Source organism: Pseudorca crassidens, chromosome 1, assembly GCF_039906515.1.
Source record: "Pseudorca crassidens isolate mPseCra1 chromosome 1, mPseCra1.hap1, whole genome shotgun sequence".
Classification (NCBI taxonomy): Eukaryota; Metazoa; Chordata; class Mammalia; order Artiodactyla; family Delphinidae; genus Pseudorca; species Pseudorca crassidens.
The window spans coordinates 196,825,670-196,886,617 of NC_090296.1; the positions used below are offsets into that span (position 1 = coordinate 196,825,670).

Sequence of the window (60,948 nt, forward strand, 5' to 3'; positions counted from 1 at the left end):
ATGGTGCAGACAGAATCTGTGGTGCGCATGCAAGGATTTGTTTACCGGAACAAGTGATGACAGCACTGCTCCATTATTTTCAGGCGGAAGCATTGCTAAAGCCGAGCTGGGCTTCTTAGTATCGAATCGTCAGAAGCATACTATCTTGTGGGCCAACGAGAAACGAGGCATTTCCCTTTACAGCGACACGACTGGTGGGGAGACAAGCGAGCCCCACCATATTCTAGTGCAGGGTTCCTGCAGGCTGGCCTCGGCCTGTGAACCGTGTACGATTGGCCCCGACTGAGATAAGCACAGAAATGGAAAGAGAGAGCCTAGAATAGTATGTCTACTGAGTCTGATATTTTAAAATTAAGCTTGCAGTTTACTTTTCACTTTCTATTTCATTTTTATTTTTTCCATTCTTTTTTTTTTTTAATTTCATTTTACAAAAACGGCAGTCCAAAATAGATTGAACATTTAAAAAACACAAGCACCGGTCCTACACCAGAGCTAGTTTGAGATGCACTGCTCTGGTCTACATTTTCTTCCAGCAAGAATGACTTCGAAGTTCCTGTAGAAACTGTGGTGTCCTACATGGCAGCCACTGACCACACACAGCTATTGAGCACTTGAAATGTGGCTGGTCTGAATTGGGATATGCTGTACGGGTAAAACACACACTGGATTTCAAATCCTGGTGCAAAAAAATGTATATTATGTCAATGTTTTAATAGAGGTTAAGTGTTGATATATTGTGCTAACCAAAATATACTATTAAGATTAATTTAATAGTTTTCTTTTTACATTTTAACGTGGCTTCTAAAAGCTGTAAATTCCATGTGTGGCTTATATTTGTGGCTCACACTACACTTCTGCTGCACGTGCTGAGTGCTGCTTTAGACTTAGCCTGCTACATCTGACACAGTGTTGTGGTGCCCAGTCTTTCGCTACATATTCATCCCAAATATCACCTCTTCAGTTAAATGTCATGAACCATGATTATAAATAAAGCTGCTTTTTATGTGACTCTTTAAACATTCACATAAAGATTTTTGTGTGAACATGGTTTATATCTCTCTTGGGTAACTACATAGGAATGGAATTGCTGGCAAGTATATGATTAACTTTATAAGAAACTCCCAAATTGATTTTCAAAGTCGTTGTACCATTTTGCATCCCCACCAGCAATGTACGAGAGTTCCACTTCCTCCTACCTTGGCCAGCACTGGGTGCTGTCTGATTTTTGAAAAGAAGTCATTTTAATCAATGAGTAGTGGTATCTCATTTATATTTTCTTTTGCATTTCCCTAAAGACTAACGACGTTGAGCACCTTATCTGGCAACTGTGTCTTCTTTCATGAAGTGCCCATTCAAATCTTTTGTCGATTTGGTTTTTATTGAGTTGTTTTCTTATGGTTGAGTTTTGAGAATTTTTCATATATTCTGGATACAATTCTTCCACCAGATATGTGATGTGCAAATATTTTGTCCTAGTCTGTGGCTTGTCTTTTTATCCTCTTAATACTGTCACTGCAGATCAAAAAGTTTTCAATTTTGATAACATCTGATTTACCTATTTTTTTAATGAAGCATGTTTTTTGTGACATATCTAAGAATTATTTGCCTAACTCAAGGTCATAAAGGTTTTCTAACACGCTTTCTTCTAGAAGTTTTATACTTCTGTGTTTTACATTTAGATCGATAATCTATCCTGAGTTAATTTTCATATGAGGTATGCATTATGGGTCAAGACTCATTTTTTTGTATATGAACCTTCAATTTTCCGAGGATCATTTGTTGAAAGACTATACTTTAACTGCCTTTGCACTTTTTCAAAGATGATCTGTATCTAGGCTCTCTATTCTGTTCCATTGATCTTGTTTTTCTATCCTTTCACCAATTCAACACAGTTTAAATGACAGTAGTTTTAAATGTCTTGAAATTAAGTAATGTGAATCCTCCAACTTTTTTTCTATTTCAGAACTGTTTTGACTCCTCTAGCTCCTTTGTCTTTCTATATAAATTAAATGTCAGTTTTTCAATATCTATAAAAAAATTCCTGTTGGGATTTTGACTGTGATTGCACTGGATTTACAGATCAATTTGAGGAGAATGGACAATGTAACTCTATTGATTCTTCCAATCCATGAACAAGGTATATGACTCCATTTACTTGTTTTCCTTGGTTTCTTTCATCAGTGATTGTAGTTTTCAGCACACATACCCTGCACATACTTTGTTGGATTTATACCTAAATGTGTGTGTGTGTGTGTGAGCACATGCACACTTTTTAAACTGTTGAATTCCCATTGCTAGGGTAGAGAAATACAATTGATTTTTATATATTAACCTTGTATCCTGTGTTCTTGGTAAACTCACTTATTAGTTCTAGGAATTTTTTTTTTAAATAGCTTTTTTGGTATTTTGCTTATAGACAGTCATGTTGTCTGTGAATAGAGAGTTGTATTACTTTCTTTTTAATCTGTATGCCTTTTATTTCCTTTTCTTGCCTTATTGTACTGGAGAGGACTTCCAGTTAATGATGAAAGGGGATATCCTTGCCTCATTCCAGGTCTTATAAAGAAAGCATTCAGTCCTTGACAATCAAGGGTGGTATTAGCTATAAGACTTTGTAGATGCCCTTCATCAGGTTAAGGAAAGTCCATGCTATTTCTGATTTACTAGGAGTTTTTATTATAAATCAATGTTGATTTTTGGCAAATGCTTTTTCTGCATCTACTGAGATGATCGTATGGTTTTCTTCTTTAGTCTGTTAATAACAGTGAATAATACTGATCGATTTAAAAACATTGAACCAAGCCTGGCATTCCAAGGACAGACCGCACCTTGGTTACACTGTGTTCTTTTTTGCTGAGTGATTTTACATCTCTGTTCATAAAAGATGTTGGTCTGTAACTTTCTTTACTTACAATGACTTTGATTTTGGTATCAGGGTAATGCTGGTTGTATAAACTGAATGCGAAGTGTTCTCTTTTCTGGAATAGGATGCATAGAAATGGCATTATTTCTTAAATGTTTGAAAGAATTCATCAGCTAAGCCATTTTGACCTGGAATTTTCTTCGTTGGGAGGTTTTAAACTATGAATTCAACTTCGTTGATAGGATATTCAGGTTATCTATTTCTTCTTCAGTAAGTTTTATTAGATTGTGTCTTTCAAGGAATTGGTCCATTTCATCTAAATTGTCAAAATTGTGGGCATAAAGTTGTCAGTAGAATTCCCTTATTAGGATGCAAATGTCTCTTCTTTCATTCATGATATTGGTGATTTGTGTCTTCTATCCTTCTTTCATGGTTTATACGTTTATCAAGTTTAATGATCTTTTTAAGGAATCACATTTTTTTAAAAGTGTTTTATGAGGTATATGACTTTGAGTTAGCAGGCTTTTTCTTCTTTCAGCACCTTTAAAAATACCACTCAATTGTCCTCTAGCTTAGGTGATGATGAGTCCTGTGATTCATAGCACTGGTTCTCTGTACTATTGCATTTTTTTTTCTCTAGCTGCCTTCAAGATTTTATCTTTGTCTCTGGTTTTCAACAGTTTGAATAGGAAATCAGTTGGGGGCTGGGTGTGCTTTGGTTTTATCCTGCTTGATGTTCTCCGAGCTTCTCGGTCTGGTATTTGTGTCTATCATTAATTTTAGAAAATTCTCAACCAAATATTTCTTCTGCCCTATTCTTTCTCTTCTCTTTCTTGGGTTCCAATTACACGTATGTTACACTATTTGTTATTGTCCCACAGCTCTTGAATGCTTTATTTCCCACTCTTTTTGCTTTAGTTTGAATAATTTCTATTTTTCATTGAAGTATAGTTGATTTACAATATTATTAGTTTCAGGTGTATGGTATAGTGACTTCGAATTTTGCAGATTATACTCCATTATAGGTTATTACAAAGTAATGGCTATAGTTTGGATAATTTCCATCAACCTATCTTCAGGTTCACTAATTCCCTCCCTAGCTACATAAGTCTACTGATGAGCCATTGAAGAACAGTTTCTTCATCTCTGTTACTGTGGTTATTTTACCTTTAGCATTTTCACTTGATTCTTTTTTATTGTATCCATCTGTGCTGAAATTGTCCATCTGATCTTGCATGGTGCTAATCTTTTCCTATGAGCCATTAGCATATTAATTATGGTTATTTTAAATTATCTGTCTGCTGATGCCAACATCTGTGTCATATCTGAATCTGGTCTATTGTTTGCTTTTTCTTAATTGACAGTGTGTTGTTTTTCTTGTTTTTCCATATGCCTTATAGTTTTTTCTAGCATTAGTCAGTAGTGACTCATGCCTGGAGGTGGACATGCTTTTCCTTCTGCTAGCATTTTAGTTTGGGGCTTTGAGTCCATCAATAGGGTTGAGCTGGGTTTAGGATTTGTTGTACACCCCTCTTCAAATTCTTCTATAAATACTTGTGTTTAGGGTGGGGCTCATTTACCAGGGGATTTTTCTCAGTGTCTGCTCCTCCTTCAACTTTAGGCTATCCTTTTGTGCTATACCTCTTGATTCACGTTCTTACAATTCTTGCAAGCAATGTTGCACTGTTACTTGTTACTTGACACAGTCATGCGGCAGAGGTCTAAGGGGAAGCACCCACTGTCATTCTGATTAAGCGTCAGTCTAAAGCAGGCCTTGTGTCCCTGAGTCTAAGGATGTGGTCCTCTTAGTGCTTCTGTTCCCACAGTTCTGGGCCCTCCATGTATTGCTATCCTTCCTCAGGGAAGAGGTTTTTTTTTTCCTTTTCCCTTTCTTCAGCTGCAGTGGTGTTTTACCAGTGCCCTCAGAATGAGCATTTGTTACCCTTTCCTCTGCAGTTTAAGGTTTTTAAGGGGGAAGGGATCTGGGTAGGGTTTCATACCTTTCCCTCCAGGCTGGCACAATGAGAGCCCATTTCTCAGAATTTTCATGTATCATTTCTGTGGGCACCTGGTGAGGTTTGTGAAGAAAAGTATACACCTGGATGTAATTTTCCCTTGTATCTGCAGTCCCCACAGGCTCCAAATTCTGTCACCAATCCAACTTGGCTTTTACCTATCTTCTAAGAATCCTAGCTAAATTCTTCTTCCTGATGTTCAGCTGCATCTTTCCCAGGTAAGCTTGCATCTTGTCTCTCCCTGCATGTGCTTGCCTCTCCTTAGATTTGGGGCTAGCTTGTAGCACTTCAACCTCCGCTCTCTAATGAGTTCAAGAAAGTTGTGAACTTGAGGTTTGCTCAAGTTTCTTCTTCTTGTGGTTGTAATGGTGACAGTGATGATCATTCCAGCTCACTGCACCCTCCGTGGAAGCTGGTCCTAGATTAAGCCTGTTTAGCCTCAGTAAATACTGCTAACTAGATTCCCAAAATGGCTACAGTATATCATTTTACATTCAAACCAACAAAGTATGAGAATTTTAGTTGCTCTACTTCCTTGTAAACACATGGTAATATCAATCATTTTTAGGCAGCATCTGATAACCTCTTTCTGCTTTCTGTCTCTATAAATTTGCCTATTTTAGATGCCTCATATAGGTGGAATCATACACTATTTGATTTTTTGTGTCTGGTTTATATCACTTAACATGTTTTTAAGACTCATCCACATGGGTCAGAATTTCCTTCCTTTTTAAGGCTGAATAATACTTCTTTTTATTTATAAACCATATTTGGCTTATTCATTTAGCTATTCACCTGGATCATTTCCACCTTGGTACTATGGTGAATAATGCTTCTATGAACATTGGTATACAAGTATCTGTTTGAGTCTCTGCTTTCAGTTCTTTTGTGTATTTCCCAAAGAATGGAATTGCTGATCCTATGGTTTGATCATTCTATGTTCACTTTTTGAGGGACCACTAAATGTTTTCCAGTGTGCTGCTCCTTTTTACATTCCCACCGGCACTGTACCAGGGTTCCCATTTCTCCACATTTTCGCCAATGTGTGTTATTTTCCATTGTTTTCATATAATAGCCATCTTAATGAGGGTTTGAAGTGGTATCTTACTGTGGTTTTGATTTGCACTTCTCTAATGACTAATGATGTTGAGCAACTTTTTAGGTACCTATTGGCCATTTGTATAGCTTCTTTGGAGAAATGTCTATTCAAATCTTTTGCCTATTATATTAACTGGGTTGTCTTTTTGTTGTTGAGCTGTAGGAGTTCTTTACACATTCTGCATATTAATTCTTTATGGGATACATGGTTGGCAAATATTTTCTCCCGTTTTGAGTTGCCTTTTTACTCTACTGATACTGTCCTATGATGCATAAAAGTTTTTTTAAAATTTTTATAAAGTCCAATTTATCTATTGTTTCTTTTTTTGCCTATTCTTTTGGTGTCTTCCCTGAGATCACTAGTAAATCTAGAGTTATGAAGCTTTTCACCTATGTTTTCTTCTCAGAGTTTTATAATTGTGGTCTTACATTTAGGTCTTTATTCATTTTGAGTTAATGTTTATTGTAAGGGTTCAACTTCATTCTTTTGCATGAAAAGACTGTCCTTTTATTGTTGACTAGTCTTGGCACTCTTGTCAAAAATAGACAATATTTATGTGAGGATTTATTTTCAGATTCTTTATTTTATTCCATTGCTGTATATGTCTGTCTTTATGCCACTGTTTCGAGTACTGTAGCTTTGTAATAAGTTTTTGAAATCAGGAGGTGTGCATTCCCCAATTTTGTTCTTTTTAAAGATGTTTTGTCTACTCAAGGTCACTTGAGATCTCCTATGATATTGAAGACCTAACCCTCAGGGTGACAGTATTTGGAGATAGGGTCTTTAGGCAGGTAACTAAGGTTAAATGATGTCATAAGGGTGGGATCCTAATCTGAAATGATTGTTTTGGTTTTTCCTTTGTTTGCTTGTTTTTTTGGCCATGCTGCACAGCTTGCAGAATCTTACTTTCCCGACCAGAGATTGAACCTGGGCTCCCTGCAGTGGAAGTGCCGAGTCCTAACCATTGGACTGCCAGGGAATTCCCAATACTGTTGTTCTTAAAAGAAGAGGAAGAAACACCAGTGATCTCTCTCTTCACAATGTGAGGACCCAGTGAGAAAGCAGCCTTCTACAAGCTAGGAAGTGAACTCTCACCAGAGACCAGCCCTGGTGGCAACTTGATCTTGGACTTCAGAACTGTGAGAAAATAGATTTCTGTTGTCTAAGCCACCTGGTATGTGGTATTTTGTCATGGCAGCCCTCGCACACCACTACCCAACTAGTGTGTGTAAATGGAGAGGGGAAAATCAATACTGGAAGTGAGAACAGTTAGGAGTGACAGCAGCTTGAGCTAGGGCGTTTATAGTGGAGATGGTGGAAAGCAGACACAGCTGGGCTATGCTCTGGAGGGTAGCCCACAGGACATGCCAATGGACTGGAACCTGAGGATGTGGGAAACAAGGGTATCAAATTCCAGATATATAGGGAGGTAACTAAATCAGGCCAACTTTCCATTTTTAGTTTGGACTTTAAGAAGAAACATTTGGCTAAAAATGAGAAATAAGCTTGAAGATGAATCAGAAGATATTTTCAGACAGAAAGAACAGTGAAGTTGTATAGGTCCTAATTATCATTTAATACTATGGTGCAATTTATGTTTTTTTCATATAACAGGCTCCTGCAATCTGAGTAAATGGAGGCAACACCATCTGAGAGAGACATAAACCACTTCCCCCAACTCATCTACATTTCTCCTACACAGTAACAAATAACTTCTTCCCTCAGTGGAGGAAGAATGTACATTCTGACGAAGGTCTATATTGCTCCCAAATCATTTGGGCACATATGAGAATAAATATCATTTTAATTCTGGAAATCTCTGGGAAGCCACTACTTTGGAGCCAAGTTGCAGCCCTCATTTTGCTTTCACATTTCCAGAGAGCACCAGCCCTTTTAAGAATAAGGTTTCCAGTCCACAACAGCAGCACAATCTGCTTTAGTAGCAGAGAAAAAGGGAAGTAATTAGTTTCTAGTACACAAATTTTTTCTTGTTACCAAAAATTTGCTTTTGTTTTTTTGGTCATCTTCAATAGCTTTTGTAATGTGACACCACACCACTAACCTTCCAGAGTAGCTGACTGGCCTTCTCTACCCAGAATGTGTTCTTCTGAGTACAGTTTCTCCTGGATATGAGGAATAAAGAAGAGACAGGAGAGTATTGGGGGCAGAGACGTGCGAGGATCCTCTTAAATGAAGCAAACTGCCATTCTTTGTTACATGTCTGATTTGCCCCATTCTAAAGCCACCCAATCAGAATTGGAATAATAGCTTTAATTTATCCAGTGCTGACATTGTGATTCTGATCTACTGACCGATATCCAGCCTTACTGCCAGCTACAATGGTAAGCTGTCAAAAAGCACAAAATACCACTTCTCTGCTGCATGGAAACGCTATGTGGCGACTCTTATTAGCAAAATTACTATTAAATTCATTTCTAAAGTTTTTCCTATCCAAGACTAACTATGGAATTTTCTCTTAGTCACAGCTATAAACTCCTTGAAGATTAATATTTATGTTAAGAAACACGCATCATAATGAATATTATATCCAAAAAGGTATCATGGCTTATTGATGTATTTCAGGACCAAGTATTATTACTGTATGTTTGAAGGATTATTTTTTCTGGCGTTACATCTAGAGTATATATAATCTTGGTATTCATCACTTGTTAACTACAACTTGTACTGGCAAAATTAAAACAATATCCATCACTATTCTTGAATTCTTTTTTCATATCAATGTGAGTCATGAAACTTCTACTTTTTCATCACTTAAGGCTAAATTCCCCTTTCATTTAAATGAGCAGGGCGTTCTAATCTAAAGCAGCTTTCAGAGGAAGAGACCAAACACAGACACAGACCCACAAAATTATTTTCATTAAACCTAAAAAAAAGATATAAATATACAAATTTAGGTGTTTCTTGCTATCTAAATTAATGTTTTTAGATCAAAAGGCATTATTTCTTAAAGAAAACTTAGAACCACATTTCCAGTTGTTCTGTTTCCAGATCAGTAATTAGAATGCCTACTCAAGGTTTCTTTCTTTACCCCTGTAACTGCTGTAATTAATATAAGTCCACAATGACCTAGTGCATAAAATAACTATTTTCCTGAGACATGAAAAATAGCGTACTGGCAATGGATACTTGTCAACACATTCAAAATTTATTTTTTTTCCTCTTACTCTAAGGGGGGAAGAAAAGCCAAAAGATTAAGATCAGTATAAAGCACTTTTATAGTATGCTTAAAAGAAACTAGGATGATTTTTTGAATTAACATATTTATCATCATTAAAATGATTTTTAAAAGGTCAAAGAAATACCTTTTTAATGGATAATTGTAAGGTTATCAATGTAAATCTAGTTTACAGAGTAATTGGTAAAACCAAAGATTACTAATAAAAGCCAAGTTTAAAAAATTATAAAACTTTTTATAAAACTTTTATAGATTACAAAAATTAATCAATACTGTCTTCTGCTTCTGCCCAAGATGGAGTAACTAGAGTAACTAGATTTACTATCCCACTTAAAACAACTAAAATGTTAAACTACAAAAAAACAGCTTTCATGACTTTGGACATAAAGGAAAAAAGAAGTGAGCCCTGAGAGAGGGTTCTCCCAGCTCACTGCCTTGAGTTTCCCAAACACATCCCTGGGAAGGGGACCCAGGCAGAGACAAGAGGACTTCCTGAATCAAGAGGATGGAGACCAAGGCACTACAGTTTGCAATGCAGAACGTTGGAGAGGAGAGAGGGGCACAAACAGTGTACAGTTGGATCTTGTTTTTTTATCCTTTCTGCCATCTCTGCCTTTTAGTTGGAGAGTTTAATCTATTTTCATTTAAAGCAATTGCTGGTAAAGGTCTTACTTCTGCCATTTTGCTATTTGCTTTTTTATATATCATATTTTTTGGTTCCTCAATTCCTCCATTACTGTCTTGTTTAGTGTTTATTTGTTCTAGGATACTATTATGATTCTCTAATTTACATTTCTGTATATTTTTTACTTATAGGGATTAACATCTTAAATCTATAACAATCTAGTTTGAATACCAATTTAGCTTCAATAGTGTAAAAAATCTCTGCTTTTACACAGCTCTGTCCCCCCTTTACGTTGTAATTGTCACAAAGTACATCTTTATACATTGTGTGTCCATTACATAGATTTATAATCACTGTTTTATGCATTTGTCCCTTAAATCATATACAAAGTAAAAATTACCAGAAAAATACAGTAATGCTGGCTTTTCTATTTACCTACATAGTTGACCTCATTCTCGTACTTCATTCTTTCGTATGGCTTTGAGTTATGTCTAATGCCCTTCATTTAAGCCTGAAGGTTCCCTTTAGCATTTCTTGTAGGGCATGTCTCCAGGTGACTGGTTGCCTCAGCTTTTGTTCATCCAGCAAAATCCTATTCTCCTTCAGTTTTGAAGGATAATTTTGCCAGATACAGTATTCTTGTTTGACAGGTTTTTTCCTTCCAGATTTTCAATATATTATCCACTCTCTGGCATCCATGATTTCTGGTAAGAAATTGGCTGTTAATCTTATTCAGGATTTCCTGTACCTGATGGGTCACTTTCAAGCCTCTCTCTGGCTTTGATGGTTTAATTATAATGTGTCTTGGTGTGAATCTCTTTGAATTTATCCTGAGGTTCTTGCATTTGTAGATTCACATCTTTCACCAAATTTGGTGAAGGTCATTAATTTTTCAAATATTCCTTCTGCTCTTTTCTTTCTCTTCTCTGCTTGGGTTTCCATTATGCATATGTTGTAAGCTTGATCAGGTCCCACAAGTCTGTGGGTTCTGTCCACTTTCCTTCATTTTCTTTTCTGCTCTCTAGACTGGATCTCAACTCACCTACCTTCAAGCTCACTGATCCTTCCTTCTACCTACTCAAATCTATTGTTATATTTTTCCAAAGAATTTTTTAATTGTTATAAGTTTCAAAATTTCTATTTGGCTCCTTTTTATGGTTTGTGTCTCTTTATTGATATGCTCTACTTGGTGAGACATTATTCCCCTATTTCCTTTACTTCTTTGTTTATGATATCCTTGATCTCTTGGCATATTAAGATGTTCTAAAGTCTTTGTCTAGTAAGTCCAATGTCTCTGCTTCCTCTGGGACAGTTACTGTTATTTTTTTCCCAAATAATGGGCCATACTTTGTTTCTTTGCATGCAACATAATATTTTTTGAAACCTGGACATTTTGAATATTATAATGTGGCAACTCTGGGTTTGTTGTTGCTACTTTGAGGGAGGTTGTAGTTGCTTGTTAGTGGTTTTTCTAAAATAAATTTGTAAGGACAGTATTCTTTGTCATTAATGGCCACTGAAATCTCTGTTATTTAAGCTTATTGGTCAGCTAGTGATTTAATAGAGATTTCCTTAATTGACTTGATCTAATCATTGTCATCACTGTCATCATTGTCACCTCCCAGTCTTTGCAGATTGGCTCTGTGTTTAAGCACTCCAGTGCTTAGTCAAGCTGTGTATGACTGGAATTCCTGATTCTCTGGAGCCTACATGTCAGTTGGAGGTGAAAGCTTAGGATCTTTTCAGGTCTTTAATGAGCACACCTCCAGTCCTGTGCATGTGTGTGGCTTTCTAGAGTCCCTGTATACCTGAGAGCTTTTAGAAGCCCTTATATCCCTATGCATTTCCTTTCCCAGTCTCTTCTTTCCTGGAATTTTTCAGTGTGTCTACTGCTTGTCCCAATTGTTATCTCTTACCCCCAGGCAGCTATAGCAAGTATATTTGTCACTAAATGCTTTGGACAAATGTTTCCCGGGAATCTCATGTGTCTCTGAGAAGGTTCTGAGGCAGATGAAAGAAAGCCAAGCCCCTGAGTTGATTCCTCAGGGAGTCACCAAATGGATCAAGACACATAACCACAATTATTTGAGAACTGGGTCCATATTACCCCCTCTGCACCAGGAAGCTAACTAAGTATATGGGTTGCTATCTTCATAGTCACTGCCGAGCATAGGAGTAATAAATGGCAAACAGGTGAATTAAAAGGCCACATAGCCCTCCCTGAAATTCAGCAGCTTCCTTTTTCATTATGCATCCTCCCATTAAGTTTTTTTTTTTGTTATATTTCAAACTTCAAGAAAAGTTGATTCTGAAAGATTGTGCCAGCTTAATCCTTGTTTCAGGGGAGGGATGGCATTTCGGAGTTCCCTACCCTACCATGTTCAATGATGACTCTCATGGACAATGGCACGAAGTCAATTTGATGGATAACTGCATGCAAAACAAGGTACTCAATCCATACTCTACACCACATATAAAAATTAACTCAGAATGAAACATAAACTAAATTTAAAATATAAAACATCTGCAAGATGTAAAATGTAAAAATGTAAAACATCTAAAAGAAAACAAATGAGAAAATCTGCTGCCTTGGATTAGGCAAAAATTAGATGTGACTGCAAAAGCATGATCCATAAAAGAAGAAATGTATAAACTGAACTTCTTCAAAATCTAAAACTTCGGCCCTTTAAAAGATACTGTTAAAATAATGCAAAGATAAGCTACAGATTGAAATATACCTGATAAAGAACTTGTATCCAAAGTATATAAATAATATTCAAACCTCAAAAAGAAAACAACTCACTTTTTTAATTATGAAAGATTTGAAGAAACACCTCAATAAAGAACATATATAAATATTGAGACCTTCAAGATGGCAGAGGAGTAAGACATAGAGATCACCTTCCTCCCCACAAATATATCAGAAATACATCTACATGTGGAACAACTCCTACAGAACACCTACTGAACGCTGGCAGAAGACCTCAGACTTCCCAAAAGGCAAGAAACTCCCCACGTACCTGGGTAGGGCAAAAGAAAAAGAAAAAACAGAGACAAAAGAATAGGGATGGGACTTGTACCTCAGGGAGGGAGCTGTGAAGGAGGAAAGGTGTCCACACACTATGAAGCCCCTTCACTGGCGGAGATGGGGGGTGGGCAGGGGGGACGCTTTGGAGCCACGGAGGAGCACGCAGCAACAGGGGTGCGGAGGGCAAAGCGGAGAGGTTCCCGCACAGAGGATCGGTGCTGACCAGCACTCACCAGCCGGAAAGGCTTGTCTGCTCACCTGCTGGGGCGGGCAGGGGCTGGGAGCTGAGGCTCGGGCTTCGGAGGTCAAACCCCAGGGAGAGGACTGGGGTTGGCTGCGTGAGCACAGCCTGAAGGGGGCTAGTGCGCCACAGCTAGCTGGGAGGAAGACCAGGAAAAAGTCTGGACCTGCCTAAGAGGCAAGAGACCATTGTTTCAGGGTGTACAAGGAGAGGGGATTCAGAGCACCACCTAAACAAGCTCCAGAGACAGGCGCAAGCTGCGGCCATCAGCGCGGACCCCAGAGAAGGGCATGAAACGCTAAGGCTGCTGCTGCAGTCACCAAGAAGCCTGTGTGCAAGCAAAGGTCACTATCCACACCTCCTCTCCTGGGAGGCTGTGCTGCCCACCACTGCCAGGGACTTATGATCCAGGGACAACTTCCCCAGGAGAACACATGGTGCGCCTCAGGCTGGAGCAACGTCACACTGCCCTCTGGTGCCGCAGGCTCACCCCGCATTCAGAGGCCCCTAATCAGCTGCTACTTTAATCCCGTCCTGCCTGAGCGAAGAACAGACGCCCTCAGGCGACCTACACGCAGAGGCGGAGCCAAATCTAAAGCTGAACCCCAGGAGCTGTGCAAACAAAGAAAGGAAAATCTCTCTGTGCGGTATCGGGAGTAGCAGATCATATCTCCACAATCAACTTGATGTACCTGCATCTGTGGAATACCTGAATAGACAACGATCAACCCAAAATTGAGGCAGTGGACTTTGGGAGCAACTGTAGACTTCGGGTTTGCTTTCTGCATCTTATTTGTTTCTGGTTTTATGTTTATCTTAGTTTAGTATTCAGAGTCTATTATCATCGGTACATTTGTTTATTGATTTGGTTGCTCTCTTTTTAGTTTATATATATATATATATTCCCCCCTTTTCTCTTTTCTGTATGTGCATGCTTCTTTGTGTGATTTTTGTCTGTATAGCTTTGCTTTTACCATTTGTCCTAGGGTTCTGTCTGTCCGTGTTTTTTTTTTTTTCTTTAGTATAGTTTTTAGTGCTTGTGATCATTGGTGGATTTGTTTTTTGGTTTGGTTGCTCTCTTCATTCTTTCTTTTTTTATTACGTTTTAATTTTTAATAATTTAAAAAAATTTTTATTTAAATTTTTTTTCCTTTCTTTCTTTCATGCCCTTCTCCCTTTTCTTCTGAGCAGTGTGGTTGACAGGGTCTTGGTGCTCCAGCCTTGTGTCAGGCTTGTGCCTCTGAGGTGGGAGAGCCGAGTTCAGGACACTGGTCCACAAGAGACCTCCCAGCTCCACATAATATCAAATGGTGAAAGCTCTCCCAGAGATCTCCATCTCAACGCTAAGACCCAGCTCCACTCAACGACCAGCAAGCTACAGTGCTGGACACCCCATGCCAAACAACTAGCAAGACAGGAACACAAACCCACCCATTAGCAGAGAGGCTGCCTAAAATCATAATAAGATCAACAGACACCCCAAAACACACCACCAGAGGTGGTTCTGCCCATTAGAAAGACAAGATCCAGCCTCATCCACCAGAACACAGGTACCAGTCCCCTCCACCAGGAAGTCTACACAATCCATTGAATCAACCTTACCCACTGGGGGCAGACACCAAAAACAATAGGAACTAAGAACATGCAGCCTGTGAAAAGGAGACCCCAAACACAGTAAATGAATTAAAATGAGAAGACAGAGGAACACACAGCAGATGAAGGAGCAAGGTAAAAACCCACCAGACCAAACAAATGAAGAGGAAATAGGCAGTCTACCTGAAAAAGAATTCAGAGTAATGATAGTAAAGATGATCCAAAATCTTGGAAATAGAATGGAGAAAATACAAGAAATGTTTAACAAGGACCCAGAAGAACTAAAGAGCAAACAATGACGAACAACACAATAAATGAAATTAAATATTCTCTAGAAGGAATCAACAGCAGAATAACTGAGGCAGAAGAACGGATAAGTGACCTGGAAGATAAAATAGTGGAAATAACTACCACAGAGCAGAATAAAGAAAAAAGAATGAAAAGAATTGAGGACAGTCTCAGAGACCTCTGGGACAACATCAAATGCACCAACATTTGAATTATAGGGGAACCCAGAAGAAGAAGAGAAAAAGAAAGGGACTGAGAAAATATTTGAAGAGATTGTAGTTGAAAACTTCCTTAGGATGGAAAAGGAAATAGTCAATGAAGTCCAGGAAGCACAGAGAGTCCCATACCGGATAAATCCAAGAAGAAACATTCCAAGAAACATATTAATCAAACTATCAAAAATTAAATACAAAGAAAAAAATATTAAAAGCAGCAAGGGAAAAACAACAAATAACATACAAGGGAATCCCCATGAGGTTATCAGCTGATCTTTCAGCAGCAACTCTGCAAGCAAGAAGGGAGTAGCAGGACATATTTAAAGTGATGAAGGGGAAAAACCTACAACCAAGATTACTCTACCCAGCAAGGATCTCATTCAGATTTGATGGAGAAATTAAAACCTTAACAGACAAGCAAAAGCTAAGAGAAGTCAGCACCACCAAACCAGTTTTACAACAAATGCTAAAGGAACTTCTCTAGGCAGGAAACACAAGAGAAGAAAAGGACCTACAATAATAAACCCAAAACAATTAAGAAAATGGTAATAGGAACATACATATAATTACCTTAAATGTAAATGGATTAAATGCTCCAACCAAAAGACATAGACTGGCTGAATGGATACAAAAACAAGACCCGTATATACACTGTCTACAAGAGACCCACTTCAGACTTAGGGATATATACAGACTGAAAGTGAGGGGATGGAAAAAGATATTCCTTACAAATGGAAATCAAACAAAAGCTGGAGTAGCAATTCTCATATCAGACAAAATAATTTTAAAATAAAGACTATTACAAGAGACAAAGAAGAACACTAAATAATGATCAAGGGATCAATCCAAGAAGAAGATATAATAACTGTAAATATTTATGCACCCAACATAGGAGCACCTCAATACATAAGGCAAATACTAACAGCCATAAAAGGGGAAATCGACGGTAACACAACCATAGTAGGGGACTTTAACACCCACTTTCACCAATGGATAGATCATCCAAAATGAAAATAAATAAGGAAACACAAGCTTTAAATGATACATTAAACAAGATGGACTCAATTGATATTTATAGGACAGTCCATCCAAAAGCAACAGAATACATTTTCTTCTCAAGTGCTCATGGAACATTCTCCAGGATAGATCATATCTTGGGTCACAAATCAAGTCTTGGTAAATTTTAAAAAATTTAAATCATATCAAGTATCTTTTTTGACCACAACACTATGAGACTAGATATCAATTACAGGAAAAAAATCCGTAAAAAAATACAAACACAGGAAGGATAAACAATACACTACTAAATAACTAAGAGATCACTGAAGGAATTAAAGAGGAAATCAAAAAATACCTAGAAACAAATGACAATGAAAACACGATGACCCAAAACCTATGGGACGCAGCAAAAGCAGTTCTAAGAGGGAAGTTTATAGCAATACAATCGTACCTCACGAAACAAGAAACATCTCAAATAAACAATCTAACCTTACACCTAAAGCAATTAGAAAAAGAAGAACAAAAACAAGCTGAAGTTAGCAGAAGGAAAGAAATCATAAAGATCAGATCAGAAATAAAGGGAAAAAATGAATGAAACAATAGCAAAATCAATAAAATTAAAAACTGGTTCTTTGAGAAAATAAACAAAATTGATAAACCATTAGCCAGACACATCAAGGAAAAAAAGGGAGAAGACTCATATCAACAGAATTAGAAATGAAAAAGAAGTAACAACTGACGCTGCAGAAATACAAAGAATCATTAGAGATTACTACAAGCAACTATATGCCAATAAAATGGACAACCTGGAAGACATGGACAAATTCTTAGAAAAGCACAACCTTCTGAGACTGAACCAGGAAGAAATAGAAAATATAAACAGACCAATTACAAGCACTGAAATTGAAACTGTGATTAAAAATCTTCCAACAAACAAAAGCCCAGGACCAGATGGCTTCACAGGCGAATTCTATCAAACTTTCAGAGAAGAACTAACATCTATCCTTCTGAAACTTTTCCAAAATATAGCAGAGGGAGGAACACTCCCAAACTCATTCTATGAGGCCACCATCACCCTGATACCAAAACCAGACAAAGATGTCACAAAGAAAGAAAACTACAGGCCAATATCACTGATGAACATAGATGTAAAAATCCTCAACAAAATACTAGCAAACAGAATCCAACAGCATATTAAAAGTATCATACACCATGATTAAGTGGGGTTTATCCCCAGAATGCAAGGATTCTTCAGTATAGGCAAATCAATCAATGTGATAAACCATATTAACAAATTGAAAGAGAAAAACCATATTATCATCTCAATAGATGCAGAAAAAGCTTTTGAAAAAATTCAACACCCATTTATGATAAAAACCCTCCAGAAAGTAGGCATAGAGAGAACCTACCTCAACATAATAAAGGCCATATATGACAAACCCACAGCCAATATTGTTGTCAATTGTGAAAAACTGAAAACACTTCCTCTACGATCAGGAACAAGACAAGGATATCCAGTCTCACCACTGTTATTCAACATAGTTTTAGAAGTTGTAGCCACAGCAATCAGAGAAGAAAAAGAAATAAAAGGAATCCAAATCTGAAAAGAGGTAAGCTGTCACTGTTTGCAGATAACATGATACTATACATAGAGAATCCTAAAGATGCTACCAGAAAACTACTAGAGCTAATCAATGAATTTGGTAAAGTAGCAGGATACAAAATTAATTCACAGAAATCTCTTGCATTCCTATACACTAATGATGAAAAATCTGAAAGAGAAATTAAAGAAACATTTCCATTTACCACTGCAACAAAAAGAATAAAATACCTAGGAATAAACCTACCTAAGGAGACAAAAGACCTGTATGCAGAAAACTATAAGACACTGACGAAAGAAATTAAAGATGGTACAAACAGATGGAGAGATATACCATGTTGTTGGATTGGAAGAATCAACATTGTGAAAATGACTGTACTACCCAAAGCAATCTATAGATTCAATGCAATCTCTATCAAACTACCACTGGCACTTTTCACAGAACTAGAACAAAAAATTTCACAATTTGTATGGAAACACAAAAGACCCCAAATAGCCAGAGCAATCTTGAGAAAGAAAAACGGAGCTGGAGGAATCAGGCTCCCGGACTTCAGACTATACTACAAAGCTACAATAATCAAGACAGTATGGTACTGGCACAAAAACAGAAATACAGATCAATGCAACAGGATAGAAAGCCCAGAGATAAATCCACACACCTATGTTCACCTTATTATTATTATTATTTTTTTTTGCAGTATGCGGGCCTCTCACTGTTGTGGCCGCTCCCATTGCAGAGCACAGGCTCTGGACGCGCAGGCCCTGCGGCCACAGCTCACAGGCCTACCCGCTCCGCGACATGTGGGATCTTCCTGGACCGGGACATGAACCCGTGTCTCCTGAATCGGCAGGTGGACTCTCAACCACTGCGCCACCAGGGAAGCCCCTGGTCACCTTATTTTTGATAAATGAGGCAAGAATATACAATGGAGAAAAGATAGCCTCTTCAATAAGTGGTGCTGGGAAAACTGGACAGCTACATCTAAAAGAATGAAATTAGAACACTCTCTAACACCATACACAAAAATAAACTCAAAATGGGATTAAAGACCTAAATGTAAGACCAGACACTATAAAACTCTTAGAGGAAAACATAGGCAGAACACTCTATGACATAAATCACAGCAAGATCCTTTTTGACCCACCTCCTGGAGAAATGAAAACAAAAACAAAAATAAACACATGGGACCTAATGACACTTAAAAGCTTTTGTACAGCAAAGGAAAATATAAACAAGACGAAAAGACAACCGTCAGAATGGGAAAAAATATTTACAAATGAAGCAACTGACAAAGGATTAATCTCCAAAATTTACAAGCAGCTCAATATCAAAAAAGCAAACAACCCAACCCCAAAACTGGGCAGAAGACCTAAACAGACATTTCTCCAAAGAAGATATACAGATTGCCAACAAACACATGAAAGAATGTTCAACATCACTAATCATTAGAGAAATGCAAATCAAAACTACAATGAGGTATCACCTCACACCAGTCAGAATGGCCATCATCAAAAAATCTACAAACAATAAATGCTGGAGAGGGTGTGGAGAAAAGGGAACCCTCTTGCACTGTTGGTGGGAATGGAAACTGATACAGCCACTATGGAGAACATTATGGAGGTTCCTTTAAAAAATCTAAAAATAGAACTACCATATGACCAAGCAATCCCACTACTGGGCAGATACCCTGAGAAAACCGTAATTCAAAAAGAGTCATGTACCACAATGTTCATTGCAGCTCTATTTACAATAGCCAGGACATGGAAGCAACCAATGTGTCCATCGACAGATGAATGGATAAAGAAGATGTGGCACATACATACAATGGAATATTACTCAGCCATAAAATGAAATGAAATTGAGTTATTTGTAGTGAGGTGGATGGACCTAGAGTCTGTCATACAGAGTGAAGTAAGTCAGAAAGAGAAAAACATATGCTAACACATATATATGGAATCCAAAAAAAAAAAAAAAAGGTTCTGAAGAACCTAGCAGCAGGACATGAATAAAGACGCAGACGTTGAGAATGGAGTTGAGGACACAGGGAGGGGAAAGGTAAGCTGGGAGAAAGTGAGAGAGTGGCATGGACATATATACACTACCAAATGTAAAATAGATAGCTAGTGGGAAGCAGCCACGTAGCACAGGGAGATCACCTCGGTGCTTTGTGACCATCTAGAGGGGTGGGATAGGGAAGGTGGGAGGGAGACACAAGAGGGAGGGGATACGGGGATATGTGTATATGTATAGCTGATTCACTTTGTTATATAGCAGAAACTAACACACCATTGTACTCCAATAAAGATGTTTAAAAAAAAGTTAGCAAACTAGAAATAATAGGGAAATTCCTTGAAGAAACATTTGCATTTGATATTATTATCTACATAAGCAAATTAAGAGACCATCTAGGCGAGCTGATTTTTTTAAAATTATGGATACAAAGTCAAATAAAATTAGTGTATTTGAACACCACGAACAATAAGTTAGGAAATGTAGTTTTAATGTCTTACTCCAAGTAGCTAACAAAAAATAACGTTCCATAGAATAAATCTAACAAAAGATCTGTAAATGCTTTATGAGAACAAATTTCATACTTTATTGAAGGATATAAAGGAAGACCAGTTGGAGAGGTATACCACGTTCATGGATGGGAAAATGCACTATAATAAAGATGCAAATGTTGAAGGTTAATCTATAACATCAATATAATTTCAAAGATTTTTGTTCATAAAACTTGACAAACAGACCCTGATATTCACAAAGAAATGTTGAAGCCCAGAATAGGCAAGACAATTTTGAATAAGAACAGGGATGAAACACCTATAAGATGTGAAGACTGGTTATAAAACTTAATAAAAAAGTTGATTTGGTGAAGAAAGAGATAATTAGAAAAATGTAAAAAATAATTACAAAACCAATCCAGAATATGACAGACAATATTCACAATGAATAAAGCTAGAATACATAAAAAGCTCTTAAAATTAATAGGGAAAATACAAAACTGAGTAGAAAAATGGCAACAGCAATTTACACTAGAGGGAACACAAAATAACTATAAATATTTGGAAAATGTGCTTAGGGAACTGCAGGGTTTTTTTTTTTTTTTTTTTAAGCCGTATCATCAAACTCTCTAAGTTTTTGTAGCGATGTGGAAATCTTGAATTTTTGTATTTCTGGTAGGAGGGAAAGTTTTTACAATCACTTGGCAAAGGAATTTTGAGGTATCTGCTGCATTGCATTGTTCTCCCTGATCTCCACCCCCTACCCCCATACACACACATTTTAACATTTCTGAAATGCAGATCCATTTTACAATTGTTGGTGTCTTAAGATTTTGAATGATAGCATTTTGGGTACAACTTACATTAAATGTCCTCTCAGTTTTAATAAAATATGTAATAAAGTTGAAAAAAAGAATATATATAAAGTATGTAAAGCTATAAGTAAATAAGAATGTAATGAAGAAGATATTCATAAGACATTAGCAAGATGGCAGACTAGGAGGTCTCAATACTAGAACCCCCAAAAAACAACTACTGAAGTTTTTATCTTTGAGGTGTTCTTCATCCTGCTTGTGTCCTACGAATCACTGTTTTGCTTTCTTCGATGTAACAGGCTTCTCTCAGCTATCTTGTGTACTATTTTCCTACTGCTGCACGAATTACCACAAATGTAGTGGCTTAAAACACCACAGATTTCTTAACTTACAGTTCCATCGTCAAAGACAGCAGTGCAGTATCTTCAAATACTTCTCCACCTGACCTCTGAATCCCTCATCACATCTTCTTTCCTCCTACTGACCCTTATGATTACATTGCGGCCACTTGGAAAATCCAGAATAATCTCCCCATCTCAGGGCCTTTAACTTAATCACACCCACAAAGTCCCTTTAGCCATGTAAATTGACATGTTCAGCTTCTGGGATTAGAACATAGACATAGTCGGGGCCTTTATTCAGAGCACAGCTATAACCTTTGATTGTTTACTGATGAGGATGATTACTCATATCAATCTTCATCCTTTGACTGCCAGTCCTGAACAAAGATATTTACACTGTAAAGTGAATAAAAAATAATTTAACTTTCACAAGGGAGGTTTTCCCTAATGTATTGATTTTCTATTACTGCATAACAAACTCCCACGAACTTAGCAGCTTAAAACAATATACATTGATTTTCTCAGTTTCTGTGGCTTGAGTCAGAAATCGATTTAACTGGTCCTCTTCTCAGTCTTAGAGTGCTAAAATCGATGTGTTGGCCAAGGTGTCATCTCACCTATGCTCAGGATGCTCTTAAAAGCCCCTACATTTGTTTATTGTCTCACAGTTTCCTTGTGGCTGGGACCAAGGCCCCTGGTTGCTTGCTGGCTGTTGGTGGGGACGGCTCTCAGCTCTTAGAAGCCACCCTCAGGTTCCCGCCACGTGGCCATGCACAATGAGACAGCTTACTTCTTCGAAGCCAGCAGAAATGTCTCTCTCCAGTCTGCTAGGAGTCATATCAGGTAATAATCACAGAACGATTCAACCATCACCTTCGCCATGTGACACAACCCAATCAAGGGAGTCACTCACAGGTCTGATCACACTCAAGGAGAAGGGGTTACACAGGGGTGTCCTCCAGAGGGTGGGAATCTTGGGGCCATCATAGAACCCTGCCTACAACACCATGCATTAATTTTGAACCCTTCTTTTAGAAAAAGAAGTTTAAAATTTTTAAATGGAAGCTGAGCTCTTAAATTTTTCTTAGTACTATTTTTATTTCTTAATACCTTTAAAATCATGGGCTAAGAATGGGGGTGGGATAAGGGAAAGAAAGCAATGTTTATCGATTACCAAATATGTGCCAGGCACTGTGCTAGGTCCTATACTTACTCCATATCAGAGAAAAGAACTGCATTGAAACCGATGTACTGTAAGAAATGTGACCAAATCAAGTATTAAGAGTGTTCTTAAGGCTTTTTTTTTTTTTTTTTTTTTTTTTGCGGTACGTGGGCCTCTCACTGTTGTGGCCTCTCCCGTTGCGGAGCACAGGCTCCGGACGCACAGGCTCAGCGGCCATGGCTCACAGGCCCAGCCGCTCCGCGGCATGTGGGATCTTCCTGGACCGGGGCACGAACCCGTGTCCCCTGCATCGGCAGGTGGACTCTCAACCACTGTGCCACCAGAGAAGCCCTCTTAAGGCTTTTAAGTACAGATAAGAAAATCAGACAATCATAACAAATGCCATTAAATTGATAGGCTAAAACTAGTATTTCAAAATTTTCCTAAATATGTGACCGGGTATGCTTTTGATGGTCTTGGATAACAAATACTCCACATTTTCCAGTGCAATGAACTTTTTATTTTTAAAGCAAAACAGATTTCACTGCACAGAATTTAAAACATACCATAGCTTATGTAACTAAATTTAATGGCCTAAAATATTTTCTCCTAAATCACGCTGCACATATTTTACTAATCTATGAATAAAATTTACTCCAGGATGGTACTGTACATATTTAATCATAGTCAAATCTTTCTTCATCTAGAAGATCAAATATAGCTAATATTGCTTAGAAAACGGAAACTACAGAGGGCTTTAGAATTAAGAAACATTTTAAACCACATTTAAATTCAAATACTACTTAACACAATTTTCACCCTGAAGCGTCGAGAAGTTTGAAGTACTGGCTTTGTTCAGAGCAACCAAGATAAAAACACCGAATTATTTTGCTTTTCAAAATGATTTTATTAAATATTGAGACTTGAATTAAGGTTTCTGGCAATATGGCAATGCTAGAATACAAGTATCAAATTATAAGTTGAAAACTAACTCAAAATTATGATAGCTATTTTTAATTGCTACCTCTCTGTTACCTAAACAAATATAGGCTGATAATATAGCCGAAAAACTACAAATATGAAATAGCTAAATATTAAAAAAATAACTTATAGAAAAGAAACACGAGTTATTTCACTGACGTAAAAATGCACTAAAATCTTGCGTTCATAAATAAGATACTCTAACAACAACATATGCCTAAAATTCAAAAGGGAACTCTATCATAAATCATAAAATTTCCAAGGGGTTTTTGGCCTAAAATGCTTTCATTCTTGGTCTCAGCCCAGATAAATATTTTGGAAAACTGGAAGAAAAATTGTATTTCACAGTTGTTTGAGGTGTCTGAACATGGTTGGAAAAAGAAGATATTTTCCCCATTCTTATTTGGGCACTTTGCCACTCATTCACACATGGCATAAATTTAAACTTGCAATTGGCATGGACAAAATCCTCTATGAGGAAATCACAATCCAGAAGTAAAAGCTGGAAATTTCTGATTTCTGAAGCCGAGCACAGAACAACACCTGCAGAACCTTGTTTCCTCAAGGGTGAACTAGGCTTTCACTTCAGCCAGGTGTCCGCACTGCCAGGTAAAGCCCAACTCAAGGCTTTTCGGCAACTGAGACATCATGTGAAAGCCCCTTAGAAGGAAGTAAACTAAATGAACAGTATACATCATTCCTATAAAATTAAAAAAAAAGAAAAAAAATATATATATATACACACATATGGGATCAGAAGCTGGACTCAAAAAGAACTCAGTGGCTTCCAGTAATGGCAGTCTAGGCAGTACGTACCAACTCTCTCTCTCTCTCTCAGCTGTCTTTGCAGCTGGGCAAGACAAAAAGCAGTTGCTTGAAAGCATCCAAACACTATCAAGGCAGTGAAAACCTACAGGACTGCAGAGACGCAGACCTACACTAGGTGAGCCTAGCACGTGGGACTGCTTTCCCCACAGGGACGCCTGCGGATGAGGCAATCAGAGCTGAGCAGGGCTTTCAGAAGGATCGCAGAGAAAGGGAGCTCAGGACCTAACGAGGAGAAGGGGCCCTGCTGAGCCCTCCTGGCTTTGGGCGAGGCTAGAATCTGGAACTGAATCCAAATTCAAAATCTCAAGCCCCTTCTGGACCACAGTGATCCAGGATCATAAGTACTCCCACCCACCTTCCAGAAGCAAAAATAAATCCATTCTGAAGGGAAATCAACATCACCCTCCCTCAAGTAATCTATTTTCCACATACAATGTCAACACACAAAACACCACCAGTCAGGCATCCTAGAATAGAAGTCAGCATCACGAAACACAGAAGCAGACCAGAAAATCGATCAACTTATCAGACAGACTTTATAAGAAAATCAAAGACGAGACTCAGAATTCTGTCAGAAAATTAGGAAAAATAATTTCAAATACCAAATAGAAATCCTAGAACTGAAAAAACAAAAACAAAAATAAAAACCCTACTGGAATTGAATGAATGGGTTTAAAAAATTAGACACCTCTAAAGAAAAAAATTGATAAGCTGTAATGCAGATTAGAAATACCCACGATGAAGAGACAAAGATAGGAAAAAAACAGGAAAGAACATGACTGAAAGTTTTCTAAATCTGATAAATATTCTTATGTCATTAACGTTGAACTCCACGGCACAGAATCATACGCGCCAACAAAATCAGCACCGTCCATGCTGTGGGAAACTCCCTAAGACAGATAACCCCACATCTTCAATATATCGCAAAGGAAAAAGAGATGAAGTGTAAACCTAAGAATTCAAGAGACTTCAGAAACAGGCCAACCAATCACAACATGGGGACCGTAACTGGATCACGATTCAAACAAACAGTCTTGGGAAAAAACAACTGTGACATCCATAAGACAGTTGGAAACTTGAACTCTAAGTAGATATGAAGATACTAGAGAATTATTGTTTTGTTTGTTCTTCTTAGGTTTAATAATGATTTGTGATTATGTTAGAAAAAAGCTCTTATCTTTTGGCAGTAACTGACATATTTACAGATAAAATGATAGAATGACTGAAATATACTTAAAATAATACAGACTGGGTAAGTAAATGGGTTATATATTAAAGCAATTTGCCACGAGTTAATTATTGAAACAGATGATGGATTTATGCAAGTTCATTATACTTTTCAGTTTACTTTTGCCTGGGTTCAAAATGCTCCATAATAATAATGTTTTATATAATTATCTGTAAGCTTGACCATCTTTATTACTTGTCCATTTTAACTGCTTCTATGATATAGCTTTGTTCTGCCTATTTCTTATACATTTGTGGAGCTCATTATTAGAAAAATTGGCCCTTTTTCCATTAGGATCAGAATTTTGGCTATGGCTGTTTTGTGGCATAGCTTTCCATTTTAAAGTAGTCAAATCATCAATATATTCTTTTATAAATGCATGTCATACTTGAAAAGACACCCTTCCCTATCCCAAGTTCATAATATTCATCCAGGGTTGCTTTAGGACTTTATGATTTCACTTTCTTCCCCTCCACATTTAAATTCCAACCCACCTGGAGTTTATTTGGGTATTAGAGTGAGACTAGGATCAAACTATTTTTTTTTCCAATAGCTACCAGTTGTCCCAACACTATTTATTGAATAATCCATCTTTCTATTGATTTGAAATGTTGCCCTTTATCATATCACTGTAAATTCCCTTACATATCTTGAGTATATTTCTGTTACTGTTCCATTGGTTTGTCTATCTCAAACCAGTAGTATTATTTTAATTACCGTGCCTTATATTTTAATGTTATTTGTTGAATTTTTAAAAATTTTTTCTCCTATTTTTGTATGTTTATTCTTCCTCATACACTTCCAATGACTTTCAAGTTTCTTTAAAAAATTCTTAAAGAATTTTAATTGACTGCATCATCATTAATTGATACGTAGGCAAAACTGTTACCCTTACACTAAGCCTTTCTATCCAAGAACAAAAATCATTTTTCTGGCAATTCAAACCTTCCGTCTCTTGGTATGTCTCAGTTTAGAAGTTCTGGTACATAGCAATCACGGGTAAATGTTTACTGAGTGAATGACTCTGTTGTACCAGTATTTGGGGGATTAAGTGTCATTAGTAGAGAAGTTTGAAAACTTTCAGAAGTCAGTGGAGTTTATAAACAGAAGACATTTTGATGTTACAGAAAAGAATCCAGTGCTTTGTACTAATTAGAACCTTCAACTGGTATATGTTTTGTACACCTGATATTTAGAATGGCCTTAAGCTCTGTACAGTTTCAAGGTATCTTTAGAATTGCAATAAACACATATAATTTAATGTTAATTTACCATAAAAGGTACTTTGACTCCTATTCCTTTGAAAATTGATGGTTTACATGGGTACACAGAAGAGGGAAAACAGTGGGTTGGGAAACTAGCTAATACCTTATTGTATTAAATTAGAAGAGAGGTAATGACATAAACTAAGCTAATGGCAACAGAAATAGAGAGATTAATTAAACAAGGTGAAAAAAAAAAGGAGTCTAAAAGGATCCCAGAGTCTGAGCTATGGTGGCAGAGAATAATGATACCAACAACAGAAATGAGCCCATTATGAGGTTAGCCAGTTTTGAGGAAGAAAATAATTTTAATTTAAAACAGGTTGAGGGACTTTCCAGGTGGTCCAGTGGATAAGAATCCGCCTTCCAATGCAGGGGACATGCGTTCGATCCCTGGTTGGGGAACTAAGATCCCACATGCCGTGGAACAACTAAGCCTGCGCACTCTGGAGCCCGCACATCTCAACTACTGAGCCCGTGCACCACAACTAGAGAGAATCCTGCAACGAACAGCCCGCGTGCCGCAATGGAGACCCAGCACAGCCTAAATAAATAAATAAAAAAATAAAAAATAAAAAAAATAAAACAGGTTGAATTGGAAGTAAAGCACAAAGTCCAGTGCACAATAATGATGAAGTTCTAGAGGTGGGACTAAAATAATCATTTGACAGTCCTATGTCCAGAGATGAGGATGAAGCTCTGGAAATCAGTGTTATATGAAAAATGTGTTCATTTGAACCCATCTTACCACTTAACAACAGATAAGTGAAGTACCACTGCTCACTGTTATTCTAGTCATCACTTTTTTAAAAAAGAAAGATATCAAAATATAAAAATATTTTGATCAAATAAAAAATATACGAAAAATGCTGTAATCCTCTGTTTTAAAAACTCAATTATATAAAGCTGAAGAAGACCCCTCAGTCCTGATAACTGAGCTTTACAACCAGTGATGCCAAGAATCGAGCAGGGAAACGCCAAAGATACTTGCTTTAGGTTTGGTTAGAGAACTGGGGGGAAGGGGACATTATCACATAAATCATAAACAAACAATCCTTCTAAAATCACCAAAATCAACTGCTAAAGAAGAAAAACAAGGTGAAGCTTGCGCTACTTCTATACTGACAGGCGTATCTCTAGAATTATAATACACATCTCACATGAAGTAAAAAAAAAAAATCAGGCTTTGAGTTTCAAATTCCACTGCAAGACATCAGCCAGCTTCATAATCCACCTTTTACTCAGTTTTTGAGACAAAGAGATGTTAATGTTATTTCACACCACTCTCCGAGCCCACGTGTAAGCTTAGCAAAGATTAATTAAAACTCTAACCATGAGGCTCCATTAATCTAAGCCAAGTACCAGTAACTCTGTAATAAGAAGCTTCAAAATGTGTGACTTCCATTGTGCCTGACACGTTAATGAATTTGGTGACACAGAACATAACACAAACCTAATTTGTAATCTTTCATTAACTTGCTCCATTTTATTTGACGGCATCCATTGTAGTAAGTTTTCAATGTGTCATACTTCAAAATAAACCCAGAAAATATCATTTATAATTTATATTTTTCATTATGTTGGACTTGCTCTATTCCAAATTAGGTATTTTACCATACTATGTATTCTTCACAGTGTAACATTTACTGTTTCAAATCCCATCTTTCCAATACTCTCTTTAAAACATCTCAGCACCCCATCCTAAAAGATTAGAAACTTTGCCGTGAAAAAAAAAAAAGTTTAAATGTATTCATCTGAAAGTAGACAGAAAAAGTGAATAATGACTTTAATCTAGTTTTGACCCCACTGAGCACTTAAAGCTGGGTGGATACACATACACACAGATAACATAAGGGATCGCATTTGAAATATAAAGAGTGTATTTTCAAAATAGTTTGTGGTGATTTATATATCCTGTATCATAGATATTTCTGATTAAAGATTCCACCTAAAATAGACATTTTCTGGGAGTTGCTCCATGGGAATTCCAGAGGAACACTGTAATGTTTATATTCGTTGGAATATGTATCCACAAGGAATTGAACTCAGCATGGAAACTAAAATAAGCCTTTCAAGTATTTAAAATAAAATTTCCAACATCATCCCAAGGTGAAAAGTGACTTCTGATCATGTTTTCATTCCTGTCCAAGTATATACTGCAAAGAATTTCTCATTAGGAAGGCTTTACATAAAATTACATACCATGACCTGATGATATTTCCTGATGATGGCTTTAAGCCACTTAAACTTTGCCTTCTTGTTAAATACTCTTCTGAGGTATACGAGAGTCAGCTCCTGGACCTGTGTGCAAAATTTAACAGCCAAATTTTATCTAACTCAATGATGGAACCTAAGGTACTCAAATTTGCTAAGAAAAAAGCAGCGGCGCTTGATAACTACTTAGTATCAACAGATTTATCATCTAAAGTACTGCTTTAACTTTTATTACTCTCGTACACAAAAACCTTCAATGCTCTACCGCTGCAAATATACTCCACCTCCTTAACTCGCTGTCCTTCACCATCTTGCTCAACCTCGACTCTCTGAGTATCACAGCCAAAACCCCACCCCAGCCGGTCAGGCGGCCCGCACTCCAAACGCGCTTCGTCCTCCTGACTCCCATTTACACTGCCTTCTGCTCCCAGAATGACAATCCCTATGGCCCCTCCTTTGGTCCACAGGGATTACAGTTCCTTCAAGGCCTACCCTATTCTATTTGACGAACATCGGCCTCTCCTATCTCCGGTAGAAACAGTTTCTTCCTTGCTACAGCGTTTTGAATGTTCCCCTCCCACAACGGCTCCTGAAGGGGCTGAACCGAGACACTAGGACAGCTACTCACCAACTGAATACGGAACTCTGGAGAGTGGGGAAGAGAGCTGCTACCCGGACGTGCTGCGACTGCCTGGTGGCTCTTTCTGCGGGTTTTGCTGCAGATGTTCTCTGTGCAGGTTTAAATTATACATGTAAATGTGGCGTTTGCCTACTGTGGCAGCATCAGGCTGTAACGAATTGAATAGAGCTGTATGTCTAAGGCCAAGTGATTTCTAGGAACATGAAGTGACTTGAAACAGTCTAATTCTGGTCTCACCCTAGAGCAAAACAAAGAGCTAAGTAGTGAATGATCGCAGGAAGAAAGTCCAACTGCAACTGTTTTTATCCCCTCTTCTTCTCTATGATGACTGAAGGTCTGTGAATGAGACAGATTACGCGTTGTTTTCCTAGAATGTCTGGACAATTCTCTGATTTCCTAAAAATGGATAATAACTCCACGAATTAGCCTAGTGGGCTATAAAATCAGGAATGATGTATAATGAAATCAATCTGATTCAGGTAGGCTCACATCAAAGTTACTTTCACACAGAGAATAAAACTTATTGTTCATGAGAGTTAGTGGATGAAACCCTCATAATAGCTAGAAAAGAAAAACCTTGAAAAATTTTCCTTACCTTTATTGCTGCAGTTAGTTTTAACTAAGAAATGGCAATGACAAATAACTGCTGATTATCCCCTAAGATGTAATAAAAACTATCTTTTAAAAATTTGGTAAGTGATACAATGAACTTATGAAAAAACATAATACATTTGTTTGTAGTCATATGCAGTTTACTGGAATGAAAACTTCATGTTAAAAGATTAGTGTAGGGACTTCCCTGGCGGCACAGTGGTTAAGAATCCGCCCGCCAATGCAGGTGACACAGGGTCAATCCCTGGTTCGGGAAGATCCCACATGCCACGGAGCAACTAAGCCCGGGCGCTTCAACTACTGAGCCTGCGCTCTAGAGCCCGTGCTCCGCAACAAGAGAAGCCACTGCAATGAGAAGCCCGCACACCACAACGAAGAGTAGCCCCCACTCGCCGCAACTAGAGAAAGCCCATGCGCAGCAATGAAGACCAAACACAGCCAAAAATAAATTAAAAAAATAAAAATAAAAAAAAGATCAGTGTAGATTAAAACATCCTATAATTAAACCTCCTTCTGAAAAGTAAAACAGACCTAGAGTGTCAAAGTTATTCTATAAATTACAAAAAAGAAAAGAAGTGCTAACACATATACATACTTTATGTGCTTAAATGACCATTTTAGACTTAACACCAACCAAAAAATGAAAATGTCCAATCAAATACCTGTGAACAGAAAAAAAAAATCATTTCATTTAGAAACTCTTAAATATTTATGCTTTTTAAACCTCTTTTTAACTCTCAATACAGATTTCCGGCCCAACAGAATTAACCTAATTAAAAAACAAATGAAAAACGGCTTTTAATTTAAGGACACCGCCTGTATAGAAGAACACTGATGCCTGCCTGTTTGTTGGTTTCAGATGTGAAATCAAATAGCACGGCACATGGGCACAGAACTTACTTGCTTCATGACAATTCTATTAATGAGTTTCCCATAACGCCCCAAGCAGAGCTCATTATCGTTTCTGACCTAAAATTTAGATGGGAAACTATTCTGAAAACCAGTACAAATGCTACATCTGTATTCTGAGTAGCAAGAATAATAATTCTATACCACAAACATTACAAACACGTGCTAAGTGCCAGGCCCATGACCTTGCACTTTCCTATGGGCCTCGCCTAACCTTCACAGCCATCTGGTGAAGGAGGCACTATTATCATCCCCATTTAACAGAAGAGAAAACTGGGGCCCAAAGCGGCTCAGTAATTCACCGTGAAGTCAGCTGGCTCAAGTGTGTATTTTCCAACTCTGTATTTGCTGCATAAACTGAAAGTTACTCTACAGGGAATGTAATGGAAATAGTATTTCAATACATACCTATTCCCCACAGGGAGAAAGGAATTCTTAAAAGAGAAGTGAAGGAATATTGGCAATACCACATACTAGTAGAAAAAGGATTTTATTTTTGAAAACAGAAAAATTAACTAAGTAATATTTTTAAATACAGCGCACTAGTATTTTCATATATTTGGCTTAGAATACCTAGAATGTAGTAACTGAAGTGTCTGCATTCATCTGTTTTAAAAACATGAACATTTTTGGAAATCAGTACCCATCTGCTTTTATTTAGATGTGAATACGAGTACTTTGAAGAATACGAAAATAAAGAGTACTACCAAATTCTGCAGCTTTATTGTATTCATTGCCTACGTCTGTACATACCTAGAAGTCCTTCTAAATGATTTACACCCAGAGACTGATGCAGATTTCAACAATGGTTTGATTGTAAAACTAATTTTTCCCACTTGCTTTGTATATTTTAACTGAAGTATATTCCAATCTTCTTTCACCTGTTCCCATGGCTGGCGTTTTAATACAGTGCCACTGGCTTTCAGACTGAAAACATCGCAGAATGTCAGACCAGTTTAAGGGGCCCAATGAGAAGATCATGAAAACTGAGACATCGGATGAAAGTGTGATCTGCCAGAATTTCACACCATTCTTCCAGGCAGTCCAGTAATTATCTTAGAGGCTAAAACCAGTTCTGAAGGCGAAGGAGCAGCCATCATGCCTGAGTACTAACTGCTCTTTACCCATTGGTGGCTGTGGAATTTTCTGTACTCTCACTTTTTATGGATTCCAACAAGTTTTTAATTCTTTCACTTGCAGGCTTCTTTTTCTTCTTGGCAAGAGACATACTATCTGCTACAGAAGGTGGCAGCAGGGCTGCCAGCCCCCAGGGCTGATTATTTGATGGCGAAAGGCGATCTTTATCTTCCTGATGCAAAATCCAGGCACTTTCTCTGGCCAGATCTACAAATTTTTGCAGCTGACTTTGACTTACATTTTTGCTAATGTTGAGAGAAGTTTCAAAAGGATTCTGAATGTGCAGTGGAGAAGACTCAGGTTTGTTTTGTTCCCTTCCCTACAGATAATTACAAGGAAGACAAAGATGTATAAATATATGAAGGGCTCAGATATAAAAACTGTTTGGTTTAATAAAACGTCAAAAATGCATAAAATACCAGCATTAACTTTACAGAGTAAAGGGTTTCTTCCCCAAGGGGAGTGGGTATATATGCATGTTATGAGTTAGTGTATATGTGTGTGTGTACTTCTGACTGATTTTTTCCACTGTAGTTTTATGAATATTCTTTAGAGAAAAGTAAATTAGGTTTATGAGCTACGGATGATGATGTCACTGCTCTGATGAGAGGTATCTGGGCTGAGTCAACCAATAAAAGTATTTTTAAAATAACATAATATTTACCTAACAGAATAGAGCTGGGAAAGAAAAAAAATATGAAAAAGAAAAATGGCAGAAAACAAGATACAGTTATGTTTGAAACTTGCTAAAAACATACTTATTACAGTGGGAATAGAAGCACACAAAATCAGAAGCCTTAAATTAAATATAGTAATTAATGTTGCACAAATATGAAATGAGAAAGGAAGAGAAGGAACAAAGGATTATTCATTTAAAAACACTAGACGTTTCCCATCTACATTCCTAAAGATCCAACTTAAATAAGGCTCTGCCAGGTAAGACACAGAAATAAAAAGAAAAGCTAGAGCTCGAGTCACACAAACATCAGTGATCCACTAGCCTATATAATCGTTTCCTCTTGCAAATGACACCACATATATGACTCAGACACTGCAAAACCAGCAGTCAGGTCTCCAACGCGAGCAGCCCGTTAATTCCCTAACTCCTCTCAAGCCGCTGCCCCGCAGGGTCCTGCCTGACCACCATCCCCGAACCTTAAGGGGTAAGGGTGCAGAAAGGGTGAAGAACTCCCTATGCTCCGTGCCTTTTTCCTTCTAGACTGCAGTCCAGAGCGCTGTGCCTCTACCCTCTCCCAACCCCACACTTTCTTTCTTTTTTATTTGTTAAAAACAAGATCTCCACGAGCAGGATAAGGGTTAGGGAAGAATGAAAAAAGGAGAGTTGAAGAAACAAAAACAATATCTGAGTATGTGCTTTATGAAGCCCGTCTTCTAAGGGCTGTAACCAGATACCTACATGCTGAGCAGAACAGACCCGGAGCGCCATCTCGAGTATTTCCCACGTGCAAACAAGTTTTGCTCAGGGTTTACTCTGATAGATTCTCTTTAGGGAAAATGTCTGTCATTCCAGCTACTCAGATGAACCCAAATCATAATTCACTTGCCTAAGTAATTTAAACCCTAAGGGTTCAAACGGAGGGAATCACTCACATCTATCTTTGGGACTAGGTATTCTGTTTCTTTCATAGAAACCCAAATCCAGTTTAAAGAGAACTATATGTAAAATCATGCTTTCTAAAAAACTTTCAGAATATATTCCACATTTTGAAGGACACAGTATTAGTAGTAAGTGACACAAAGTTACTTGGCCACGTGACAAAGGCAGAAGTTGAAAAGAGCTGGCCTTTGCTCCTCCAGACACTAGATGACTGATCTTAGCCAAGTCATGTAGCTCCACTAAGGCACCAGCTTTCTTATTACCGTCTATCACCATAGAGGTGACACGCAATGACATTTGTTACAGTGCTTTGAAAACAAAACTCATTAAATATTAGTGCAGTAGAAGACCATCTACCTAATAACCAAACATTGAAACAGTATTTACCTGTCGAATATTAATGGAATTTTTATTGAACGCGAAATTTCCAAAATATTCAAAAAATTCTTTCAGTAGTAATTCTGTAAGAAAATAAAACAAGGAAAACAATAAAAAAGTCTGTTTCAGTCCAAAAGGAACAAAGAGCAAGAAAACACCTACCTAGTGTTTCTGCGTTTCCTGAAGGTTTAATTCTACTGAAGTCGCGAACAAAGGTACAGTTGTGGCCTTCTATTATACACTTATCTTCTGCATCTTAAATAACAGGGATGAGAAATATTTAGCATGCTACTTCAAAGATATGCCCTGTTCCAGAAATCTATAATCACATAAATCAAAGTTACAGATGAATGTGCCCTCTTATTAGTCAGTGTTTTTTATATATAGTATAGACGGTTAGTAGGATTAAAACTCGACTGAAAAAAGATTTGAGAGCAATTTTACTTCGGTAAAATTAACTTCACATGTACTTTAGCAAACTAGAATTGTCTGTCAACACTCGATGACTCCTAATCTATCTTTTGAGGTCATCAGTTTTCTAGCTGAAAATGTAGACAGTTCCCATCTTTCACCAACTTAAATCCTGGCACTATCTTTGATCAATAATATTTAATTTCCATTTTCATTCCTATCACCCTTTTGTGCGTTTACTTTCAACAATTCATCCACGATACATACGAATTGAATGTCCTAAGAATTCTGAAAAGCTTCCAGTAATTTCTAAGACGCAGGCCTCTAGAGCGACTGGGACTCAGCACCACACACTTAACAGCACAGTGGACTTAAACATTCACCCTTCCTAACAGTATATACATCTTCAGAGGTAATCATTTCCCTAGTTATCAATAAATATACAGCTACCATGAAATCCTGCAACCATTTTAACCTACCTTCCACTGTACAACATGCAGGCAAACTCCCATTCTGGAAAGTCTAATGAGTGGCCACCTAAAAACGGCTTTCGCCTTCCCTAACTCCAAGCTGGCGCTCCAGCCTTTCTGTTCTGTGCTCCATCGGCACTTGCCCGACTGCGCTATGACTGCGTGCATGCTGTCTGCTCCCTTACCCTCTGTAGTCTGGGGCTACAGAGGCCACTGTCCAATCAAGGCAGTGATGACCTTCCCTCCCCGCTCCCATCCAGCCCGTAAGAACAGAGTCCAGCGTACAGCGGGCACACAACCAAGAATCTGAATGATCGCTGATATTTGACTCTGAGTGCTTATCTAGAACAGCCAGAAAGAAATTTAGAAAGAGATGAACAAGATTCCTTCCAACTTCTGTCTCCCCTTTTTTATGATTTTGGTTATTTTTTGGTTAAGACCTGAGTTACTGACTTAAGTTGTCAAAAAGCATTCCAGATTCTACCATTAATTCTAGATTCTAAAATTAATTGCTATTAATTTTAGTAGCAAATTTTATGTACTCTACTATACAACTGAAGAACTTATATACAGTTCCACTTAGATCTACTTTTTATGGGACCTGGGCATATGTTTTATTATTTCAAATTATCAACAGTTTATATTTTTTGTGACACAGGCCAGTCACATATATTGATGCTCTTTTAGCTGCTATGTCCTTTTTTTCCCCCAGAAATGTAATTCTAATAGAAAAATGAGATCCACATTAAAGTATTTCTACATTAAAGTATTTCTAGGAATGTACACTGATGAAAAACAGACTGTGTCTATGACTGCTGGTCTTCACTAAAAGAGTTTTTAACAAAGTAGTAAAACTTAAAGGACAAAAAGTATCCTCTGATTTAAGATAGGGCCATTTTTGTTTTTTCAAAATCCCCAAGGCATTCAAACCTAAGAAACAACTCAGCTGTTGAAGTCTTCCCCTTTTTTCTCTCCCTCGTTTTTCTGCTATTAAACTATCACCCAAACAACAGCTACACAGCCCAATATAACAGCCACTAGACACATGCGGCCATTAAAATTAAAAATTCAGTTCCTCAGTCACACTAACCATATTTCAAGTGCCTGATAGCCACAGATAACAGGTGGCTGCCCTAATGTACAACATGACCACAGAAAGTTCTACTGGACAGCACTGCCACAGAGAAATGATGCTCAACCTACTCAGACGTAAGATACCCTATTACTCTGCGTTAATTCCCGCGGCAATGACTTTCTTCTTAAATGTACTGTATGAAACACTGGCAAAAATTCTTAATACGAACTTTCTCAGCTGTGGACAAAACAGCCGTGTAAGCTCCTTAATTAACTCAGAATAGAGTCCTTCCCCTTAAGTGAGCTTCAAAACTACACGAAAACAATGAGGATTATGTATTTACTAAATCTGATTTTCTTGCTTCCTTTGGAAATCTTTAGATTTTCAATGACTGGTACAGCAATTACTGTTTTTCAACATGATACACATGACAAATGAAATTCACTGAGTAACATTCTCACAGACATATCCAGACTGATAAACGTACCCACATTTGTCAGGGAACTCATATTGAACTACCATAACTCACAGTCTGCCAGAGAGATCACAACTGGCAAGAGTTGGTATATATTGGATTACTAGGGGCTGCGGTAGAGATAATCGTATCTATGGGGTTATATAATTATTTAGGTTCATCTTTCTGTTCGAAAGAGCCAAAATCAACACTGCACCAGCCACATGCATTTCTAACAAACAACCTGAAGTGGACAGGCATCTAAATAAGGGACGTAACAACAGGCATCAAGTTTATATGAAAGCTGATTAATTTTTCTTTGGTAACAAATCCTTTATCATGTCCTACTCTTATAAGAAGCGTTTACTGGAATTAAACTTGAATAGCTACAATTATATAACTAACTACATTCCGCTTCTACTGTAACTATCAACAGCGCCAAGCCTTCCGGCATGCCATGGGTCAGTAGTAACTGAGAGACGCCAGCAGGTGGCAGGGGACTCCGCGCCACTCACCTGTGAGGCTAACTCTTTAATATCTGGGGTGGGCGGGGGTAACACACCCGGGCAGTTGCCGTTTTGCTTCCTTCTAGTCCACCAGCCAGTGATTTTTGAAAATGCACATCCAAGGGATCGCCTCTCAAGTACCTGGATCTAACTCTGTGAAGACTCTGAGTGGCATGGGTATATCCCCCCTTGAAAGCAGCTCTAACACCTCGTAGCTCACGCGACTCCAGAATAATTCACACTTAGATGCTGTTCCTCACACGTGTGCATCTGTAACACAGACTACTTACTGCTAATCACCTGTGCTAATCTACAGACGAGGCCAGGTCCTTCTACGCACCCCTCCCCCATCAGGCCTCGTGCTCCAGTGACACTCAGCCCCTCTGGGGTAAAGATGGCAAAATAAACTCGGGCATCCACCTTTACCCCCTCCCAGAGCACCACTGAAATGACAGTAAGATGACATACAATCTTAAAGGTGGAGAAAAGAAGAGCCAAGAGCAACCAACATTTTTAAGATGAAGAACAGATGCACAAGCAGCAATGACTCAGGCAATGTGCAAACACCGGGTCCTAAACCAGCAGTAAGAAAGCCGAGAGGAAGCCAGGTGTCCAGGCAGAGCTCCCAATGGCTCAGGGGCTGAAGCGCCAGGCCCAGCCTGGACGCCTGACGGCGACAGAAGCACTGAGACCCTCCCCCGACCCCAGGTCTCTTCCTGACGGAAAATGTCGCGTTTACCCTGGAGACAGAAGAAAGAACCTCTAGACTGGGAGATGCAAGACACAGCTGACGGTGGGAAAACTGTTCTAAATGCAAGAAATGGCACAATAAATGCCACAGTTTCAGCATGCCAGTAGCCAGGCCTTTTCTGCCAGAGAAAAAGATCGAAAGAGTCCTTTCTGGGGAGCCTGCAGCCCCAGAGGAACGACCTGGATATGGGGACCCAAAGCCCCAGAGAACAGCCCGGCCGGGCCCTGTATCGTGTGTCACAGCCAGCAAGCTTCCCCCGGGCTCAGAGACTCAGATGAGCTTTTAGTTTCTAACTCAAACATGAGCAGAAATTCAAAGATTACCAGACACCTGAGGAAGGCCTCTAACATGAGACTAAACAAAATAAAATGAAGAACTATTTTTAAAAACAGAGGTTAGGTGAAGAAGAATTAATTAACAGAGTATTTGACGCTTCTATTTTGAGAAAAGATTTATTGAGATAACTCATGGCAAGTTTGAGATTCAATTAATGTTAAGTACATGAAAAACTAAGCAAACAAAATAAATAAGGAATATTAAAAACTATTAACTCCAAAAAATATAAGAAGTTGGGCAGGAAAGGAAATTAATTTTAGTTTACTGCATGGATCAGATATGAATAGTGCTTCCATAGTCACAACAGTGTCAAGAGTGCAAGCAAGATCATGCCGTAGCTCTAGTCACAATACGAGGGGTGGAAAATACGTGTGTATGTGTGAGGGCCCTACAGGAGCAAGAGTTATTCCTCCTCTTCCATAAAGGGAAGTCACAGACAGTGCCGAATGCTAAAGAAAAAGGAAAATCAAGAAATAGCAATTCAGGATTTTATTTTGGAAATATGGTTTAAAATATGAAACAGATCAGGTAGAAGAGTTAAAAGCGGTGCCTACAGTGAGAGACTAAAGGAGTAGAAGGCACGGGCCCAGAGCGCGAGTTACAGTCACAAAGTCCGCAATAACCATGCGCATCTGTAACTGATAGAACTTTAAAAGCCACAGTCCTTTTCATCAGACACTATCAAGGGCGTGAAGGGAACCAGTGTGCACATAGTTGAGATACACAGATACGCATATACATACAGAACACGTGACCAAGGACTCACATGCAGAATATGTAAAGAATTCCAACGAATGAATTAGAAAATGACAGATAATCCAACAGAAAAATAAGCGAAAGACTTACAGAAACTTCACAAGAGATACCCAAATGGCTAATACATATATGAAAAGGTGCTCAATGTTATTAGTCACCGGGGAAAAGAAAATCAAAACAAACCGCGATGCCACGACACATGCAATTAGAAGAACTACATAAAAAAAGATAATCCCAGGTGTTGGCAAAGACCAACAGCATTTACAACTTGTATGCTGGGCCTGCGGGAGTTCACACTGTGGAAAACTGTTTGCCAGTGTCTCTACCAAAGCTCAATATACCCGAAGCCTGAGACTCAGAAACTCTACTCCTCAGATACACTGGACAGAAATGAGTACCTGTGTTCAGTTCTCACCAAAAGAAATGCGCCAGAACAGGCACACCAGCACTACCTGTCACAGTTCCAGACTACAAATCACCCAAGTGTCCACCAAAATAGAACTTGAAAAAACTTCTGGAATATTCATGTAACAGAATACTACATAGCAATGGAAATGAATGGTCCACAAATGCACTAAGATGAGTGAATCTCCTAAACACAATGTTGAGAGGGAAAAGCCAGACACAGAAGAATATGTACTCTGTGATACCTTTGACATAAGAGACACGAACAGGTAAGATTCATCTACGCTGTCAGAAGAGACTGGGCTGCGGGAAGGTGTACAGTGACCAGAAAGGAGCACAGCTGGTACTTCTAGGTGCTTTATCCAATCTGGGTGGCGGTTACAGAGGTGTGTTCAGTTTGCGAAAATCTATACACACACACACACACACACAAACACACACACACATATGCACTTTGATGTGTATTATATTTCAGTTGGAAAAAAAGTATAAGCTCTGAAAAGTGCTTGCATTTGAATTCTGACTCTAGCATGTTCTAACTATGTGAACTTAGGAAATTGAGACGATGCATAAAATTTTTTAGCCAAGTGCCTGGTACTCAATACACTGTTACTGGGTCACAGAAAGCTGGCAAATAAAGCTCTCTTCTGTGCTGGGGTCTCCGCATCAAATTTGCTGAAAACACTACCCAGTCGTTTCTTCCTCAAACCTTCAATTTGTCATAGGAAAGAAAAGCAGGAATCCTAAACAAAAGAACTCTAATCAAACAACTGAGTGTAAGAGGAAGATGCTATATTAAAAGCATTAAACACAGAAGTAAATATAACAAAGGTAGCAAAGCCACAAAAAGGGCAGAAGACCCACGAAAATAAGACACATGGGGGAAAGTAGTAGCGACTAAGAAAAGATAAAGAAACAAAAATTCAAGAATAACCAAAATACGAAACTTGCCATCATGCTCAGTACAAAACCACCTTCAACTTTAAAATGTTCATCCAATCATTTCAATCTATTTACCGAACTTCTCTAAGCCAGGAGCAGAAAATGCAGAGACGAATCAGACAGCCTGCCCTAGAAAAGCCTGGCCAAGGCAGGCAGGTAAAAGAACGACAGCAGTCTACCCGCTGTTACCAGCCAGGTGCGCTCCAGGTACTTGGGAGCCGACAAGGCACTGCCTCCTGGGAGGCAGCGGGGAGAGAGAAGCCAGGAAAGAGCTAACAAGCAAGTCTGTGGACTGGGCATGTCCTCTCTGCCTTGACGATGAGGGGGTCCTCCAGGCAAGAAGAGGAGGCAGGAGGAAAAGGCCACCTCAGGCGAAGGCACAGAGATGTGCAGAAGGGCTGCAGCTCCCGATCGACACACAAGAGGGAAGGTACAAGAGGAGGAGGAAAACGAAGACCACGAAGGACCCGAAACACAAGGATAAGAAGTTTGGACTTCCACTTCTGGATTTCAAACAGCGGTTGACAAAGTCCTAGAAGTGCTAACAGGCGCCCCAGAAATTGACGCTGCCGTCTACTAACAAACAAGCCAGCAGGCAGGCATGCAGGTAGGCACTCGTGTTGACAGGGTCTCACTGTCTTCTTTGTGAAACAACACAAACAACAGCCTCTACTTGAATATCCAATGAGAGGCGCAGTTTAGAAGACAAGGACTGTAACAGGACACAAGTCCCTCAGCTGCTTAGTTATGCAGTGCCCAAGATGGCTTTGATTATTTCACGATTTAACACTGTTTTTATTCTTAGCCATATACTATTGAATGTACATCAGTATGGGACCATTGGTTAAAATCAGAAAGTATAAAAAACATGGATTCTGAAAAATACTTAAATGAGTAGGAAAAAAATATTTTGACAAATTCTCCTCAAAATCATCTTCACCACATCCTTCATATACATTCATCCACAGAAAATTATTTTACAAGTTCAAGATTCCACTAGAACTTCAAAAACCAAAGATAAAAAAGTAGCAACATCAAATTCGCTTTACATTGTTGGCAATTCACACCTATAATGTGCTGTGTGGAAAGAAGCAACTGAAGTGGTCCCAAAGTTTCTCTGACCACGTTTAAAAACATGAAGAATTTTTAACAACTAATTTGGTGTTTTTAAGTAGAAAATGAAGGAATTCACAAACTAATTTTGTCAGTTTTGATGCCATAAGATGTGAATAAATTTAAATTGGGTTTAAAACAGATTTGGAATAAAAACTCAACATGTCTTTTTTTTTTTTTTTTTTTTCCGGTACGCGGGCATCTCACTGCTGTGGCCTCTCCCATTGCAGAGCACAGGCTCCGGACGTGTAGGCTCAGCGGCCATGGCTCACAGGCCCAGCCGCTCCGCGTCACGTGGGATCTTCCCGGGCCGGGGCACGAACCCGTGTCCCCTGCATCGGCAGGCGGACTCGCAACCACTATGCCACCAGGGAAGCCCAACATGTCATTTTTAATTAGTTCACAAATCATATTTTTTCTGAAACAATTAGTGAAAATTTAAAAAAAAAAGATACTAGGAAATTACGAAGGATTTCAAGAGAGAGAATACTACAATTAGACATGAATTTCTGAAAATCACTCTGTTAAGAATGGAGCAATGGGAAGGAGAGAAGCAGTATAAACCTCCCCGGGCAGGGATGCGAGGGGCCTGAGCGTGGCAGGGTGGCAGCGCTTGCCAGACTGGAAGAGAACAATCACGATGTTAGCAGCAGTCAGCCCCCAACATAAACCTGCCTCAATTCCTCCTCTTTTTCAGTTTCTACTCTTTCTTAGCTTCTGAACTCCAAGATTCCATGATATTTCCCCAAAGTGGTTTCTAGGAGAGCAGTCAGAAGCGTCAGGGCACACAGCAGGGACTGAGCAGGAAGTGCTATTTCCAGGCTGCTTACTGGTGAGATCTACCCATGTTTTCTGTTTGTTTCTTATCTCTTTACTAGACTGAGTTACCTGAGAACATCGTCTGTGCCAAAAATCACACCTGACACATAGTAAGTCACCAACAGATCTTTAGTGAATGAATGACACCAAACGATGAGATGAGCACCGGCGCGGACGATGCCCTTTAACCCAACCTCAAAGATGAGACATAGGCTCACCACTCCACCTCCCTGAAAACTTGCTACTTTCCATTAACCTGCCACATGGAGCTTTTTTTAAAGCTTACTTTCAAGCTGTACCACCACTTACAGTGTTCACAGGAAAGAAGAAATTACTTCTAATTTGAATAGTAAGGAAAAGTGGCATGGAAGGGAACTTAAAAGAACTTAGAGAAGAAAAGGCACATTCTAGGAAGAAAAACACACAGCATAAATGAAAGAGCTAAGAGGAAATGTTATGAACGTGATATTGGCTGAAACGTGGGAACACATGAAGAAAAATGGTGGGAGAAGAGGTTGGAAAAATTGGATGTGGCTACAGGTGAAAATCTTAAACACCAAGCTAAGTCAACTGCTTGAGGTTTATTCTACAGGGAATAGAATTCCTTTAAGGTGATTTTAAACAGGGGCGATTCAGGGATGTACTTTAAGAGAACCATTCGGCAGCAATATACAGGAGGGGCAGAAGATGGAGTGCGCATACACTTTGAGCACATCCCTGAATCATCTTCCTTTTAGAATTTAGGACTGTAATACTTTAGTATCTCATCCAGCAGTCTAGCAAAATTTCAATTTATTTAAGATATAAATTAAATAGTATACTAATTTTAAAACCATTTACCTATGATTCCTTATAAGCTTTAACAAAAAAAAAATTTAGGATCTCTGTAAAGCAATTATGATCCAATAAAGATGCGAAAACAACAAAAAAAACATGAAACAGTTTTTAGCATCTCTAAGAGAAATCTGGAAATAGCTTCAGACTTGGAAAGCCATCTCTGAAGCTGGGATCCTATCAGAAGCTGCATCTGGGATATATTTTTTTCCAAGGTCATTCCAAGATTGGTAAACCAAGGGAGAGGTTCCAACTGGCTCAGGAGATTGTAAACAACATTGCCAACTGACACAAGACAGAACTCTCAAAAAATTCTAAAGGCCTCAGCTTCACAAATCATCTGCTCTCATGACCTCTGCTGGACATTAAGAAAATTAAAAGCTCTTAAATTTTAGATTCATAAGGCTTTGAAAATACATGACCACCAAACACACACACATGCTTCTGAAAACACATGGTAATTCTATCCATTCAAATGTCAGAGAGAAAATAGATGCTTCCAGTCTCACCTGCAAGGGTTTTTAGGTAGTCTAGTGTTGGAAGAATAGGGGGTGATCTCCTCTGGAGAAAAAAGATGACCATCACGGTAAGGGAGAAATTTGTAATCCAAGCACCAGGAATACTACTCGTTAATGAATGTGCTCGAGCCCAGCATCGGATACTGAACACCAAGGCTCTCACTCGGGAGTCCAGGGCACCATACATATAAAGGAGTTCAGAACTCTTCAAGGCAATCCTTCAAAAGAGAAAAATAACAGGAATTGTCAAACCCCCAAATTATGATCCCAGAGTAGACTAAAACACATACCTGGGGACGCATCTAAACATCTTACTCTACCTGAACATATTCAGAATAACAAGAGCGGATCATCAAAAGCATTATGTATTCGCAATATGAAATTTAACGTGGATGGTTATACTTTCATCACCCTTAGAACATTCTTCTAACTGCTGACAACCATGATGCAGTTCTAAAGCTTAAAATTTTAAAATCAAAGTTCCTAAACATGACCTAATAAGTGAAATACTACCTAAGCACTCTTTATTAACTAGCAGTAAAGACACCAGCACATCTGTAAATAAGACGCTTCACACTTCAGTTGCACACCTGGATTATCTAGTCCTTTTTTCTTTTTTTTTTTTTTTTTGAGCTATCAGTTCATGTGTTTATTTGTTGCACCCATTGCTTTTCCAGTGTTTTTAGGGAGCATTTAAGAACCCCTATAGTAAGTTGTCCAGGTATGAGTCTAGAAATTTAGATCAGAGAAGATACAGACAGAACGAACAAAGTCAGCACCAGAATGCATTCGGGCTGTAGGCATTCCAGCCCGATGGTTCTGCAGATTAATTAAAATTTGAGCTGCAAGTTTATTTCTGATCTTCCTACCAGAAGTAGCTAGAAATGAAATGCGGTCATTTGTAGGATTTACACTGGCCACAAAGAGAAACATGATAATTCTTCCAGGGTAAAGATTTCCTGATAACTGAATTTCAAAAACAATTTGATCTCATTGTAGATTATAGGTGAAATAACCTTATACTTTATCATCTAAATCAGGACACTTTAGAATGGGAAAGGGGGGTTATCTAGTCCTTTGACAGACAAGGAAAACATTCTACTTATTTTATCAAGAAAGTATAAATGTCTTAAAATTCAGCCCAAATTACTTAAGTTTAATATTTATAAAAACCACAATCCATGAAGATAAAATGTCTATTAAGAAATCAATCTTCAGAGCCTGTTTTCAATAAGTTTTCTAGTCATAATGTTACAGTGCAAAGAATTATAAGAATTATTTTAAAATTAACCTCCTACTGATCAAGACATGTTTTTTAATTACTCAAAGAGCTGAGAGAGGGCACAGCATCATTTCACAGTATCAGCTCCAAACTGTCTACTAAGTACCACCATGGATGGCATTTACCTCCTGAGTTTAAGGAAAAGAGCAGAAATGTCAAATTAGAAATTCATGGTGATTAAATGTTTTATCCATGTAAATGAAGGTAAATTAAGCTGAAAAATAAATATCAAATAGTGCAAGGTATCTGATATAAAAAAACAATGAGAGTATAAAAACCTGAAGCATATTAAAACAAAATTTTTAAAACTATACCAACAAGACCACGAAAATAACACTATTACAAAGATAAATGTCCTTTTAGAGACACAGATGTAGAGAACAAACATATGGACACCAAGGGGGGAAAACCGTGGGGGCGGGGGGATGAATTGTGCGATTGGGATTGACATGTATACATTGATGTGTATAAAACTGATGACTAATAAGAACCTGCTGTATAAAAAAACAAACAAACAGAAAAACAACTAATACTAAACTTTCTTTGGGTTATTTGTATGGAAATACGTTAATATAAATGTTTCAGACGTTACATGAAATTTCTAAAAATCTTATATGTCCTGGTATAATGTTATAAGTCATAATTCTAGTTATTACTTTAAAATGTATATCTCAGAAATAACTAAATTTCCTTGTCAACTGCATTATTATAAACTTTTATCAAATCTTTAACTGTGGTCATTTTTAAGTCTTTTGTCATTTACAGACAGTTCTGGGTGTACTCTGATGCTCTTGCAAAAATGTTCCTATAAAAGGGTTTCCTCTTCAAGGAATTCATGGAAAAGACTCTGACAAGTACAGGTTTCTGGTAACTGACTATACTGCTGAACTGAATGAATAAGCATTTTCAGAACTCTTATGGAAAACTGATGAATTCATAAAAGTGCTAACAAAAGATCAAGATGAAAAAAAAATTAATTACATGGGACTGAGTGAACTGATGAGGATGATTATAATTTTTGTGACTTTCTATTTGAATAAAAAAAAATCCCACAAGGACTCAGAAGCAAAATATATACAAATCAATTTTCACTGCAAAGTAAAGGAGCTGTTACAGTGGACGATTCCTGGACTGAATGTCACTATTATGACATAGTGTGAGTGGGTTTCATGTTTGGTAATTGCAGTCATTGTTGCTTTCGTTGTGGTCATCCATTTACAATGCTTGGTGTCAGTCTATCTCTTGTAAAAATAAAATACAGCGTGTATGTGTGAAAAAAAAATTTCAGTAGTTTAAAAACTATTCTGATTGTATGGATTTATATAAAGGTGTTTCTTGCTAAAAAAAAAATTAATGATGTAATCTTTCACCTCTAAAAAAAAAAGTCATTTTATTCTATTTATATACTATAAAGAAAATATAGTAATGATAGAAATACAGTATATATTTTTATTATTCAAAAGTACTTAGCACTGACTTGTTAGTGAATACTTGAGTTTAATCAAAACTGCTCTAGATTGGATTTTCTGAATCTATTTGTACTTCTGATTATGTATCTAGCAGAGAGTACAGTGAAACCAAACACACGTAATGAGCATACTAGAGTATAAAGAAACAAACTCCTCAGCTGAGAAGTCTTCCCTACTGAGAACCAAAGAAAAGTCGTCAGAGTATAAAAGAACTTGTCATTCTCATCCTATGTGTTTTAAAGCAAACAGGTTGAAAATAAAATGAAAACATGCTGAAGAAAAACTACGCAGTCTCATTAGGCTGCTCAGACCACCGTCTGACTTAAGCAAATGCTACCTTTGTTTGGACACACAGTCGACTGCATCTGGAAGCAGCTGAGAGCACAAACCCAAGGTACTGCTTTATTTTCCAAGTGCGCTAGAAGGCTATATACTTCGGAATTTCTTAGTTGTTATCAGGCTACATAAGTAAGAACAATGAAACACAAGTCTTCTCAGAGGATGTTAGTTAGGCATGTTAACATTTTAATAATTGAAAACCCTACTTTTCAATTCAAGTGTTCAAATTTTTAAAAAATTATTATTAAAGCATATCAAAGAGTCGAAAGCCATTGTTTCTGTACCAGAAAAACTATCCTAATACCTTATAACATTCACATTTAAGATAATAAATAAGAGACCATACCTATTGTTAGTAGTCAAATCACACTGAAATCCAGAGGCCTGGTGTGAGAACCGGACAAGGGGGCACCGAGCATTCAGTATTTTCTGCACCCCCACACAGCCCGGGCCGAAGTGGTCAAGGCATTCTGCTACCACAGACAGGATCTTCTGTGTTGCAATTCTTTCCGAAGGAACATTTTTCACTTGAAATTCCATCAGAAAATTTCCTGAGGCCTGAATAATAAAAACATTTGTAAATAGGAGCTTTTCATAAAAAGGAATTTCTTAAAAAAACTTTTCTAAAAGGATGCTCTAAGGCATTTCTGGCCAAAACACACACACACACACACACACACACACACACACACACACACACACCCCAACAAAACCCAAAACAAACAAAGAAAATCAATAACCACACAAACACATACACAAAAAATTCTTCATGCGATCACAGCCAAACGCAGACCAAAAATCTTCAGCTCTCAAAATAGACAACCTACAGACTAGGAGAAAATATTTGCAAACGATGGGACCGACAAGGGCTTAATTTCCAATCTATACAAACAGTTCATACAACTCAATAACAAAAAAGCAAACAACCCAATCAAAAAATGGGCAGAAGACCTAAATAGACATTTCTCCGAAGAAGACATACAGATGGCCAACAAACACATGAAAGAATGCTCAACATCACTAATTATTAGAGAGATGCAAATCAAAACTACAGTGAGGTATCACCTCACACCCATCAGAATGGCCATCATTAAAAAGTCGACAAATAATAAATGCTGGAGAGGGTGTGTAGAAAAGGGAACCTTCCTACTCTGTTGGTGGGAATGGAAATTGATACAGCCACTATGGAGAACAGTATGGAGGTTCCTTAAAAAACTAAAAATAGAACTACTATACAACCCAGCAATCCCACTACTGGGCATACACCCTGAGAAAACCATAATTCAAAGAGTCATGTACCACAATGTTCATTGCAGCTCTATTTACAATAGCCAGGACATGAAAGCAACCTAAGTGTCCATCGACAGATGAATGGATAAAGACAATGTGACACACACACACCCACACACAATGGAATACCACTCAGCCATTAAAAAGGACAAAATAATGCTATCTGCAGCAACACGGATGGACCCAGAGATTATCATACTAAGTGAAGTCAGAAAGAGAAAGACAAATATGTGATACCTCTTGTGTGTGGAATCTAACATATGATACAAATGAACTTATTTATAAAACAGAAACAGACTCAGAAGACACAGAAGACCAACTTATGGTTACCCAAGGGGGTGGGGGAGGGATAAATTAGGAGTTTAGGATTAGCAGATACAAACTATTGATACTATACATAAAATAAACAACAAGGCCCTACTGTATAGCAAGGGAACTATATTAAATATCCTGTGATAAATCATAATGGAAAAGAATATGAAAAAGAATATATGTATGTATAACTGAATCACTTTGCTGGACACCAGAAATCAACACAACATTGTAAACCAACTATACTTCAATAAAAATACTTTCAAAATATCTTCAGTTTTCTTTTGTTTCTCTAGAGTAAAAATACTAACCTGAAAAATCATTGGCTTTTTATAATTAACTTACATACCACAGTATATATCATAAAGTAATACAATAGTAGAACCATAGATTCTATAAATTCTGTGAACATACATGTGCCCTTTCCAAGTTAGCCTTTCCATTTTAATAAGATCTGTAAACCCACAGTAGTTATAACAGGAAATATATGCACGAGGACAGTAGATCAATAGAAGAAAACAGTACAAACAGACCTAACTACAGAAATTTAATAGTTAATAAAATGAACTCTGCGAATTACTGCAGGAAAATTGCTATTGAAACAATGAGCCAAGTGGCCATTAAAAAAATACACTAGACTAGTCCAAAACCAAAGTAAATTCAACACAGACCAAAGACTTAAACATAAAAGGTTTTAATCAATAAAGTACCAGAACACAATGGGTGAAAGTTTCTACAATCTTGGAGTGAAGGATTCTCTAAGCATGACATGAAATTCCAGAACACACAAAAGAATACGGATGAATAAAAATTAAAACCATCTTCAGGCCAAGCACATATTCATTACTAGATAAAAGACAAATGAAGACAATAATACATATCATATAAAGGGCTAACTTTCCTAATTTATGAAGGGTTTGTACAAATGGAAGGGAGGAAAGCCCACCCAATTCTAAAAATGGACAAAAACACTTGAATAAGAAACTAACAGAAAAAAAAAAAAATGAGTAAGAAACATAGAAAGAGATGTTCTTGTTGTCCAGAAACTAAGAAGAAATTAAAATAACAATGAGATTTTTCATTTATCAGTCTGGTAAAGACAAAAAGGGCGACAGGACCAGTGTTGGTGGGTGAGGGGAAACACATACATCCCGTCAGTGGGAGTGTAAACCGGGACATACTTTTGGGACAACTTTAGTATTGAAATAGCAAAATTTTAAATACATATCAATAAGATTTTGATTAGCTATTCAAATCCTAGGAAATCACCCCAAAGGAACGCTCATACAGATGAGCTGATTTGCAAGGCTGTCCCCTCATTGCAGCATTATTTGTGTGGTAGACACTTTTTAAGAGCTCTGTCTAGCTTAGTAAAGCCTCCTGCCCCTCTTTGAGAACTCAGTCCCCCTGAAAGGATCATGGCCCTGACAACACATGTGCACCAGGCAGGGCGGCTGATGTGAGCACTGTGGGGGCACACCCTCATCCAGCCAGCCGTCTCCACCAGGAACTGCAGCTGAGGTTACGAGGCAACCACGTGGTTGAAATATAACTCAGAAGCTTTGGGGCAGGCACAGTCTACACCATGAGGATGAAAATGTAAAGAAAATCGAAGCGGGTGGGGAGAGGGGAGTGAAGGGAAGGAAGATATTAAGTAAATCAAATACGTGGAGAAGAAACAGAACCCTTCGTGGACTCTTGATTGGTTATACTTCCTAGTGCTGTCCTTTCCTAAGACTCACCCACATTCCTGACCCTGGGTTCTGGGATGCTTCCTCTACTTCTTTTGTTTGCTTGTTTAAGCTGCTTTGGGTTGGTTTCTGTTATGCACAACCTAAGAATATTACCTAATATAGTTGGCAATAAAGTGGGGAAAAAAGATACTGTCCCCTGTCTAACAAATAAAGCACTGGTTAAGTAAATTATGGTACATTCGTTCAATAGAACATTCTGCATCCATTGAAAAGGATGCAGTAGACTGAGATGCTGAGACACTATTAAGTGGGAGGAAAAATCACGTTAAAAGCTGTATAGATTATATTATAATCCCTTCCTAACTGCCCTCAACTCAGGCTGAAGAATAAAACAAGCCCAGAGAACCACACACCAAGGGGGAGTGCTGGGACACACGGAGCACCAAGAGGTAAGAGGGAGAGGCTCACAGCTGCATACAGTGGTCAGGAAGCTGCTTTATGGAGGATGAGTTTAAAAGTGCTCCTGGTTTTTAAAATCTATTCTTTTTAAAAAAAAAAAAAAAAAGTGCTCCTGTTTTTCATGTTTCATTTTTAAAATGTTTCTATTAGCAAAGCTATTATCATCTTAAACAAGCATATATTTCAGAGTATATGTTTATAACAACACTGCATAAGTTAAATCTACATACGAAATAATGTTAAATTGTTTAGTGAGACTGGAGCACCGTCTTTTAAAATATCTTTTCCTAACAGCTCTCTATTTCAGAAATCTAAGATCCAACTAAGTTTCCAACTCCTTCCTCTGCTTCCAACAGAAAAAAATGTATTTCTCACTGTCTAGCAATCCTCTCAAACACCCCATGAGCTGGCATTATAGCACTCTGCCAATTTTATGGCTAGGAAAATCGAGGCACAGAGAAGGTAAATAACTTTCCCAGGGTCATACAGCTGGTAAGGAAAAGAACTGCTATTCTGCCCTCCCGAGCCCAAGCTTTCACCATTACAACACATTATAATGCACTTCAATTATCTGGCAAGTTCTTTTATTTAATATAAAAATAGCCTAAAATAATTTAAGTGTCCCTGCCAGGAATTTAATACAATTTCAAGGACATGTTAGTCTTAATCAGACTGACCCGTTTCACTTTCATGTGTTTCGTATTTCTTGGCCAGTTTCAACTATGTAATTACATGCTGAGCAGACAAAGTATGGCGGGCACTGCGTGGGACGAGGAAATGAACAGACGTGGATCCTGCCCTGCCCACGCTTAGGATACAGTGAGAGACACAGATCAACCATGAACTAAACGTAACACAGGAGGAATCTGGAGACAGAAGTATGAGCTACACTCCAAAAACGGAGTGACTAATTTTGACCGGAGCAGAGGAAACAATCAAGTATGGTTTAAGACGGTGGAGTCAGAACGAGGCCTTGAAACCCGTGTAGGAATGGTAGCCAGGCGTGGAAGGGAAGCGCACTCCTCGGTGAAGACACAGAACGACGGTTCAGTGGCCATTCATATCCTAAAAGTGCCCCACAACTGGTAATTAAATGACGTGATTGGAAAACTGGGTGTGTGAAGACAGAGAAAGACAAACGATTACTAAAATCAATTATGAGACAGATCATTTCAATTCTGTGTTAAAACCAAGAACTGTTCTAAGCTTGTGGATGATCCAGTCTGTGTTTTAAGATAACCCCAGCAGAGACTGAGGGCTGGAATACCAAGGCATGACACGAGAAGCACGTGGAAAGCAGGATGTTGCTACAACCATCTAAGTGAGAATTTATAAGGGACCGTGTCACTATAGCTTTGAGTATGTAAATGAAGAGGTAGACCTGAAAGATTAGCTTAGGTATCTTCGCTTAGACGACAGCAAATGTCAGGAAAGCTAAGATGCCACTGATTAACATGGGACACATACCTAAGAACTTTTATAAAAACTTATAAAGAATATTTACAAGGAGATGAAGATAAAGTTTTGTTTTCAAAATGTCAAGTTTGAAGTTTCAACTGGACATCTACACAGAGATGATTACTAGTTTGAAATACATAAGAAAGAACAGTCCTAAAAAGCTAAGATTTTACAAAAACACAGAAGCCTTTTCAAATCAAAGTTGTAATGAAATTAAAGCACCTCATATTGTTTGGGATGATGACAGACACACTGATTAAGTTTACGCTGTCAGACACACGTTAATAAGAACATAAATGGGATATACAATTTCTAAACTGTAACAGGAAGGGAGGAAAGGGCAGACTAAAGAAAGAATCCAACAGGAGGAGCAAAGGAAAGGAATGAAAAGCAAAGAAAAAGCATAGAAAACAGGAAATAAAAAATAAGACAGGAGAAATAATCCAAAAATTACCAGTCATAATAAATAAGAAGACTCCCAGATTGGAGTAAAAGCACAGAATTCAGTATCTGCTATTTATACCCGAAACGTAACAACACATGTGAAGGCTGGAAATGCTGATGCAGGAGGAGAAGGTGCGTGAGACAAGTAACGAGCAGCCATCTTAACCAACAAAAAAGAATGGAAAGAAAAGGCATTTAGAGATGATGGACAAAATTTAATGATAAATGAACAACCCAATAAAAAGGTATAATAATCATATACCTATATGTAGCTAACATAGTCTTTGAATAAAACAAATATCAAAAGAATTCTGAGAAATGAAGAGAAACAAAAATCATGAGATGTAAAAAGCATTTCACTAACTAGATCACGCAGATGAAAAAATTAGTTAATACACACATAATCTGAATAACACAGTAAGGAACCCTGGCCTACCCCCCAAAATTCTCAACCCTCAAAAAGAATAACCATTTTATTACATGTTTAAGATATTCACAAAAAAATGATAACATTAGACCAATACAAAGAAAGACTTTACAATTCCAAAGAATCAGTATCAAAGAGACCCTATTCTTTAACCATATTGCTTCTTAAGCTTAGAAATCAAGTTGTAATTTTATTAAACCCAAAGATTTCCTTTATTTTTTCTGACAACGTTGTGATTTAAAGAAGTGTAATTACCTTGTGAGTACTAAATTTTTCAATTTCATCTAGATCCAAAAACATGTCCAAATCACATCCTAATTTTCCAAAACTGTTCACTGAAGAGCCAAAGGGTCTGACGGTGCAGTCCGGAAAATACGCAGCGGCTACATCTTCAATAAGAGAGCAGGTGAGATATCGGAGCCTGGTGTTCTCCTCTGTGAGCTGGAATTCCCTCAGGAGAGTGTTCAGCTGATCATCGACCTAGCTGGCCAGAACAAAAACAAGAGAATATGGAAAATGTTAAGGTCACGTGAAATAATTGTCATTTTACTTCCAGAAATTTGATGGCTCAGGAGACCTACCTTAAAAAGGCGCAATCTTTTTACATGTAGCCTTAAAAGTGGATTTTACAAATGCCCTTTAAAAAGCACTAAGGAATGAGGACACCAGCAAAAAACAAAAGTTGCCTAGAATTAAAACTACTGTTTTTCTTAGGCCATGAGTATAAAGTATTGTTTTAGAAAATGCAAACAGTAAAATGCCCCAGTAGAGGAGGTCAAAGCAACCACAAAGCTGGACATTTAAATGAAGTTGGGGGGAGAGAAGAACCAATGTTAAAGGCAAGTAACACCAGAAATAAGCAAGGCTCCGAGGAATGCAGGCCCAAGGTCCCCCAGTTCCTCCGAACAGCAGTCCTGTATGTTCCCTAGAAGGCTGGTGATAGAACGATCACACACTGTGAAGGCGCATGCTGGAGCTGAATATTTAAAATGAAAACCACAGCCTTAAATGCCCACATTTGAAAATAATATTGAAAGTAACTGAACTAAACACTTAACTCAAGAAAAATAAATAACAGAAAGCAGAGGAAATACAAAAGGTTTTTTCTTTAAAAATCAGAAAATCAACCCCCAAAATAGTGTTTTGATAACTAAAACCATGAACATATTCTTGGAAAGGACTAGCTAAACCTTTGACAAGTCTGAGTAAGAAAAACCAAAACTACTATAAACATTACTAGAGCAGAAAAAAAGAGATAAAACCAGAAATAAGGTATTTTAAAATTTATAAAAGAATGCCATGTACGATTATATGCCATGTTGACAAGAGAAAGAAAGCCAGAATAATCCAAAGGCCCAAAACTTTGGAAGAATGTGGTTCCTTCTGAGGATTACAAATGGGATATGGTGGCAGGGAGTAGGGAAGGATTACTTTTACTTTTCATTCAGTATGAATATCTAATAATAAAAACTTACAATATACAAAACAAGTCAAACACACACACATATCAAGTCGGGGAAGGACACCTATAAACTTACACTTTCTGCACAACAAAGTAATTCAAAAAGCTTCTTGCTTGAAGGAGAAGACTGATTCCTACATCGAATACTTGACTGCTCAGAAGTCTGGTTTAATGGAGTCTTCAACTTTAAATTGAAGTAACGTGATCTGAATGGAATTGCAGCCTCTGTGCCCAGGCTTGGAGTGCGAGTTACATTCTGCAGTGAAGCTACGCTTTCCTTCTGACTGAATTCTACAACAGCATAAAGACCCTATACCAAAAGCACAAGAAGAACAGAACACATTTCAAAATTCTATTTTTAACACAGTATTTTAGTTCATATTTCAAAGCAATTATCATAACAGGCAAAATACTAATTTTTAAAATTTACAATGATACACTTCTAACACGAGCAATGGTTTTAACCATTATAAGCAGATTAAGAAAAGGAACATTATAAAGTGGTATTAGTTAAGAGAAGCTGAAAATAATGCTGAAATAGAAAATTAAAAGGCAAAACAAAGATCTCCCGCTGGCTTCTACACCTAAGGTAATGGAACGATTTAAAGTATTCAAATTATGAAATGATTCAGGTATAATTATGCTTATAATTCTGTGATACTCCTATAAGGATTTCTATTCTCATATCAAAAAAAATCTCATTGAAGAAATTTAGACAAAGATAGATGCAGGATATCAAAAAAGAATCTAACTTTACCATATTGCAGAGGCAACAGAGCAAAAAATAACTTTAAAAAAAGTATGAATGTTAAGTTAGATTGTTTTTCAAATACTTACAAAGCTTTCATAGAAGAAGTGGTTGTTAATAGATCCATGTTGGGATAAGTACTTGAGAAACTTCTTCTCGCTGATTTTGTTTGGGCAGTGGATTAACACAGTCCGCTGCGCCTGTTCTCGTCTCTCTTTTTGCACCTCAGAGAATCTCTTTTTTGGAGTCCTGTCTTCAGAGCCTATGAATGAGACAAAGACATTCCCAACACACACACGTAAAATTCAAAGCATCTCTTGGTGTGGTATATACAGATTTTACTCCTGACCACACCAACTTCATCCTCATTCCGTCTGCTTTCTTCTCCTTGATAAGGGGGAAGCTATACTATTCCCAGTCTTCCTATTACCATTCTCTTGTGATTACCATTAAATTGTCCACTCTGTTTTGACTGACTACACTCAATGCAGAGCGCTAAAAAGGGAGCACTCCACAAAATTTTAAAAGTAAAACCACTTCCACAAATACACACATACAAAGTCTGTATAAGCTGTAACATTCCAAAACCTGAAAAAAAATGATTACAAGCCTGAGCGCAACGAGACAATGAGTTTAGAAGTGTAATGTATTACAGTAAGTTATTAGTTTTGGGGACTTCCCTGGCGGTCCAGTGGGTGAGACTCTGCGCTCGCGATGCAGGGGGTCCGGGTTCGATCCCTCACTGGGGAACCAGATCCCACACGCCGCAGCTAAGAAGTCCGCGTGCTGCAACTAAAAGATCCCACACACCGCAATGAAGATCCCCACACTGTAACTAAGACCCGGCGCAGCCAAAATTAATTAATTAATTAATATTTAAAAAATAAAATAAGTGATTAGTTTTTCTCTGTAAAGGGTCTTGATCTGGCTCAAACAATTAACAATGAGTTACCCACTATCATGTGCTCTGCATCACAGGGAAATCTGCGAGCCCGAACCCTAGCTGCTGCCCATAAAGAGCTCATGATACTTTTTACTACAGAAATAGACGGTTTTTTTCCCCATTAAAAACCATCCGGGGGTTAGGGAGTTTACAATCACAGGGAATGCAGGCAAGAGCTGTGACAGGCAAGAAGTAAATACTCCACTGACCACAAAGGAAAGATCAACAAGTGAACTAAACACAAGGAAAACGAAAATCATTCAAGTTCTAATTCCAAAGAGGTTAAATGTAACCGATGCACAGAAATCAGCAAAAGCTTTCAGCCTCATCTTCTTTCAAAAGGTCACAAAACTGATGGATACAGGAAATACTGCACACACACTGAACCTTCATTTCAGCAAACCCCAAGACATCCTCATGGTCAAGACAGAGGAAGGCAGGCAGTACGCGCCGGTGGGACCCTCCAGCCTGCTGGGCTGCATCCACCTGGAGGCAGGTCTCCGCAGAGCACTCTTGGCCCTGCCCTACTCCACGTTTCTAACAACTGATCAAACACACTGCGCGTCTTCCCTACACTCACTGTAGAGATGCTAGACGTGCACCTCTTAAATACGCGTCCTCTCCTCTCCTCCGGATGCCAATTCTTCCACATCAATCTCTCATCTCAGGCCTGGAACACAGCAGCCTGATCGCTAAACTGGTCTCATTCGCTCCCGTCTTGTCCTTCTCAAGCCACTCTCCACACTGCTGCCGAAGTCAGCTTCCTAAGGTAATCGTTTTCAGAGAGTCTTCTTCTCTGACTTCCCTGCCGCATCCGTGATGAGGTCTGAGCCCCACAGCCCGGCTATGAAGCTGCCGGCATCTCGGCCCCCTCCTCAGCCATGTCAACCTCAGCCCCACCTCCTCCACGATGCTCACGCACGCTGCCCTTCACAGGGCACCACCACACACACTGGAACTCTTCAGTCTTCTCCTCTCTGGCTGGAATGCCCACCTTCTCATTTTCTGCCCTGCAAACTCCCATTCATCCTCCAAACTGTGCTCAGCTCTGAGAAGAGCTGACTCTGCAAGGCAGAATTGCTTCCACCTCTGCACTACCTCACTTCAACATCTATGGAAGAAGGTAAGTCACGGTGCTGTGTTTACGTAACAGCACGGAAGAACATCTGTCTTCCACGCTGAGGGCAGGGACCACTCTCACTCACTTGGACCTCAGTCTACTGACAGCCCTTCCAACTTGTCCTTCTTTTTCTTATGGTCCAGGCTTTCCTCACCCGCTTTTCCAGCTGGAATTACCACCTCTATCTTCTTGTCTCTGATATTTACCGAGTCTACACTGACGTCCAACTGCTTACTGTAAAAGTCAAGTCAAGCTGTAAACTTTCAGAGAGTAAAAGTATAAATCCTCCCCTTGTTCCCTCCAATACCCACTTACTAGGTGGGACATAAACATATACATTTGTGTCTCCCCGGAGATAAACATTTTTCACACGATTACTGAAAATGTACTATACATTCTCTTCTGTAGCATGCTTTTAAATATTTAATACATAGTTGATATCTTTTTGTGTCAGTAGATATATATTTACCTCATTTTTAAAATAACTGCATAAACATTCTTAGGTGTTTATGGTAATTTAATCAATCTTCTGATAAATACGGAGATGGTTTACCTTTTTCACTATCACAAACAATACTGCAATATCACTGGTATACAATGTTTTGCACTATTATGCAGGTATCCCTGCAGCTGGATTACTGGGGAAGCGCAGGACTGCGTGCGAGAGGGAGACAGAGAAGTGTGATGACAGATGGGGCGACAGGCTTGAACAGGACTGACGGCTCTAACCTTGAACAGCAGTAGGCACGACGGAGTAGACGGGACAAAGTCATGAGGGGGACAAAAAGTTCAGGTAGCATAAGTACATGACCTTGCAAAAGGCTTGTCAAATCTACAAACAACACAAAGTTGGGAGGAAAAACTAATAAGTGTTAGTATTTTAAGACAGACTCAAATTTGCAACGGTCTTGATAACAGAATCTGAAAACCATAAGCACAAAACACACTGTCCTGCGTTTAGAATTAAAAACAACATAAAGACACAAGCACATAATGGGGGGGGGGGAATTCAGCCAGCAGTAGATGGACAAAAGAAGACCAAAAGTTTGATCTGATGAAGGCTCAAAATGAGCCAAGGGAATGTCTTAGCTTCCGGGGTGAGGAAAGGGAGAAGACTCATATAGATATCAAATCCAAACCCAAGGGGGTAAGAGCACTTCTCTCCTATTTACTGGTCAGGCCAAACTTTTGGCAACGAGTTCTCACACTGAGTGAAAAACTGAACTGGAGATTTCTCAATTTCCTTCTAATTATAAAAGTATATGCTTCTAACCTAGGGGTAAGACAGGAATAAAGACACAGACCTACTAGAGAATGGACTTGAGGATATGGGGAGGGGGAAGGGTAAACTGTGACGAAGTGAGAGAGTGGCATGGACATATATACACTACCAAACGTAAGGTAGATAGCTAGTGGGAAGCAGCCACATAGCACAGGGAGATCAGCTCGGAGCTTTGTGACAGCCTGGAGGGGTGGGATAGGGAGGGTGGGAGGGAGGGAGACGCAAGAGGGAAGAGATATGGGAACATATATATGTGTATAACTGATTCACTTTGTTATAAAGCAGAAACTAACACCATTGTAAAGCAATTATACTCCAATAAAGATGTAAAAAAAAAAGTATATGCTTCTAAGTGAGTTATAATAATCACCTTCTTCTCTTTAAAAATGGAAAAGAAATTCAAATGAGGATTTTGTTACTTGTTATGCCTCACAAGAGTCCCTGGATATTTAGCCAGTCATATTATCCTAATGATACAAAATGAAACACATTTCCTGAGAAAAACGACAAAGCTCTACTAAGTGAAGCCTTGGAATCAGAAGGGTTTATTCTCAGCTTTGCTACTGAATAGCTAAGCATGATCCACTTACCAGCCAGCTGTACCAGCCTGTTTCCACATCTATAAAATGGAGTAATAGTAATTCCTTCCAAACCTAGTTCACAGAGTTTTATATCTCAAAGAGCATATGAAAATACTCTAAAATTTAAACCACTATACACATGTTAAATCACAATAGCTCCTTTGGCAAAAGCCTTACTCACATTTTCAGTCACTTAAAAGTTTTTAACAGAAACAGCTTCTACTAAATACAGTCCAATCACCATTTCAATGAACTATCATGGTAATTGATATTTCCAACGCTCTGTCAATATGAGTCTCTCATACAGTCTGATGAGGACAGCAACCCTATCATTTACTTTACGGGAAAATACCATACTTGTTTAGCCTTCTTTAGAACTGTTCCCACAAATAATCTCATACCTTAAAACTACAGCTCCAAGAAATGGTAGAAATCAACACCTTTTATTTAACAGCGGGGCTCGAGGTCTAAATTAACTCAGCGGCAAGTCCCTAGGCTCTCTGCGCCTCTGTCTCCATCTCCAAAATGGAGACCGTGATACAATCCTGCCAGATTGTTTTAAGAATAGTAAATAACATAAACGCAGCTCTTGGATCACAAGAGGGGGACTGGGCTTCTCAACACACCAGCCTATAAACTTAGAACGCCTGCCTATTCCAGCCCAGGCAAATCTGTTACCAAGCTGATTCTTGGTAGAATCAGAAAAATAAAGCAAACGTCAGTAACTGCAGAGGCAGAGCCTCCACTGGAGGACCAGGGGTCCTGGTTATTCATCAAGGCTTCACTCCGCTCGGCCTCCATCGGCAACTTGCGAGCATCAACCTCAGTTACATCCGTGAACGAAGAAGCGACTGGCTCAACTGTGGCATCACTACCGTAACTGGCAACAGCGTTTCGCCCAACTGTCAGACACTAGCAAACTCTGCTCCTGGCCTGCGCTGCGGAGCTCTGAACGACTTCATCACCGGGCACGCAGTCCCCGAAGGAAGGAACGTCCCACACCGCGCCGCCGCCACGCCGCCGGAAGGACGGCGGCAGCCCTAGGTTCCCCGAGCGAGGCCGGGACACTGCCGTGCGGTCCCCCCGCCGCTTCCACCGGCCCTGCGCCCGCCCGCAACCCCAGCCCCGGCGCCATACCTGTCTCCGCGCTCCCCGAGGACTGCTCTTCCCTCCCGAGGGCTGCGGCCACCGTTCCTGGGCAACTGAGAAGCCTGCAGAGAGGACGCTGGACTTGACTTCTCCGAGCACGGAGGGGCAAACTGGTCAACAGCCCCAAACCACGAGCCGCCATCGTCAAACGTGCAAGAGCGCGGACGAAAGGGCGCCGCTTCCGCGCATGCGCGCGGAGGAGGTGGGAAAGGATGGGAGGCCTAGAGGGTCAAACTAGGCGAAGGACGCTCGCTTATACAAGAGAGCGAGTTGCGGCTTGAATGAGGCTTTCGCACGTGTCTGATTTCCCCTCTCCCACGGTTCTCTAAAAGAAGGCTCCCAGGAGAACGAGCACGCCACCTACTTTTTCAAACTGAGTCATGAAAATAGAACCAGAGAGCAAGGGCATGAGGAAGGAGCACTGACTTGCGAATCTATACTTAGAAGATGATAAACAACACTTTTTCTTTACCAAACACTGTTCTAAGTGCGCTACGTGGGTTGACTTTTTTAATCCTTACAACAAGCCTGTGACGTAGGAACTCTTATCTCCATTTATTTACGGGGAGGTTAAGGCATAGAGACGTTGAGTAACATTCCTAAAGTTCTACAGCCAGGCAGGGGCGGAAATGGAAGTTAAACCTAGGTTTCCTTATACAGGGTTTTTTTCTTTCCCTGCTTTCCTCCCCTTCCTTCCTTCCTCCCTCTCC

At 38.6% G+C, this 60,948-nt stretch overlaps 1 protein-coding gene across 2 annotated transcripts; it reads right to left on the reverse strand.

Moving 5' to 3' along the window:
• Nucleotides 1–31,730: 31,730 nt before the first annotated feature.
• On the reverse strand, nucleotides 31,731–60,426 carry MTPAP (mitochondrial poly(A) polymerase). Of its 2 annotated transcripts, none has more exons than XM_067705528.1 (9): nucleotides 60,227–60,426; nucleotides 55,253–55,416; nucleotides 54,492–54,725; nucleotides 53,209–53,433; nucleotides 47,216–47,427; nucleotides 43,771–43,997; nucleotides 34,552–34,644; nucleotides 34,399–34,472; nucleotides 31,731–32,712 (listed from the first exon to the last, which is right to left on the reverse strand). In XM_067705528.1, the coding sequence occupies exons 1-9, from the start codon at nucleotides 60,378–60,380 to the stop codon at nucleotides 32,377–32,379; spliced, it is 1,719 nt and encodes a 572-aa protein (XP_067561629.1). In that variant the 5' UTR covers nucleotides 60,381–60,426; the 3' UTR covers nucleotides 31,731–32,376. The 2 variants fall into 2 exon arrangements, with proteins under 2 accessions (XP_067561629.1, XP_067561619.1); XM_067705518.1 differs by having other exon boundaries at nucleotides 55,253–55,425.
• Between the last annotated feature and the right edge of the window lie 522 nt (nucleotides 60,427–60,948).

What these genes read in the sequence shown, in the direction of transcription:
- MTPAP (XM_067705518.1), bottom strand. Translation starts at nt 60,380, where the DNA reads ATGGCGGCTCGTGGTTTGGGGCTGTTGACCAGTTTGCCCCTCCGTGCT. An exon ending in CTCGGGGAGCGCGGAGACAG is followed by an intron (nt 55,426 to 60,226) that starts GTATGGCGCCGG and finishes TCTCATTCATAG; the next exon opens with GCTCTGAAGACAGGACTCCA. An exon ending in AGGAAACGCAGAAACACTAG is followed by an intron (nt 34,473 to 34,551) that starts GTAGGTGTTTTC and finishes ATTTTCTTACAG; the next exon opens with AATTACTACTGAAAGAATTT.